Genomic DNA, 67,940 nt, shown 5'->3' on the forward strand with positions numbered 1-67,940 from the left:
TATAGTTGTTGCAAAAATATTGATTGTGTTTTCTTGATGTTCCTTACAGGCCACAAGAAACCAACAAAAAAAATAGCTTAATGGGATTAACGGCATTTGCTTTATAGATCCTGATTCCAGGTATGTTGAGCCAAGATGCTATCGGCTTTCTTCCCTGTTATTCTCTTTAGGACCTTGTCTTAGTTTTTTTTTCCTTTTCTTATGGTTGCATGTTTAAATTATCAAACAAACATGACCCTGTGTAACTAGTGTGAAAATTACCTAAACTTTTGCCTTTCAAAGATGTTTAAGTAAAAAAGCTGCCTGCGGTGTATCGTCATTAAAGCCTTATGGGCCTGTTTTTGTATGGTCATTTAAGTAAAAAGCTGCTTGCAGTGTATGGGCATTTGTCTTAGGGGCCTGTTTTTGTATGATTTAGTTAGTCTTAAAAATAAAGGTTTCGTCTATTTTTAGAATATAGTTAGATTAGATGGCATTAGTGTGTGATGACTCCCTATTGCAATGTGAAACCTCTTTTGTTTGAAGCACATAGGATGCTTAGGTTATTACAGTTGCTACTTTTCCTGTTTTATGAGATTATTGAGTTGCATGCACCAACCAGTTCAACCCAAAAGCTTAAGCTTATAGAAAGAGGTGGGCAATTCACTTATACTTCAACACTCCCCCTCACGTGCAAGCTCCTCCAAGCCTCAAACGTAGAAATTAGGAGTCGGCTGTAATTATTATATTTAATTGCGTCTGCCAGGATTCGAACTTGAGACCTCTGGCTTTGATACCATATTGAGTTGCATGCACTAACCAGTTCAACCCAAAAGCTTAAGCTAGGAAGAGGTGGGCGATTCATTTATACTTCAACAGAGATTATGATTACTGGGAATTAGATATGCAAACCTACAGAGTTATTCTTTGATTCTTTCATTACTTGATGCTTGTTGATAGTTTGTTGAACTATTCTTAAATGCCAGATCATCTAAGTGTAGTGTATAGCAATGTTTAATTCGTTAAATTTGGAGGTGAGCTATAGCACTGTTTAAGATGCTGATTATCCTAAATCTAGATGCAATTTATATCAGCAATGTAATATAATGTCATGTAAAAAAAGATGGAAATTGGGAATAAGTAGATAGGGTGTTCATGAGCTACTCCATTGTCCATTCAGTTTAAAAGTTATTTTCTTATTGGGAGTGAGTGGCAACATCTTATGAATGTTAGTTTTATGGTAACATATGCTATGCAAACCACCTTCGTATGCAAACTATAGAAACTCTAATATGGACCACCGGATTAAAATCCAAGGGGCATGAGGAGGGGGGATAATTTTACAATTAACCGCCCGCCCTTGGATTAGGTAATCACACTTTTGCAAATCCCCCCTCCCACTCCCCCTGCGCCCCCCTTGGATCTTGATCCGATGGTCAAGATTGGAGTTTCCATAGTTTGCATACGAATGTGGTTTGCATAGCATACGTTGCCTAGTTTTATAATGTTAGTAACTTCTTAGGTTTACCGTACACAGTAGATACTGGTGGAGAATTTTTTGGAGATAGTTGATGTGTTAAAGTATTGATGCGATATAATAAAGTTTGTGTCTGGGATTGTCATAGGCATTTAATCAGGTTTAAGCTGAGAGCTGGGGAAATGAATATTAGTCCTCAGCATATGCAGTGTACTCGCAAGATAAATGCTACTTGTGGTACCAGTTCATATAAGGATAATCCAAAGGTCTTTGTGTTTTGCCAGTCCTGTCTTCCCCCAGTAGTTAACTCTAGCTGATTGTGCCGTTATCAGAGAGTGGACTGATAGCTCGAATGTTGACTATTAGAAGTGGGTGTCCATCACTTAATCAACACAATGCCTATGAAACAGTTTTTTTGTTAATTCTGAACTATTTACAGTTAATTCCTTGATCTGTAACTTCAATTTATTTTAGTTTGCATTGATTATTGATGTTTTAGTTCCACACTACGAATTACTATGGATGGATATGGATTCTTTGTTACTTTGCCTCTGATGTGTTCAAAGGTACGCAATATGTTTTTTTATGTCCAGAACAGGTTACAACATTCTTTGGTACTTTGTCTCTAATGTGTTCAAAGGTATGCATATATGTTTTTATGTCCAGAACAGGTTACAGCATTCTTGCTGCGTACAGTATGCCTGCTTTCACCCCTTTTTTCTTCTTCTATCAGTTGTATTGCACTCAAGCAGTTTCCCAGACTGTCCTCTATTTTTTGGGGCTTGACAGGTGGTTCCCTGGTGGTTTGGTTCTTTGTTCTGGTTAAAATGCATCGGTTGTGTTGCAATCTGAGCAGGGGGCCTCCAGCAGAGAGCCAATAAGGCGGCTGTCGTGTGGTGCTGTCGCTGACTCGCTGGTCTTTCTGTCCTTTTTTTTTTTACCTGGAGTTGCTGTATTGGATGCGCGTAGCTAAATTTAGTAATAGTTAGCTTAGCGCGGTAGCAATATAGCATCGTTGAAAGCTGAAATAAAGTCGTCTTCCTTAGTGCCAGGTTGTATACTACTAAAGTCGATGTTAAATTTGGTTAAAATTGACATAACGTGAGGGCCAAAGGTCCTATTAGGCTGTTACGATGCGTTGCGTATTGTGGTCCATGATGTCAACTTCATCTTGTGAAGACCCTTTTTGCATCACATATGTGGCCTATATAGTCTAATAGATAAGCCCACTACGATCCAACAATATTTTGGCATGAAATGGAATCTTTCATGCGCTGAATGTGGCCCACTAGGGTCTATAAATATTTTCTCGAAATTATGTCTAACATGGGCTCAAAGCGGCCCACAAAACGGCATAACGGTCTATTAACACTTCTGCGAACTGACATCTTACATGGGTCGAATATGGCCCACTAGCACTTCTGCGAACTGACATCTTACATGGGCCGAATACAGCCCACTAACACTTCTGCGAACTGACAAATACGGCCCACCAGAACTTCTGCGAAACTAACATCCTACATGGGCCGAGTTCAACACACTAAGACTTACGGCCCACCAAGACTTCTCCAAGAAATGATTTATTCTTACGTGGACCGTATTCGGCCCACCAATTTTGTGAAATATCTTACATGGGCCAAACGAGGCCCACTACGTCCCAGAAAACTTTTGCACGAAATGATGTCTCGTTTGGCCCAAATACGGCCCATAAAGACACCAGCAAATGACAACTTACATTTTAGTCTCGATGCAGCATTGGACGAAAGGCGCGTAATTAGTAGTTTACTGTACACTGAGATCCAGACAGACTAGAGAAGAGCCAGGCACCGAGACTAAAATGCCTGGGGCTAACAAGAAAGAGAACCGGGCATTGAGATTAAAAAGAAAGGCAATAACAAGGCATTGGAGACTAAATAAAATGAAAAACAAGACATCAAGAAGAGGAAAGACCGTACCGTAGAAAGAAAATGCACGAAAAGGCTGTATTCGAACTTTAAATAATGTCCGGTGCAGTGTCCCATTAATACAATACCATTAATACAAAAAAATGCACTACATATTGTAACAATCCGGTTCTTGAAATTCAAATGAAAATACGAATTCACCAAGATTTAAATGAAGTTTAACCAAATTTGAATCTTACACCTAGGCCCCACTTGTCATACACCATCCTACCTCTCCCATGCCTCTCCCTGTGCAGCACAGGGTACGGTATGGAGAGAGGAGCCCTCCCGAAGCTCCTCCACCGCTATGCGCTGTCCATCGGAGGAGCCTTCCCCGTTTTCCCGGCCGGCGACGTCGCCAAGTCGTCCACGCCGCCTTCCCAAGCTCGCCACCTACCTCACTTCCGTCTACGCTTCGCCTTCCTCTTCTTCTCCTTCCTCAGTTCGCCATGAACGGCGCTTGAGCAGCTCGCGCTCGTCGGTCGATTTCGCGAGTTTCTTTCCATGGATTTCAAATCCATCGCACCCGTAGCTCCCTCACCTCCCTAGCTTCCTTTCCAGCCCCTCCAAACCTAGCCCCAAGCCCCATCTCGCCGGGAATCGGAGATTCCCCAGCCGCCAGCCATTAGAGCCGCCCGAGCTCCACCTCAACGTCGAACTCCCACCTCCGATCCCCGTTTTCTTCGCCCAGCAGCTCGAATTGACTCTAGGTGAGGCACTAATGCTCGTGCTCTCCGCGTTCCCTCGCGTTCACGAGGTTTCCGCGCTCTTTCCACGCCATGCCACCGCCGGCCGAGCTGCTTGCCGCCGCCGTACGCCGCGGGCCACGCTCACGCCGCCCCACGCCACGCTTGCGCGCGCACCAGAGCCGCCCGGCCGCGCTGACGCTCACCCCGCGCCGCTCCGCCGCCGCCTGGCCCAACCGCCGCCTCCCCTGCTTCGTGCCGCCGCTAGGGCGCCACCGTCGCCGGCCACCCCGCCGCCTGGGGGCACGCGCGCGGGCCCCACCGGGACGCTGTTGCCGCGCCGCCGCGCGGACCGCCGCCGGCCACCGCCGCCGCGGGCCCTCGGCCCTGCGCCTGGTGCGCCGCCGCACGCCACGGCGTGCGTGGCCGGGCTGGGCAGGCCGCCCCTCCCACTAACCAGTGGGGCCCGCTGGTCTGGGGGTCTTTTATTTCGTTGTTTAATTTCGGCTGTTGTTTGTAAATTCATATTAAATCAAGGAAAAATGTGAAAAATATGAAATAAATTTTGTTAGATTTGTTAGCATAAGATCTATGGAGGAAAAATATCCATGCTGGCAAAATAACCTTTTTACCCCTACAAAAATTTAAATGGTGTTAGTCTTGCTTAATTAGTTTCTATAAATCTATTCATCCAGAAATTATGAAAATTTTACGGTAGTTTATTTTAGACATGAGTGTTTCCCTGAAAAATTTTCATGTTCATAATACATAGCTTAGTACATGATTATAAAGTGTACCTAACTAGTATATTTGCATATGGATAAATGATATCTTTATATATAAGGTTCTATAAAAATCATGAGAAGTAAGTTAATAAATGTCTTTGCAAGTCATGTTCTGTTGATATTAAATGGTGCTGTTTGATACTTAGGTAGATTAGTTGTTCTTAGCACTTAGGGTTTAAGTTAATTATCGCCATACCTGTCATTTTATGTAAATTGTTAATTTGTTTAATGTTTATCTTCTAATTACAAAGTCATGTTGGCATTTACTCATTGTCTCATATGCATACATATAGAATCCGCGACTGAGGAAGTCGTGTACGAGGTGATCGTGGAGCCGCAGGAGCAGACGGAGCAAGCCCAGCAGGAGAATCAGGAGAACGCGGCCCAAGGCCCAGCTGATCCTAGTGTAGAGCAGCAGCTCGAAGGCAAGCCCCGGAACATAACCTATTATTTTAACTTATGAAATATTATATATATTTACTTGATTATGTATTAAGTTTCTAGGCGTTGAATGAAACACTAGTTGCATGATCCCTAGGTTCCATTGGTCGAAATACTAGTATGTGTAGGTCGGTAGCCTTGCCATGCTAAAAATAGGAATCGGTAGAAGTCGAGTAATTTCCTGTTACTCGCGAGATATAGGATGTCTCTATGATTTGATTATATGGAATATTGGAGTATGGAGGAAAGGAAAGGAATTGGAGACCGGGCGGGAACTGTCTAGCCCTGTCTGCATCGGTTAAGGACCGTCCGGTGTCTGCCCCTGTTGATCGAGTTATGCAAATGCCTAGAGGATATTAATTTATATAGAATGTGAGCTAAAATATTGAAAGTAAGGATCCACCCTTAGACGCTTTTCTGCAAATAATCCACAGCCAGAAAGCCTTGCATGTCTAGATAATGGGCTATGTATACCCATAGTCAAGTAAGTCTTGCTGAGTATTAGTATACTCAGGGTTTGTTGTTTACCCTGTTTCAAGTATAAAAGCTAACCAGGATTAACATCGGTGAGCTCGATGTGACCTCCTCACGTCTCCGTAGTTATCGTTTTATTTCATTTCATTTTAGTTGGTTTCTAATGAAAATCTTCCTCAGGTTAGACTCTCTCTACCGCTGCTATTATCTATTATGTGAACTTTAATTTGTAAACGTCATTTTGTAAATATCTTAATATTTTTTTATTATTTTGTAAAATTTTATCATGCTGGTACCGTCTGCGCTCGCCGTCGTGCGAGACTACTGGTGTGTTTAGATCGGCCGTGGGTTGAAAACAGTCTGTCAAGTTACACTTAAGTAAACTAATGCGCCTGATGTGTTGAAATGATGGTCATTATGATTAATTAAGACTTTTAACTTGACGGTTCTGTCACACGTATAAGATTGCTTGGGTCTGGGGACAATGAATGCGCTACGTTTTATTCCTTGCCCAACCACAAACCATCCTTTCCGCATGGCTTTGATACCCCCCCCCCCCCCCCCCCCCCCCCCCCCCCGGCCGGTCCTGCAATAGGGAGATAAAACAGATTAGTTAGAACGATAAAGCAGTGAACACACCTCAGAATCGCAGTATCATTCCATGGTAACTTCGCAATCTTTTTCGACATTCTGGAACGTAAATATTGCAGGTTTTGGAAATAAAGATCATAAATACATAGTGGAAAAGCCATTGCTAGGTTCAGGAATGGAGATAGTGATTCTTGTTATTTAGAGAAAAAGAGACTGTTAATAACTGCTTAACTAACGCAAGTAAGCACAAATCCACAAGGCCAGAACACCTGAACCTAATCAATCAACATTCAATTCATCAATTGTAATACAATTGATGCTTCCAGTAGATAGTTCATATCCCATGTTAAATACTTCATCTGATCGCAAATATACGCTCATCTAGGTTTGTCCTAACTCCTAAATCAAATATTTTTAGCTTATCCTTAATAAACAAACTTTTGCATATATTGTCAACACAAGATTGGCATTAGTATAATCATTATGAAAAATACTTTCATAATATATAACTCATTGTATTTAAGGTACATATATTTATCGATATTGCTAGTCAAAGTGTCATTCGGTAACATCCTAAATTTCATGTTTTATCGATACTATTAGGCAAAGTGTCCTAATGGATTTATATGTGTGATAAGAGGAAGTAGATTGTCTCACCATCCATAATATCGTTGCTAAGAGTAGATACAACTTAAAAATGAGGTATTCAAGCAATACTGGATGCTAGGCGAGAGCCATCTCGGACAGTCAACCTATCAAAGGCGCCATGTCATCTCGCTAAGCAAATCAACCGAGCAAGATATAACAAAGTATTTTCCAAGAAGAATGAATATGCTGATAGCAGTTACAATTAAAGAAAATGACAATAATTTCAGACTTGAATTGTTGGGCTAGTTACCAAGACAAATCGCATATTTGATTTTTTTTGATATTAAAAAAACTTGGTGTTCGGACATAAAACAGCAGTAAAACAACTTAAGGCCATGTTTGTTTCTGATTATAATCGGCTTATCGGTGGAAATAAGCGATAATCCCACCAAAACCTCGCTTATTTTTGCTTATTTTGCTTTGTGGTAATCCGCTCCAGAGATTTGAACTACGAGAAGCGAAAAGCCAGCAACGAGAAAATCTTCGCTTAGCTTATAATCTAAGCGTGTCTGAGAAAAGCAGAAAACAACATGCTGTGCTTCATCTTCTATAACTAGTGCTGTGATTCCCCTATTGCAGAAAGTACCAATATAAATATATTACTCAGCCATCATAAATCATAGCATACCAATAGCATTGATCATGAACAAAAAGAATTCAGGCGTAATAAATTTTACAACCTACAAACTATTTTGGGCTTCTGTTGGCTAGCACAAACTTCGGAGTGAATTCTGGGGCATGCTATGCATGAAACTAACTATACCCGTGACGGTAGATTGCTTAAACATTTAAAGTACCTATGGTATCACAGAAATGTCCTGTATTGTGCGTTAATATTTATGTTCACAGCTGCAATTAACATTGAGTTTACTGAGACTTCAGTAAAACAAATATAATAGGCCCGCAAAATAAAATTTACCACAACATCCTGGTCTGACTAAAAATCTAGACCATGAAATTTGGGATGTTATCGCATTATCAGCATCAAGCATAGTATAAATATATTTGAGCAAGTACCCAGCTCATTTGCCTTGAAATTTTGTCCATAATCCCACAGTACAAGAATTTGCATGTTCCTACACAACGAGGTGCAATGATTACTTGTATGGCTCATCAATTGTAAAGTACAACTTTCTAAGAAACATTGGAATAGTACTCATCATGACAATCCATAATGCTGTAACTAAGAATAAGAAGCATTTAAAATGATAATTTTTTCCTAAAAGGTTGGAAAAAAAATTCTGCGCCTATCAAAATCTCCTACTACATAAAAAGAACGAAATGACTCTACCCTCTTCCGTGGGTCTGCCTCCCCCGTGTGTCTGCCATCGCATCTCAACCATCTGATCGTGATGCCTTGATCTCAACCGTCCAAACCCTCCCCGACCCGGCTCGCGCTCCCTGCTCCTCCCCACGCCCCCGTCCCCGACGGTTCCGCCGCCCTGCGCGTCCCTGCCTCCTCCGCCTCGCGCACTCCCCCGCAACCTCCTCCTCCGCAGTTCGCCGCGCGCCCACCCCCGTGCTTCGCCGTCGCCGCCACATCGCTAGCACCTGCTCCTCGCGCCGGCTCTCTCGCCGCGGCGGCGCAGCCATCCCCGTCGCGGCTCTCGCCTCCCTCCGCACCTGTAGTGCGCACATCGCCTGGACTCCGCGGGGCGGTCCTTCCGCGCAGCCGAACCGCACCTCGCCTCCCTCCGCGCAGCCGCGTGCTCCGCCTCCACTCCTTCCCTTTCGCCGCCGCCGCCGCCGCCTCCCTTCCGTTAGCGCTGCGCCGCCTGCGCGCTCGATGCCGGCGTCACCGCCTCCCTCTCGCCATGCTCGGACAGCGGCGCCGGCACGGTGGGGGCTTGAGCTCTATCCGATCGGTCGTCTCCACCCGGCTGCAACGGGGAGTCGAGAACGACGGGAATTGGGCCAAGATCCGGAGCTGCATCCTGGACGGCGAGGTCTCCCCGATCTCCAGGTCGTTCTCGACTTCCCCTGGCCGGCGGCTCTCTTGCGCCTGCGCCCCTGGCCGGCGGCCCCCTAGCGCATGCGCATCTATCGAGCCTGAGTGGGCCGCAGCCACTTGCGTCAAATCTATCTCCTGATTCAAATCTCCTCCCTGTCAAGCTTCTTGTCCCGTGGCTTGAATCCAAGTCTGCTTGTCCCTGCAGCACCATCTCGCCCTTTTCCCTGCAGCGAAGAGGAGGTGGCCGCACTAGAGAAGATGGCGTCATCTGCGACCAGAAGACTTCCCTGTTTACCAATAACTGCTGTAGTTCGGAGGTGCCGCACAACATCTCTCCCTCCTCTCTGTATTCTGCTCCTTCTTTCCCCCTTAACTGAAGCTGAAGTTTGTATCAGGTATTCTTCCTCCTATCTGTATTGTTCATCTTGATCTTCTGTTGTTTAATTGACCAATTATGCTCATTCATGTTACGGAGTACGATTTACCATTGCTCTGTAGTTTCTTACAATCCAAATAGTACATCATTCCAAGTAAAAAGTAAAAACTGATAAACATAAAAGGCCAAGCAAACCTACTGATTTTTATTTTAAGCAAAGCTACTGATGAAATGAATTATTTTTTGACTGGAGAATATACAATAGATTTTTTTTCCTAGCTGCTGAGCATACCGGTTTTAGATCGAGTTTGACTGCCAGATAAAGTTATGTGTACTTGGAGAATATAGAACATACCAGCTTCTTATTGAGTTTTAAGGCTTGTTAATATAATATTATCACTGATATATTTGTTAACATAGGTGACTTGTTTTAGTATGATCATGTACATATCTTTCATGTGAGAGTTCCATATCTTAAACATTGCAGAGGTGTGCATTCATATGTGAGTTTGTTAATCTCTAAATATGTGAGTTGGATATGTTCATGCCTGAATATACCATGTTGGTAACCTTTTTGCCTGAATGCTTGTCGTGATCTAGTTATATGCTTGCATGATGTCTAAATATTCGTGCTGCACATATAATACTTCAGGCAGTTGCACAATGGTATAGTTGCAAGAAAATTAATAAAGTTCAATTGTATCATGGTTTAATTAGTAAAAATAGAAAAACTTTCACTTTCCAGCTCAGCTGTAACTTCTTGCTGATTTAACTAATCGGACCAACTATTGTTGTATGTCAGGATGGGATTCTGCATATGTTTTCTTATTGGTTCATATCCCCTAGGTTATGCTATTTTGCCTGTAAAATGTTAGCTAAGTGCTTACATTAGCCTCGGGCAGACCTTTGGAAAATTGAAGAACCACTGAGCTCAGTAGGTGAGACAAATTCCCTCTCTTCATTTTTGTTTTGTCATATAAAACAATAGTCAGCTTCTCTGAGTTGTGACCTAATGCAGTGGAGGCTGCCATCGAGTTCTTGGAAAAGGCGGCCGATGCGTACTACTCCAATCACACTATCTATTAATGATGGAACAGCTCGCTCATGGTAGCGTGCAAGCAAGGTGCAATGCTGCTGAATGGTGGCGTGGACTCCTCTTGTGGACAAGCGGCTAGAGCTTGGAGCTATGGAGAGGATAGAGAGAGAGGGTGTGCATGGAGAAGAAAAGAAATGGTAAATTACTTGTTAAGTGAGTCCTACATAATTTTCTATACCTGCATATGAGCTTTGATCTCCATGTCAGTCGGCTGTTGGACATGGTCTAACTGAACCTAGGATACATTCTCCAGCTCCTCTTTGACTGGCAACTATTAACTGAACCCAGGATGGAGCAGGAATAAATGGCCGTCGGAGCAAAGCCGTCGGCTGCTTCTCCAGTTCGTCACAGAGCCTCCAGAGCCTCCAGATTGACTGGATTCCAGGCATGCCCTCCAGCCATTCGATGAAATACCTAATGATAATATTCAATTAACATTTTGCCCTGTAGGTGGTCTCCACACTGACATTTTATTCAATAATGAATAATATTCAATTAACATCTTTGCCACAATATCGAGTGATCATTCAAGGTGGAGCTGATTTGGAAATAACAATGTTGTCGATGTTGTCACAGAGGTGGACCACAATTTAAAATCAGTTCAAATGTTGGTTGCAACTTGCAAGTGAGGTCGAGCAACATACACGTAAGCACGCTGGCTTTCCCCATCTGAATTGAAAAAAATGTTTTACTAACATATACTTTTGCTTAATAGAGGGGGAACCAGGAAAGGCCGATGTTGGAGAGGCATTGCTCGATGCTGTCACAGCACCATCTCAATTTGGACATTCAAATGGAAGAAAATTTACTCTGTGGATGTGTTTGTGTAATCAATATAATAACTTTGTCCTTTGTATGAAACATCTACTCTCAGTTTGGACTATGGATCATGTGTGTTTGGTGTACGTCTGAAATTTACTCATGGCGTTAGCACGGGCATCTTACACATTTCTACTTGAAATATATGGCTGCAATGAACGTTCATATCCCCGGGTGGAATGAAGATATATACCAGTGGAAGTTCACGCATGAAAAGAATATTGTTCAAGATGACGAGCGAGGGTAACTTACTACAAAATACTAAATATTTTTTATTTACTCTATACAATATGATTGAAAGGAATGTTGTCGTAGGTATTCCACGAGCTATTTGGTTCTGCGTGGAAAAGTACGCTAAGCACGATAATTTATAAGGTGCACGATAATTTATAAGGTGCGTATACTACTTTGTACAAAAAAAAATATTTCGTGATCTTTAATAATTATCTCTGTCGATCACATATGAGGTGTATACTTATGTATTGGAATTGTCTGCAGGATGCTCGCACAATGCATCAGAACTTCATCATCCATCTGTTGACGTCGAACTTGAATTCTTATAAAAGTTTACTTCCTACGGACGTAAAAAATTATCTTAGCCGCATCGTAGGAAGACATATAAAATAGAATATAGTGTACACTTGTTTGAATATTTAGTTGACCAGTTGGATGTTTGATTTGTATTATAATTTGTTCTTGTATACTCTTTTTCTGGGTTAAGAAAATCAACTCTCGTAGCAACGCACGGGCATTCAACTAGTACAAAACAAACAAAGAAAAAGGATCAAAGTTTTAGAATGTCACTGAAACGAATTGCATCTTTGTTCTCATGATATGCAAAACGTAATATATCAATAGCTATTCATAAGGCCCACGTGGACATCTGATAATGAAGACTGTAATGTATTGCATCCATATCAGTCAACCCATACAACTCCACATGAGGAAAAAAAGCTTGGAAGGAAATAGATTATGAAAAAAATGTGATTATCTGTGAAACTGTGAAAGCTTCTATGTATAATTCCAAATGGTTCATAACATAGTAGCTGGTCCAGTACCATCATGCCTTTTAAGGAACACTATCACTACTTAATGTCATATGCCTTTTAATTCAATGGATGAGCACTAGCAAACTCTAAGTCCTATGGTAAAAAGTTTAAGCTGTAAAGGAACACTCAACTCATCTAGATAATTGGTCAAAAACTAAGTATTAAGCAATGTTCAAATGCAAGTGAATTAAATTCAATACCCAATTCCTTGCAGCTTTAAGCTGAGCACCATCACAACATATTGGCTATTCTAAGCATAGGCATCCAAAACTTTCTATCTTTGACCATGAAGGATCACAGGGTGAAGAAAAAAGCACCTACCAAACCTGCAAATACTGGACTGCAGCCATTCCATGAAATCCCACTGTCCAATCACATCCAGCACCACAGGAGTTTCATCTTAATTATCACACAATTCCCCAGTTACTCAAAGCAATCACATGAAACACTTTACTCAGCCCCCTCCATCATGACATGATTCTAGCATAAAAATAGCATGGATCGTAATTTTTCTTAAGGTGATAGCTCAGTTTAGACCCAGATAGTGCCGATTTTGGGCATGCTAGGCATGACATTAGCTAGTCATGTGATGCTATATAGCTTACGCTTTTGACTGGCACTTGAATAAACAAAATCGGAGCAGAAAATATGGACTTGCAACCGAATATCTTGGAGTTAAGCTTGAACATAGAGAATGCAGATGTTTTATTTCTGTGCTTCATCAATGCAGTTGATTATTTCTATTTATAATTTTATTCATCAGAAATATCATGTTTACATTAAGAGCATGTCCAGGAAGGCTAATATGTCATCTCTAGCAAAAGAGAGATAGCAATGACCAAACTGAAAATATTTGCACAACACAATAGCAAAAGTACCCTTCTTAAGGTTTATGTGCCCCCTGGGAGTTTCACTTCATCTAATCAATTATCTATCTAGAAAGATTTTTTTAAAAAAAGTAAATCAGACCATATGTTTGGACAAATCCATGCCGCGGAAGAACAGGGAATGCTCAATGCGCAAACTTATGAACTACTAGACAGGCAATAACACAAATGCAATCAACTCGTGCAATGTAAAACTATAAAATTAATGAACCCATGCTTAGGAAAGGAAAAACAGTATATGAACCCTAACAATTCACCAGTGTAACCTGCAAAAATCCCCAATCTACCCTGAAGAAATGCCACTATTTACAACATAAACCCCTTTGCCTAATTGCAGGTTTAACAGAAAGGGGTTTGGCTCCTTAAGGACTGAAGCTAATTCGTCCTAGAATCGCTTAAGGCATTCAGAATGAAAAAGAACCGGATTGCAATTTTACCTAGCCTCCAAATCCAGCACCGGATTGCCTCTAGCATCCATGGTGGGCACGTGCATCCGCAGCTGGCCGGTGCGCCAGGCCAGGACGCGCACCCACCCGTGCCTGGCCGGCACGCGCTGGCCTCGCGCGGACGCACCCGCCCTGGCCGGGCCGCCCGCGCCTGGCCCGCTCGTGGGGCCGTGCCGCCCGCGGAGCCTGGCCAGCACGCTCTGGCCATGCTCCCAGGCCGCTGCCCGCCGGAATCGCCGCCGCCCGCTAGGGTTAGCCCGCGCAGAGCAAATGGTTGGGGAGAGGAGGGTAGAGGGGGTCAGGAAGCCCACGGTGATGGTTGAAGGGATAAGGGGCAGGTCCGCGGCGTCCGTCCCCGCGAGAGTCGCCGCGCCGGACGGCGGGCGCGTCGGTCGCCATGAGAGGCGGGGTAGTGTTTCTGTGTTTGAGAAGGCGGCGCGGCGGCGGTTGCTCGGGGATTGAGGGGAGAAGCGAGGCGGATCGGGGAAGCGCGTTGCATTGCAGGTCGGTGTGCGCGCCCGGTGCTCCTTCGAACTAGCAGTGGGCCAAACCTACGTGGGCCCCAGCCTATGGGCCTTTTTAGATCTTTTTTGCCCGACGTACAAGGATTCGGGCCCAAAAGAGATTTGCCTATCTCTTTCTTTTTTTATTAGAAAAAAAGTTTTGTTTTACCTTCTGAATTATAGGTTGAGTTTACATTTCCATCTTAAACTCAAAAATCGGATATTTTGCCTCCTCGAACTCGCAAAATCGGATATATCACCTCACTGGGTGTTTTTTCTTAGTGGTTTTCCTATTTATTTTTATGTTTATCTTGGATAAATCTTTGAAAAATCATATTAAATAGCAAAATAATCATAAAATAGAAAATCATATTTTATTGGACTCCACATGAGTAGATCTATGTAGTAAATCACTAATAAAAATAAAAAAGGAAAACCACTAAGAAAACCACTTAGAGAAGTCTTATTTCCGGTTTTGCAAGTTTGAGAAGGCAAAATACCCGATTTTCGAGTTCAAGGTGAAAATGTAAACTCAGCTTATAGTTTATGGAGGTAAATAGGACTTTTTCTTTTTATTACTTTTGGGTTTTGGCGTCGAAAGTGTAGGGATCAAATACTGAAATTTTTTTCCCATCCTGAAAAGTCATGATACTTTTTCTCGTGCGATGAAACACGCACCCATCAATATCAGAGTGAAACACGCCAAAACTAACCTTCGCCGCTGCCTCTGGCGAAAATTATAGTGCAAGATCATCACTGCCCCGCCCTTGAAAATGCTCAATTCAGAGCCTAACTCTTCTAGACAGTTGGCTCCGATAGTAACGCGCACTACGTACGTGTATGGTCCGGTGGCCATGTAGTACATGATGTACAACTAGTATATTAGGTAAATTGCGCGCTACGCCGTGCCTATTTGAAAATATAGAGTAAAATTGTTGATGATTTGATTGTTCTGTATGTGTATAGAGCAAGGAGAGAACTACGCTTGAGGGCACAGGAATAGACTAATTGTTGCATATAGGCCCCACATTGGGCTTCCTCTCTTCGGAATACTAATGGGCTGATTGTTGCATAAGGATCGAATCTATAATCCGCGTCGGGCTTCCTCTCTGTCGGCGTCCTGACCCGGCGGTCCGGACCCAACTAGTGATGATGCCGCGTGTTTCCTCGTTCCATATGTTGATGCAAGAGGCAACACAGTAACACATGGGTTTATCCTGGTTCCGGCCGCGGGGCCGTACGTCCAGCAAGGGGGTGTGCGAGGGCACTGTATTATCTTGCACCGGAGGTGCCTGTAGTAGGGGGTACATGCGAGGCGAGAGAGGGAGGGAAACTCCCAGGTCTCTGCTAGAGGAGAAGCTGATTGAGGCGAGTGCCAATATCGGGTGCTCAATGGTGCTGAGTGTTGCGTTCTATCGAGTGGTCTGATTGCGCGATGTCAATGACGGAAGCCCGCCTCTTCCTTTTATAGTCATAAGGAGGGACGGTGTACATGCACTGGGGATCGTGGAAGTCGTCGTCTTTCCCCCGAATCGCGGGGGTGCAGTGGTCGAACACTGTGGGAAGTACACTGTGGGGCATGGCGTCGGACGTGGCAGTTGTCCTTGGTATCGTCCTTGGTCTTGCGGGGATCGCGCCGGCGTCCTGCCAGCCCCAGCAGGCGGCGTGGGTGTACAGTCTTCCAAACATGGCATGGTGGCGTTCTGTGGGCCCTGCAGACCAGGGTCTTGCATATATATGAGCGCCAGTGGTAACGAAGCACGTGGCGATCCCGGACCCCCCTGTACGGAGTGCTGGCGTGTGCACTAAGGAGGTCCGGGAGTCACATGGAGATCCCGGACCCCTCGAGGGGGAGGTCCGGGCCTCCGGCTGCTAGTGCTGAGCGCCCCTCCTTGAGGAGCACGTGGCGACACCGGACCCCTTCCCGAGTAGGGGGCGGGTCCGGGGCCATACGCGTGGTGAGGTGGAGTCCGGACAGCCGGAGTTGGCAGAATAGTAACGGGAGTTGTGACGAGTACGTCTCGTCCCGTGTCGCAGGTTCCCACAGCGCCCGGGATGGCGGAGCAGTGACCGGAGTTGGCAGACGGGACTCCGGTCACAGCCACTGTGGGGAATGGCGACCTGACGCCGTCTGTCCTGGGCTCTGTGGAGGAGTGGTTGGCATTTAATGCCTCCGTACGACGGGCGGGTGAGCGAAAGGGCCGTTTGTCCCTTACGTCGAAGGATGGCCTTAAATGAGGCGGAGATGATTCGCCCTGCTCGAGGGTAGGTTCGCTACCCTCGAGTGAGACGGAGATGTTTTGCCCACTCGAGGGTAGGTTCGCTACCCTCGAGCGAGGCGGAGACGTGGGGCGCAGTCGAGGGTCTCGATGGGAGCCCTCGAGCGAGACGGAGATCACCCCACGAGTCCAAAGAGGGTGCGGATGGGCCGCATGCTGGGCTTCTTTGAGTCCTTTTTTTTTCAGATTGGAATGAGGCCGTGGGCCTTCATGGGTTCAGTCGTCTAACATGTGTTTGCGTTTTTAAGGTGACTTTAGTACCCCGATTAGGATATCCCTAATCGTGGTCCCCGACACTCTCTCTGCAGGACACGTGTCGCGGCCACAATGTTCAGGCGTTCCAAGCCCTCCTTTTCCATGAGCCTTGTTCATTATCTGCACCCCGGAAAGCACTCTCAATCAAGGATAATAACCCCACAAAAAATTCTTGCGTCAAATATTCTATCCACGTAAAGCTGCTCGGTTGATTTGATTAGCTCTAATTGATGGGACCCACACGAGGGAGCGGCAAGGCGGTGCGGGACGCTGGTGCAGGCGCCGTCCCATGCCTTTTTTTTCGGGGGCCACCGGCGTGAGGCGGTGCAGCCGCGGCGTGTGGCCACAGCGAACGCATGGCCCGCGTCGGACGCTTCTCTCCCAGCAAGCCACACGGCGCTCCGTGGGCAGCCGGTAACTCTCAGCGCCCCTCCTTCTAGATGTACTAGAATATTCAGCGCACTTTGAACGCCCTGTCAAAATCAAAAACCGTGTACATTTACTCTGTAGAGTACGCAAAAGAATAAAGAAATAAATAGAAAAATCTTTGTAAAAAGAAACTCAGTAAAACCACATTGTTTCTTATTAAGATTTTTTATAGGATTATGTAGATCACTAAATCCCTACAAGATTGGGAAAAGATCCATTTAAGTATTGAAAATTCACAAATAATTCCATCATTAAATTCAAAGCTAGTTTTGGACAGCACACACAGACATGAAAAAAAACATATACCATAGCAAATTTTAAACTGAATCAAGGTATTCCAATTTGTACATACGAAAGGACATTCACAATTCATTCGAGGAAAGCACATTCACAGTTACAACTAAAAACTATAATATATTTTCTTGACACAAACCATCCTGATGGGATACAAAGCACAGATGTTACTTAAACTCGTTGCTGGTCGGTAAAGAGGACGAAGGTGTTGAAGTACTCCATATAATCTTGATCAGGTGGAGGTTCTGGTTATTCTTCACGCTTCTATCATCCTTCTTTGAGTTTTTTATTTTTGCATGCCATGTATTGAAGAGTCATAAAGTAAAATAGGTTAGTTCATACAAGAAGCAGGATTGTAATTAAGATCATGGAGGCCTAAGCTGAGCTGAACCAAAGAAGCCCCCACATCGTACGTTCATTCTAAACAAATGTGACCATGGCAACATCTATCTGAATCAGTGAAGTAAATAATTTTGGTCTTCAGAAAGTTTAATTGAAGTTAACCTGACACCTCTCCAATTTCATTCAACACACAAGCATGCACAACATAGATCTAAATGACTCAAACACAACTTCAAAAGACCAGACATAGAAATGCATGTGGTGCTGGCATGTACCACTAAATTGGATCGCACATTGCATAAGATTCTGAATTATATACCAGTATTCGTGTTTCCAAAAGAGCAGACATAGAATTCAAAGTTACTGCAATCTCATATGCTGGAACACATGTATCAGGATGACTACATTGAGAAGCACATTTCATGTTTACAAACTAAATTTACCTTTGTATTTGAAATTAGTGTGCATTATATTTGTTTACACATCTTTAATTCCTCCACAAGTACGACAAAATCAGGGTAGTATAGAACTCTAGAAATGTGAAAAGAAAATATTCATGTTTCTAACGACCAAATTATTCAGAACATTATATCTACTGATCAAAATGTAACTGGCTCCTGCCAGGTTTGTGACATTCAGTTTCAGATGTCTTGAGTTCACTTTACCAATGCAAAGTGATACAACCAAGCAGCTGAGTAGTTATTACCTCAAAATTTATATATGAACAGTCAAATGATTTGAGGGAAAAACAAAATTGTGAAATAGGATTAACAGGAAAACACACAAGCAAAATTTTTTAGTAAATTCAACATTTATCTGAAAGGACAATGTGAATTCATAGAACAGGTGATGCCATGCCCATTTCATCAACACGTGGCATGCATACTCATAGGGAGCTACATACAGAACTACAGTAGGACAAACATGAAGTTGTAGCCAACCGAATATATGATGATTATCTCAATGGCAACCTGCAAAGGCCAGTCTGCAAATGTTATTTCACCTGCAAACCCCAACTATAAAATATGATGATTAACTCATCACATGTTTCTGTACTCCATGCATATAAAAAAAGCCACAGAAATTTAGATGTTTGGACACACAAGTGGATAAACAGCATCCTCTTTCAAAAAAAACAAATGTAAGAAACAACTTACCTCATCCTTAGTAGTGCCTACCACACTATTATCACTCTGTGGTGCCACTGGTTCAGGGAAGTTCATAGCTTATTTTAGTTGGTATGGTGCTTGAAGCGTGGTTATCCTCTAAAGCTGCAAATTGCATCAGATTACCACTTAAGATGTCAAATGCAGCAAACACGGGATTACACTAAATTGCATCTGTATGTTAACAAAGACTTACAATGAGAGACCAGATCAAATGCAATAATCTTTAACCATGGCCAATCTTTTTTCTATGATAGGAGTTTACAATGAGAGACCAGATCAAATGCAATAATCTTTAATCATGGCCAATATTTTTTTCTATGACATGAATTTACAATGAAAGACAAGATCAAATGCAATGATCTTTAACCATGGACAATATTTTTTTCCCTATTGACAGGAATCCCAAATAGTAATTTCTGCTTAAAAATTATATAGGCTGAATTTTTCTTATAAATAGATAGACCTTGTCATATATATGAATCAAAATGACATGGTTATTGATTTACACAAATTGGACAGCTATTTATGAGTTCAGTTCTGTAATACCCTGTCATTATCAGATACAAATACTGCACAAAGATAAATAGATCAACATTAGTAAGTCAATTGCAGGAACCTGCCCAACATTCTGAGATCTAAATCGTAAACCAGGAAAATCCATACTAATTTAATGGCTACATGATTCTTATCTTTTCACATCAGATATAAAGCTAAAGATTATTATGTTAGTCCATTCCTAATATCAGTGGGAGTTATCTTAACATCACAGTTGCTTTCTCATGCTCAAAAAGTGGTTGATTGTTATCCTTGCTCCTGTCACCTAGCTGCAAAAATTATGGCTAGGCACTTTCACAACCCTGAAACTTAAATAAGAAACATTTTTGGACTGGCTTCTGAAGCATGTTCTGTAATAAAGCTAATTTGTCTACATGTACTATTCAACATTATTAGACACAAGACATCACCATCTGAACTATGAAATCCAGAAGCATTCCACGAAGCAAATGTGGGCACACACATATTAGATAAACAGCTAGAATCAAACATCAAATATAAAGGGGGAAATAGAATTCAATAATCCATTAATCTACATCCCTATTATTGCATTCATCTCTGTTCATTATGAACAACCGCCTAAATTGAAACCAGAGGAAGAGAATGAGCACGAAGGTTATGACCTCACCAAGGCATCCGTGATGAGGTGGAGGACGCGGGGTCGCTAAAGTCTGAAGAGGAAGATGAAGCGGCAGACGTGCGGATGCTGCAGTCGCTGGATCGAAGGCACATGATCCAAGTGAGGGTTGGGAGGGGCGACCTCCAATATTGCTGCCTGCTATCTCTTGACCGCTCTGTGAACCTTAGCAAAGACAAGAGTACTTCACACCCACAAAAAGTAGCAAGTGTTTCACCTTTCTTCCTTGATGGCCACTCCCAGATCTCAGATCACCAAAGCCATGACTGGTTCGCACCTCTACAAGCAAGAATAAGGAAATAAAAGTACAACAAAGGGCCGGAGCTCACGGATCTGAATGGTGTGGTTTGGGAAGGGGAAATAGCCAGAGGAAGAAAGAGAGCACAAATGCTGCTACGATTTGGACTGGAGCGAGAGGGGGGAGGAGCCAAAGCAAGCGGCGCGGCCGCCACTGCCGCCGTTGCCCGCAGCCGCGGGAGCTGCAACTGCTGCACCAAGGGTCGCCGTGGCCGGGCCGTGCTAGACGAGGAGGAGGCCACCAGCTTCAAAAGTGGCGCCACGCAGCGCGGGGAGCAGGAGGTGGCAGCCGCAGCCATTAGAGTCATTGGCATGGGTGCGAGGCAGGGAGATTTGGGGGTGGAAGTGGAGCGGCACGTCGCCGCACAGCAGAGAGAGGAGGGAGCGCACGCGCGTACTGCAGTCTGCATGGGAGCGATGACGTGCGCTCTGATTGGATGGGTGGTTGGACGGGATGGAGCACTCCACCACTCCGCTCCGGTGAGGGGCTGCAGGCGAATCTGAGAATGATGACCGATTGCCTACGGCTAGGAGGTCCATGACCCTATCCAGCATCATCTTCATTTCTTTTTTTTATTTGCTCATGCACATGCTCCAGCATCATTCTGGTCACTGGCTGTAGGGCCACACTCATTGGAGGCCCACATTCAGCGAGGATAGAAAGCTGGAAGCTGGCACGGAGGAAATTGCGGACGAGCCACGCTCGCACGGCGGCCGCCTTTCTAAAGGCCCAGCACATGTCAACTCTTCTTTGAGCCATAATAGCTTACAGTGGGTCCAACAGCATCTCAAGGTCTACCGGCCAGTAGCTCTTTCCAGCCTCTGTCGAGTACACGGCATCTTTTCCCCTCTTTTACACTCTTGTGCTTGACCAGACGAGCTGCTGCTCCGCTCAGAGCACCCACGGACGAGCAGCAGCGCATTCCGGTCGACGTGGTGCGCTGGGATCACTGTCGTACGCGTGAATCGCTCTCGTGCAAGAAGAATGAACCTATCTTTAAGAAACCTGATAGTATATACAAGCTCCGTTTAGTTTTCAAAAAAATTTCTACAGTACCCGTCACATCGAATTTTTAGACACATATATATAAAGTATTAAATATAGTTAAAAAATAACTAATTACACAGTCTGACTGATTCCCACGAGATGAATCTAACAACATTAATTAATCCATGATTGAACATTAATTATCAAATAACAACGAAACGTGCTACAGTATCCAAATCTAAACTTTTTCACCAACTAAACACACCTACAGTATTCTGCGGCACACGAATCTTGACCAGTTTTGATACCTGCTGGCTGATGATTTTTTTAGGCACCCATCAATTGGTGTCTGTTCAGAGCTGGTCGCGGATCGGAGGAGAACGGGATTTCTGACTGGTTGTCAGTTGTATCAGTCTTCAAAGCTTTGAGCGCTAGCTATAGTACTTTCTAGAGACCATAAAGTTTAATCAAGACTTGGAAAATACCAACCACAATTTCAAAATATTTGTCCCTTCTCGTTTTTTGTGTCAACTTTGATCAATCGTTTTTCTGTAGAATGTTTATCAATATTTAATGTTTATATATCACTAGATTTGTTATGAAATATATTTTATTATTATTATATATTTTTAAGTATTTACAAAACTTTTTTAGAAAAAATATTTATTCAAAGTTGGCACGATAAACGAGAAGTGACAAGTATTTTGAAATAGAGGTTAGTACTTTACTTTTAACATCTAGAAAGATGTCTCCGGCTCCCTTCATTCCACATTTGACTTTTGCACCTCAAATTTGAACACTCGTTTTATTCAAAAATTTATGCAAAACATAATTTTTTTTATTGTAGTTTTTTATTAGTACAAGTTCTTCAAGAATAACTCAAATTTGATTATACTTGTATAAATTTTTTAAATAAGACAAATAATCAAACTTGATATTAAAAAAGTCAAATGACCTATAATTTAAAACGGAGAGAGTACAAATATGCACAGTAAAATCCATGACAAACATAGTCGAACCAACCAGATTTTGGATATCCAATCCCCATGTCAACGTGGCCTTGTCTATTCGCTTATGGAGATGTGGTAATGGATTCAATTCAGACACAAGACTCGACTAAGGGCCTGTTTGGGAGCACTCTACTCTACTCCACTCCACTCCACCAACTCCATTTCACTACATTAGTTCTACTTCAATATGTTTGGATATTTTATAGCTCCACTCCCCAACTTTAAAAGACCAGCCTAGCATGCCAGCCCAACAGATCATCTTGTCCCATCTAAACTCCCCTCACTTCCACGCGGACCCCGCTTGCCAGGTACTTCTTATACCTCCACTCCACCTTTCCTCTTCCTCTCCCTGGTTGATCCCTTGCAGGCAGTGGGAGCCCCAACGGGGTGGCCGCGAGCCCGCGTGGAGGCCTCGAGCCCCGGCGGCGCCGGTGGGAACCCGGCGAGCGGTCGCGAGCGCGCGGAGGCCTTGGGTCCCGGCGGCTTGGCGGCGGCGGCAATCCCGCAACAGCAACAGCGAGCTCGCGGGGGGCAGAGGCCGCGAGCCCCGGCGGTGAGCTGTGGGCCCGCGTGCGCCTCTTCGTGGCCTGCACCGCGCGCGCCTCTCCGCGACCGGCGGCGCGCCGCCGGTGCCCGGCCGCCACACCCCCTGCTGCTGCTGTGGCCTCGGCTACCGTGGCCTCGGCTGCCTGCGGAGAGCCCCGGGCACGGCAGCGTGGTCCTGCAGGCGGCACCACCGGCGGGAGCCCCGAGCACGGCGGCGTGGTCCTACAGCGAGGGTTGAGGGAGAGTGGGAGACCCGGGCGTCGGGGGAGACCAGGGCGGCGAGGGAGGGTTGATCGACGAAACAAACAGACCGAAAGGTTTTTTATGTGTAATCCGTGGCAGTAGTGGGTAATTTTACCCAACTCCAGCTCCAAGAATTGGTGGAGCACCTCTTGAGAAGCTCCAAAAAAAATGGAGTGAAGTTAGTTTTTATGGAGTGGAGTGAAGCTGGTTTAGATGTTTGTGTATTTTTTCATGGAGTTGAGTTAAAATTAATGGAGTGGAGTGCTCCCAAACACTCCCTAAATACTACCCTAGCTCCGGAAAAATTGAGGAGCGGTTGGCAGCGTATCTCCTACTAATGAATTTCTGAGGATAATCTTCCTGCCATGAGTTTGACGCCACCAAACTTTGACGAGTTGGACGAGACCGCGCGCGCCTAGCACTGGATGTTTTTTTTTTTTTGAGTCGACCACTAGCTTTTGCTTGATCACGCACGCGACTACGTTGAACGGGACTGGGCTCAAGTTCCATGCGCTATAAATAAACTATAGCATACTATAGTTTATATAAGTCTATAAACAATGTCAGCTTGTAAACACTGCAAAATGGTCAATCCTTCCAGAAAAGAGGAAATAAAACTCGCGATGCGTCATCCACGAATAAAAACAGACGTGAGCCGCAGGTTAGTAATTCACCTTTATCACACATAAAGCTACGCTAGCCGACCAAATTTTAGCCACCTGAACTGATAAATTAGTAGCAGTACTATGCCGGTGCTTGCAGTTGGCCAAGCCTATTCATTGGATCTGATCTCAAGAACTTTAGAGCAAAGTGATACTACAACAGAGAGGAAGCAAAGGGCAACGGAGACAGCAGCGGTGTCTGAGAAGCAATGCGAAGCGAAATGGAGTTGGTTGGTCAGAGGCTGGTTAGCGGCCCGACGTGCGGGAACACGTGTGCTAATGTCACTGACCACGCGGCAACGAGAAACGATCCCCCCCCCCCCCCCCCGGGGGGTCCTCGCCAGCTCTCTTTCAGACACGGCTCGCTCTCGTCGCCGCCTTCCTCCGTTCTTCGGTCCTTCCCGTCCACGGCGTCCAGACTACTCTTGCGGTTCGTGCCTGCTTTTGCGGCTGCTTCTGGATTCCCCTGCAGTCTCGGACCCCGGGCCTGCGACCTCCTCCCCGCCGCCGATCAAGTCCAGGCCTTTTTCTTCCGCCAGGTAAGGTTTGATCCTACTGCGGTGTGGGCAATGGGTGTTCTTCTCCCGATTCGTTTTCTGTTAAGAAGCAGCCTGCTGCGAGATTCGATTTTCATCCTTTCTCAACAGGCCGTTCCGCTTTCCTAGAAATAAAATCCGGTTCCCTTTGATGCATCAAGGCATTTGTTCCCACTGGCCAACTTGCGCTTCGCCGTTGAAGCTTGGGGTTGGAGAATGGTTGATTCATGATGTATATGGCCGCTCAATTGACCCCGTTTATCTGAAAACTCAGTGCCTTGATGCATTCACCGTTCGTTTCTATCTTTGGTGAAATTTTGGTCTTTAAAAAAAACGTATTTGGTGAAAACCGCCTGCCTTCGTGAAAATCCATACAAATCATGGCAAAAAATTCATCTAAATTCACAAAAAAAAATCACATAGATAAATGAAATGATGATACACAACTTTGTAAAATATTTATTTCAAACTCGACTTTGTTTGTGAGATATAAAAATAACAAATTTCTAACCAATCATTTGGACAGCTTCTTGGCTTGAAATTTATTATTTTTATATCTCATAAATGAAATCGAGTTTGGACAAAATATTTTACAAAATTGTGTATCATCGTATCATTTATATGTATGATTTTTTCGTGAATTTAGATGACTTTTTTATCGTGGTTTGCACGAATTTTCACGAAAATTTAGTTTTCACCATATATATTCCCTTCAAATAACCAGGTAATATTCCTGATAACTGATGAAGCAAGAATCTATAGAGTCCGTGCCAACTCCAACGATCGTCGCAGCTTTTTGGGGGGCGTTTGTTTCGTCGGTTGGTAATCTGCCGCCGCACCTCAGTTTGATTGTTTTTTTATCGCTGCCTGCTGTTTTTTAGGATATTGTTGGAGGTGCGTTTCTCTGTTAGTTGTTACGTTGTTGCTTGGGTCCGCGAATTTTGGGGTGGGGATTTGCTTCCTCCTATTTAGCGCTTTCCCCTCGGGAGTTTACTGGTTTTCCGGATTTCAAAATTCGAAAGCTGCCTCGTCGTGATCTTCTAGGTGTGGCATGGGATGCACCTATGCTCGTTTGCCTAGATTGTCTTTGAAAGCTCTTGTTTTGGTGAGCCTGCTTCGGTTTTATCAGCCCAAATTGGTGCTATCCTTCAGTTGTCCATCTATTTCTATTACAAGCAATCAGTGTTAGATTGATCGGAATTATTCTTCTGCAGTAACACAGTTTTAGGATAGACAAGGATTTAGGATCCGCATTTCCATTCTGATTAAACAGCATAGCCTTTCCAGACTTCAATTACGGTTTTTTTTTCAATTTTGCATTGTTATCGTCGCCATTTTCCTGTTCACGATTAAGTATTAACCCATACATCACCCTTGGCTCTTCTTTGTAGTTCAATCAGCCCAACTAGGAGACACTGATTTGTGTCAGGGACTCGGGAAAAATGGCTGGGGGTGGCACAGGCATCAGAAAGTACGTCGGGGCTCTCAAGGACACCACAACAGTTAGCATAGCAAAAGTAAACAGTAATTATAAGGTATAACGACGATCGAAAATTTCAAGGTCCATATTCGGGTTCTCTCATCGTTGCAGCAGTTGTGTTAAACTGCCTTGTCTTGTTGTTCTCTCCCTTGTAACAGGAGCTGGATATTGCTCTTGTGAAGGCCACAAACCATGTTGAGCGTCCAGCAAAGGAGAAGTATATAAGAGGTGATCATTCATATGCTTCTGACCTGTGAATTTTCCCCGTATTTCTTGCTCACACGTTCTGGTTGCAGACCTTTTTTACCATCTTTCTCCTGGAAGGCCTCGTGCAGATGTAGCCTACTGCATCCGTGCCCTTGGTAGACGTCTTTCAAAGACACGCAACTGGGCGGTATGTCTACTGTGGATCTCCTGATGTCCATGTATTACTTACTAGTCTTGGAACGCTCCTCTTCAAATTTAGCGAATAGAATTTAGCCTATATAATCTTCTCCATCTGTCAACAAGCTAGGAAGTGAATTCTCCATTGTTATTCACATTTGGAGTGCAATGGGTAATTTCCTATTTTTTGAGAGAATATCTGGATCTATGCATATTGATGTAACATGCATTGACATTGTAAACTAGTTCTCCATAACGACCTTCTTTTTTTCCTGTCAAGGTATGTCCCAGATAATGAAAGTGTTCCTTGTAACTATGGATCTGTCCTGTTCCCAATAGTCGTTCTTGGAAAGGACTGGGTGTTTTTTTCCTCATCCAACACTGCTTAACCTTCATTTCAGGAAAAGAATGCTTAGCTTTTAATGATCCTGGGGAGTGATATTTATATATTTTGCTTGCCTATGATTATAATTTTTTTTAGGGTAATTCAGAAAGTAGAAGCATCATGGTACTTAACTTTTTTGTTTGCATTTTGTCTGACAGGTTGCTCTGAAGACATTAGTTGTCGTACACCGTGCTCTTCGGGAAGTTGATCCTACTTTCCGTGACGAGTTTATAAGTTATGGAAGAACTAGCTCCCATATGCTCCATCTGTCCTACTTTAAGGACGATTCTAGTGCAGAAGGTACCTAGACCCTAGTTAGTTGCTAACTTCAGCTAGATCTGGAATTAGTATTCAAAGTTTCAAACTAGTAGAGCTTACTGTGACTATTCGTTATTATGCAGCCTGGGATTACTCTGCATGGGTGCGCAATTATGCTTTATATTTGGAGGAGAGAATCGAATCATTCCGTGTACTGAACTACGACGTTGAAAAGGATCCACTGGTAGGCAATCCAATCTATTTAGTTTAGTTTGTAGCCTTTGCTCCCCAATCTTATTTGCGGTTCAAGTTCTAATATACATGCTCCATTTATCATTTTAGAACTCTGCAACTAATCTTTCAATGGATCCAAGTCTTCAGATTGTCTAAAATCTAAACATCTTTTAGGTTGCGTTGTTGAGTTGTGAACTAGTACATTACTGAGTAAAAAGATTTGGTCTGTACTAAAGGATCATGAGGGGCTTTTTGAACTTTTTATTTATGGAAACTCTTGTATCCACAGAGAACTCGGGATCTTGATACAATTGGATTGCTTGAACAATTACCAGCATTACAGCAGCTTCTTTTTCGTCTACTTGATTGCCAGGTAAATTAATTGTTGTTATCCTCTGTAGAAATGCACCAGTTTCTGTGTTTTAGATTTGCCATTGACATTTAAAAGGTGCCTTGCTGACTTTTTCTTTTCTTTTCTTTTTAGCCACAAGGGTCATCATCTTATAACACCATAATTCAGCATGCACTATCAATGGTGAGGGTTTCAGGCCATTTGTACTAGTTGTCCTAGCATTCCTTGACCTTGTTTTATCTGTTACTGGTAGGTTGCTCTAGAGAGTGTTAGGATCCAAACAGCCATCAATGATGCAATACTCAATCTTGTTGACAAGGTGAGGACTGCTAGCTTGCTGTTCATCAGAATTTTTTTTTTGCGTGTGTTTCTGTTTATTTTACCGAGCTAATTTACATGTTGCGCACAATTCAGTTTTTTGAGATGCAAAGAGATGATGCTATAAGGGCACTTGACATGTATAAAAGAGCAATTAGCCAGGTAAATCTGATTTCTTTTCTGCTTTTGGTTGATCCATTAAACTTTTTCCATTAGTTGGTCATTAATATTAACTCTTGCTGTCTTACAATATCAGAAATTGTATGTTTAGTGGCTGAGAAATTTTATTTACTTCTGTACAGGCAAAACAACTTTCAGAATTTTATGAAGTGTGTAAAAGTATACATATTGGGCGTGGTGAGAGATTCCTTAAAATTGAACAGGTTTGGCTGCCATTCTAATGATCATTAGTATATACTTTATTGTCATATTCTGTGGGAGCAAATTATTGATAATCTATTGGTACCACGAAAACGTACAGCCCCCTGCATCGTTCTTGGCAACTATGGAGGAGTATGTGAGCAATGCTCCCCTTGCTTCAACGGTTCAGAGAAATCAGGTTTGCAACTACTAGAAGTTTGTACTATTTGTTTCAATACAATAGCTGTTTCTTTCCTGGGATCTTTGTTATCTGCTACTATGTACAAGCAAGCTGTTTCTGACATTCTATCGAAGTTACTTTAAGGCAGCATTTTGATGGTCTCTTTATGTCTATTTCTTTGTTTTTCTAGGCTGTACTAGCTATAGAATACAACAGAAAATCGGAAGCTGAAGAACCATCAACGCCTCCACCTCCACCTCCACCTCCAGTACCTGAACCTGAACCGGTTAAAGAGGTCCCTCCCGCAGCTGAACCAACAGATCTGCTGGTAATTTCCCATGATACTACTGTACTGGTCACGCACCAGCCATTAGCCGATCATGCGTCCTAAAACTTCTCACTGTCTTGGCAGGGAATGAATGAATCAACCCCTGACACATCTGAAATAGATCAAAAGAATGCTTCGGCATTGGCAATTGTTCAACAAGGTACATAATTATGTATCCTGCAGATGAAATCTCTTTATTCACCAACCTAAGTAAAAAAAAGCCCTAAAATGCAATTTCACTGACTCGCTTTTTTTTGCAACAGATAATGCGCTTAAATCACCTGCTCCTACCAGTACTGAAAGCGTGGCCACCAGCTGGGAGCTGGCGCTAGTCGCCGCACCCAGTTCAAATGAAAATGCTGTTACTTCAAGCAAATTGGTACATAACTTCAGATAATCCATATTGAATTATCTTACTATGTCTCTCTGCAACCATACTGACTGTACTTGCTACAGGCCGGTGGACTGGACCTGCTTACACTTGACAGTCTATACAATGAAGCGCACCGACAAGCACAGCAGGCACAGCAGAATGCGAGCCAGAACCCTTGGGAGACTGTTCCTGCATCAGGTCCAATGATGCAGCAGCCGATGTACGACCCGTTCTACGCCTCCAATTCCATTGCCGCAGCCCGCAACGTGCAGATGGTGGCGATGGCGCAGCAACAGCATGCCTTCATGCTCCAGCAGGAGCAGCAGCGGCAGATGATGATGGTGATGGCACAGCAGCAGCAAGCCTCTTCCAATCCGTTCGCCGACCCGTACATGCACATGCACATGCACGGTGGCGCAGGAATGCAGCTCCATGCCAGAAACACATACACTGGAGCTGGCATGATGTAGGGCGCTACAACCTGCTGCTCTGTTTTTTGGCCCATTTTTCCATTGTAAGAATGACATTATGAGCACAGCCATAGAAGTTTTCTTTTTCTCCTTTCTGGTTGTTCATGAGCATTGAGCAAGAAGGGCTGATGTGCACCTGGGAACTGAAGGACTGGCATCCTTGCAAAATTTAGTACGAGAAACACTCTGCCATTTTCTGATGTGAATATGTAAGGCTTTGTTATCGAACAACCAGGTTGGAATTTTCTCTCCGAAAAGACCATGGCACAGCCAGAGTGAAAATTGTTGCCTCAGCTTGTTGGAACCGCCTGTTCGTACAGGCAAGCTGCTATGCAATCCACATAAAAAACTGAACCCGAGCTGGGCGAACGCGACTGAGCGCCTCCGGCCGCGTGCCGGCTGCCTGCCGATGGCTCTGCCCTCTGCTAGTCGGCTGTGGCCTGTGGGTGCACACTGGTCGGTACAGGGCAGAGTGAACGGAAACGAATCGTGCACCACACGCACCCCTAGACCCTGGTGCCGTGCCGTACGGCGAGCGGACTCGGGTAATGTGCGTGCGAGCACCGGTGGCCACCCATCTGCGTGCCGGAGGCGGAGGTAACGCAAAGAAAGACGGCAACATACGCCTATTTGGACTGGCATGGAACGAACTGGGGCAGGCAATCGGGAAATCAGGTACCATGCGAACATTTTTTTTTCTGAATGCGAGGCACAGCATCACGGGACGAACAAAATGCAGACCAAACACGTACTGTTCTATGACTTGTATCCAATCTTTCCCTAAGTAATGCTCCCACTGCAGCTGTACAAACAAGTTCACGGCCATTTTGCAAAGGATCACTCGGGAAAGAGGATGTGAGAACTGAAAATAGACGTCTAGAACACACTGCTGTACTCGTCTTTACTGTTCATCGGGAGAAACCACATGATTGCCACGCCAAAGACTACGAACGATGACAGCTCCATTGTCAGCGCTCCCCATCCAATGATACCGGCGTGCTTCAGGATCGACGGAATGGCGATGCTCCCCACTATTGATGCGCCCGTCAAGAATTTCGTGAAGTTCACCCAGCTGCAGTGGCAGTACAAGTACACCAATTAAGCTCACACCATATATGACAAGAACTTACCATATATCACAGAGAATTCAGGGGATGCAATAAGCTATTCAGCAATTAGCAGGCAGGCACTACATGTCTACAACTTGCAAGGCTTCACTTAACAACTTGATTCAAGGCAGCGAATCTCAAATCATTTGCGCACCAGAAGCTTCATTTCAGAATCACTAAATAAAATGCAATGTGTTCTGTGAGTGACAGCAAGTCAATGCACACCTCTGGGAACAAAATTAGTGCTATAAAATCATGGTGGCAAGTGTAAGAATAAATCAGCAACCAGGGACCGTTACTCTGTAAGCGAAGATGACTTACCCATCTCCCCCATTAGACATCATCGAGGAAGTATCAGAGCCCAGGAAAAGTATTAGGGGCATTGGTAGGATAAGGTACATCAGAACTGCAAAAATGGCCAAAGATAACTTTCCAGAAAGAATTATCAGGAAATGAGCGAAGTTTGCCAGTGCTACACAAAATTTCCTAACCTGTTAGCATTGGCCACCAGTTGTTATAGAGAGCACAAGCCTGAATGAGCAAAAAGTAGAGAGTTTTGTGTGAAGTGGAAAAGAAAATAAACCGATGCTGAGATAATAGAGTTGGATGCTTACCAAGATCTGCAACACAATTCCACCAGAGACCAATATGGCAAGGAGGGCAAGTCTTCCACTGTGCAAACATGTTCTCATACTACGTGATAGCACCATTTTCCCTTTGCTGTTGTTCGCTTCAGTTCTCCTTTAATGTGAAGACAGGCAAAGCTCTTGCTTGTTCTCGAAGAAAGTCTCAGCTACAAATTCTGGGATGATAAAAAAGGATAGATGAGCAATACTGCAATACTTGACCAGGAAGCAACTGGCAAAAAAAAAACGTTATAACCAGCAAATTGCTAGAATATCTCATATTTTATTTTTTAAGTGGCCAAGTGAGAAGGTGAGATGCTCACAGGGAGAATAACCTTGGATTAAATTTTTTTAAGTAGAGATGCAGAAATTCTAAAACTAAGGAGTTAAGATCGAAAGTGAAAAGAAGAAGGGGAAACCAACAAAGTACAACCTACAGTGACCCAAACACAAGCATGTGACTTGTCATACATAGCATTCAATCCTGGACAATTATAGACTAATCCATTCAACATCCCAGGATTCCTCTCTCAGCTGATCTTCCAAAGTAAATCAGTGTACTTAAAGTAACTAATGAACTAGCTGTGTCAGATTTTATAGTTGCAGCACAACAATGTCCAGCAAAAATGCCAAATGAATGTAGAAAGCAACTGTGCCAAGTTAAATAAAAACACGACCATGTTTTCATAGTTATACTTACATCAACATATGCCATTTCTTATGGCTTGACAAAATGAATTAAAACCGCACGCTTACAGTCAATCTGATAAGCATGAGGGAACCCTCGAATCTTTTTTGGACATGAAATTAATCGCGCTGAAGAATACATGCCTAGCAGGACCCAGCCAGAAACATGAATTGTTAGACAGAACTAGTTCCCCACTACGCAGCCATCGAAATCTGCTACCAAATGATGACCGAGAGATGCGGATCAGCAGAGGTGCCAGACAGCCTAGCCTGCGTACCAGGTCACCCGATCGGAATTCCTGTGCAATCCAATCCGGAGTGAAGTGGTTTCTTCCCTCAGGTTCGGTTCTACTACCAGAGATCCAAACACAGGCCACGAAATGGTTGGGGAATCTTATGATACATACTGGCGAATCGAACGTACTAAACACTACCCAGCAGCTCGAACCGATCGAGCCGCCAAATCATACGAAAGGGAGGGAAGGAGAAGGGTGCGTACTCTGGATGCAGGCGGCAGGGGCACGGCAGGAGAGGCGCGCCGCCACCGCGTGGGAGAGCCGGGATGACGCCGCCACCGGGAGCCGCGGCGAAGGGTCACCACGCCCAGGCTGCTGGCCTGCTGCTGTGGCCGAGGCACCAGAGATTTCGTTTCAATCAGGGGAGGAGAACGGAGGGTGGGGGTGATGTGGACGGCCGGCCCACCAAGTGCTAGATTGGTTTAGCTGCGTGTTGTGAGCAGGGTTTTTTATCCCGACCGGTTAACCCAAACCGCCGGCCACCGGTTCCGGTTTACCGGACCGGTTGGACCGGTAACCGGTGGAAACCGGTTGAATTCAAATCCAAATTCAAATAAATTCAAAAACTCCCGTGCAATCGGTTCCGACCGGTTTACCGGCCGATTTTACCGGTTTACCGGCCGGTTTTACCGGTTTGAATTCGAATCAAATTCAAAAGCTCCCGTGCAACCGGTTTACCGGCCGGTTTGACCGGTTTACCGACCGGTTTTACCGGTTTACCGGCCGGTTTGACCGGTTTGCCTGGTGGGCCTTAATGGGCCGGCCCATTTTTTTCTTTTTCTTTTTTGATTTAACTTCAACTCCCCGCAAACTATACTAAATGAACGAAATTTTTGAGAAAATTTGACACCATTAGATTCGTTGCACCTTGAAGTATTTTTAGGAATTTTTTGAGATTTTTTCCATTTTTTGGAATTCAAATTTAAAATTTGAATTTGGGCCGGTTTCTAACCGGCCGGAACCGGAACCGGTCCGGGCCGGTAAGACCGGTAACCGCGGTAACCGGACCGGTTCCTACCGGTTTTTTTAACCCTGGTTGTGAGAGGCAAAACCATTATGATGGCTGTGTAATCACTAGTTTAATTGCTCAGTTCCTAATTCCTAATCCTAATCCAAAGGTGCAAAGATTCTGGCGTCCCCCTGTTGCTTTCGTGAATTCTCCACCCATTGTAGTGTTTCGAACATGATTTCCACGAACAAGTTTCATCGAATTAAATTTCCTTATGTGTTGAGAAAGAATTGTGCGTCTATAAACATCAAATACAATATACTTTCCACCTAAAAACGATAGATTACTTTTCACCCTATCATCCTCAATGTCGGCTGTCATGATTTCCTCGTAAATTTTATTTTTAAAAAGTCGTCCATAAACAAAAAGCCACGGCGCGGCCGTGGCACGCAACACGTCTGACATCTCAAAATAGATCGTCGATTGCTCGGAGACTCGTCGTACACCTCCGAGACAGACTCGGCCTCGGCCGGCACGTCGCGGCACACCGAGACGCCCACGAACCTGACACGGAGACCCGTCAGGCTCCTATAGAGTCCTAGTCAGCCGGGCCCCGAAAATAAGCGGGAGGCAGCAATCACGCTGCGATCCGCATCGTCGCCGTCGACGTCGTATAGGCAGACACCGGCGCGCGGGGCTTGGGTCAAACGAACTCACTCCCATCCTTTTTCCTCCGTTTCAATTCCTTCCCTCCCCTCCCCCCTCTTGCGCCGCGCGAGAGGGCCGGGAGGACGAGCGGGTAGGGGATCGGGATCGGATCGGCAATGGGCAGGATCGAGTACGCCGTGGTGGCGCGCGGCGCGGTGGTGCTCGCGGAGCACGGCGCGGCGGGGAGCAACGCGGGCGCCGTGGCGCGGCAGGTCCTGGAGCGCCTCCCCGACGGCGGCAACGACTGCAACGTCTCCTACACGCAGGACCTCCACGTGTTCCACGTCAAGCGCACCGACGGCATCACCGCGCTCTGCATGGCCGACGACGCCGCCGGCCGTAAGTGCCTTTCCCTTCACTCACCATCTATCAATATCATGCCACGCATTTCGCATCGCGTCGTCGTGCCTGCGGCGACGGTGCATTGCCATGTGGCCTTTACCTTTCATTTCACAGGGAATAATTTTCTTGTTCTGGATCGACACGACACGCTAATGCATTCATCCATTCGTTCATGTATCCTTTGTTCTGATATACTATCTAGAAAAATGCTGCGCCGTTGGCGCTCCTGAGAGGCCCCTCACAGATATATGTGTGGTTATAAAGTTTTGATGCTAGCTCGGTCAAATTTGATTTGGATTGTCAAATGTATGTGTGTGAGGTGTAGACTGTTGAAATATGTCTACGGATCATCTATGCGTTCGTAGCAAGAAAGCTTGTATGTGGCAGTCATTATAGGTGTCAATGCTGTGGTATATGTAGTATGTAAATGTGCGAGGCGATTAAACCCGTCACGGATACACATTAAGGAGGTTTTCTGTGAATTTGATGTTCGTCGAGTGCAGATTGGTTTCGCCAAGGACCAGGGTTTTTTTTTCATAAAGTTGTCATCAATAGAGTGTGTGTCGATTTCGTTGAAGTTCAAGTGGTCTTTTGTAGACATTCACAAAGTCCGGGATTTTTTTGTAAAATTGCCATCCATGGACTGCGGGTTGATTTCACCAAAGGTCGAGGGTTTTTTTGCCAAATTTATGTCCCCAGAGCGTCCGTAGCGAGAAAGCTTGTATGTGGCAGTCATCATACATGTTAATGTTGCGGTATATGCAGTGTGTAAATATACGAGGCGATTTAACCCGTCACCAATATACATTAAGTGGGTTGGTTTTGCAGAAGTTTTGGGGTGTTTTCTGTGAATTTGTTGTTCGTGGAGTGCACATTGATTTCACCAAAGCTCATAGAGTTTTATGTGGAGCGATGTAGATAGAGTGCGGGTTGATTTTATTATAGTTCAGAGATTTTTTTTGTTTGAAAAACTATAGTAAACCCCACATATAATTATAATTGGTTTTGTGGGCCCCACATATGGTGGGTGGGTCCACAGTGGGGCCCACTTGTGGGACCCACATTGTCGGGTCCTACAGGGCCCACGTGGGGCCCATGTGTGGGACTCATGTCGACAGATCCCACATATGGGGTCAAATGCCCTAGAATTGTTTCTGGTCGTTGGATCGGCCGATCCGACGGCCCATATATTTTTGCTGATGTGGCCACCTCCTGGAGCAAGGAAATACACCAAAATTAGTTATATAGATAGATAGATTAATCCTAAAAGATTCCATGCATGTTCTTCAGGACGGATCCCTTTCGCGTTCCTTGCTGATATCCACGGCCGATTTGTCAAGACGTATGGGCGGGCCGCCCTCACGGCGCTCGCCTATGCGATGAACGACGAGTTCTCCAGGGTTTTGAGCCAGCAGATGGACTACTATTCCAACGACCCCAACGCTGACAGCATAACTCGCACGAGAGGTGAAATCGATCAGGTACTTGATCAATTTCCTGGTTCGTCAGGATCGTGGCGTCTCCAGTTAAAACATCACCGGAAATTAAATAAAGAGAAAAGCTTAATTGTATGGACTGTCTGGTATTCTCTTCTCTTGCAGGTCCGGGGCATCATGCTCGACAACATTGACAAGGTACTGGAGAGAGGTGACCGTCTGGAACTGCTGGTAGACAAGACTGCAACTATGGAAGGAAACACGATGCGCTTTAAACGGCAAGCTCGCCGGTTCAGGAACACCATGTGGTGGAGAAATGTGAAGCTCACGTACGTACCGCATCTTCTTGCATTGGCTTATTATACACAGCTTCGTGTATGTATTGTAGTAATCCATCTTCTGACGTCCATATGATTTCTTTCTTCCTTGCAGAGCTGCAATAATATTCATCCTTACGGTGATAGTGTACCTGGTGATCGCCTACCTGTGCCACGGCTTCACCCTACCGTCCTGCGTCCCGTAAATCTTGTGCAACCCTCTGCTGCCGTAGGCTGCTTGACGACATTCTTAGTCCCGCCCTAAAATTTGTCCCAGATTCTGTGAGTGCAGCTTCATCGCTGCTATATTTTTTTTTTCTCGTGCAAGTGGAAGAACTGTTGCACCGATCGATTCTGAACTTACGTGCTTCTGCTTTCAAAAGTCCCATGGATATTTCGCAGCCTGTAAAAATATCTTCGAATGTTACGGCATCCCGCCTGGCAATTGTTTTTTTTTCCTGGATAACATTGCAAAAAAATGCAGCGTAGGACAGCAATAGCACAATCCAAATATCTAATGATAAAGTAACGTACGTTGGTGATTGAGCAATACTGGGAGGTGCATAGAGCGAGATCGGCATCAAAATAAGGGGATTCGACATTGCGCTAAGATACCAATCCGGAATTGTTACGGGAATTCTGAGAAGAAAAGTTTAAGGTACAAACAGGCAAGGCCACAAGGCACAGTAGACTGGTTGTTAGATCTGATAATATGAAGTAAAACAACACGTGCTCGCTTAATACAATCATAAGTTATGCTACCCAACAACGAAGGTGCCACAAGCCCACAAACATGTGAACGATCACAAACTTAACCAAGTGTTTCCTTATGCATAGTAATTCAAGCTGGACTTCTTCTTTGCCTGCACTTGGATGATTCCCTCGTTGAAATCCTCATGGGTAACCTCTGTTGCGTCTCGGCGTAGAGCAAGCATGCCAGCTTCCACGCAAACAGCCTTTAGCTGAGCACCGTTGAAATCATCAGTTGAACGCGCCAACTCTTCAAAGTTAACATCCGGATTTACATTCATCTTCCTCGAGTGAATCTACAAAACATAACACAGAACAGAGTTATTTTGGTAGTGGCAGAACAGATTGACAATTTAAAATCAGAAACTGAGACACAGTTTTGCTACAAGTAGATATAACTTCAGTGGCCAGCTGGGCATACCTGCAAGATTCTAGCTCGTGCTTCTTCTGATGGATGAGGGAACTCAATCTTCCGGTCCAGACGGCCAGATCGCATAAGAGCAGGATCAAGAATATCAGCACGATTTGTTGCAGCTATCACCTGTAAGTCACACAACCCAGTTTAGTTAAGATGTTGAATAAGATATTTTTAGTACTATTCATTTATCATACTCGGTCAACAGAAGTACCTATGTGCCTTCTAAATTTGAGATTAAACATAATGAGGCAAAACATCAAGAATAAGTTGAAGGTTGAATGCTGACCTTTATCCTCTCATCGCTGCTAAATCCATCAAGCTGATTCAGCAACTCCAACATTGTCCTTTGTACTTCTCTATCACCGCTCACTTCACTGTAGTAGAATAAAACCACAAATTAAATTATCATATCACAACCAAAAAAAAAAGCGCATCTAGTTGCATGAGCTTCCAGAAGAACAGTGCATTTATTAGTTAGTACTGATGATTAAACAATGGCATGCATGGTATAAAAGTTAAGATGTACTTATTAGTTAAGTGCAAATGTATGAATTATTTTGCAGATCACATATATTACATAAAATTCCAATTATTATTGCAATGATAACCACACTACAAGTGGAAAATCCAAGAGGTGAAAAATAGCTGCAAGCAGTCCATATCCCCATTCATATTTGTTTAGTGTACAGGAAAATTAGACTATACATGAGATAAAAATCACATACTCCTATCTAATTGTAGTCCTTTTAACAAACATAAATTCTGCACAACACTTATTAAATATTTTAGATATTGAAGCGTGGTGATCATGCGTAAATCAAGTCACGAAAGGATTATGAAAATGATTAAGAATGTCAGAATGATGAGCAGACTTGGTCTATCTAATTCAAACAGAATATGCAAATAAACACTGTTCTAGTTCAAAATCAATGTGGATCTAAGTGAAAAGCCATGACAAGGGACATCAGACTGCACCATAAGAATGCTACATCATGTACCTGTCAAAACGCTTTGTTCCAATGGCATCAATTTCATCAATAAAGATGATGCACGGGGCTTTCTCCTTCGCCAGCTGAAAAGCATCTCTAACGAGCTTAGCTCCATCACCGATGAACATCTGGAACAGTTCACAAAAAATGTTGTTATATTTGCTAAATTATACTAAGGAAAAATATCAACTAAACAGAAGACAAACTGGTTCTGGATCTCTGCACCCAGCAATATTTCACAACACATCAACAATTATGAGGCAAATAATGCAATCAAAATCATATCATGATTTAATGCAATACCAAATAATCTCATATTAGGCGAAAAACATTGCAGAATTATAATACAAATCGAAGTTCCACAGCAGAATTGAGTAAAGTTGTTTATCACTTTATCAGGGCCAACTGTAATCCTTGCATCATTTAAAAATGAAGATTAAAATGATTTGAGTGGAGAATCCATAAAGTATTAAAATAATTTGAGTGGAGAATACATGAATGCAAGGTTAGTACTGACATTGCTTTCAACATCTTTTACACCGAAGGTTTTTAGTTACCTGGACAAGTTGTGGACCAGCCAATTTCAGAAATGTCGCATTAGTCTGTGCAGCGCATGCACGGGCCATGAGCGTCTTCCCAGTCCCAGGTGGTCCGTACAAAAGAACCCCCTTAGGGGGACGAATACCCAACTTCTGGAAGCGATCCTCGTGTGTCATTGGCAACACTATAGCTTCCACAAGCTCTTGAATCTGCATTAGACCAGAACATTGTATCATTACTTGCAGTGCTTGCAGAGAAACAAATTCACAACCATTCTGTTGCCCGAACCATCAGTCCTGCAGAGTAAATACCTGTTTCTCGAGTCCTCCGATGTCATTATAATCCTCAGTAGGCTTTTCATCTACTTCCATAGCCTTCACCCGTGAGTCGTACTCAGAAGGCAATGTATCTAGTATCAAGTAGCTGTCTTTGTTAACTCCTACTAAATCACCAGGCTTCAGCTTATCAGGGTCAACTAACCCAATTACAGGAAGGAATATAGTCTGGAAATAACCCCAAAAAAATGAAAAGTGAGTTTGAATTCTTCACAGTACAAAAAGTCACCCAACTGCAAATAGGTAACTAGCATGTTCACATAAACAAAATGAGGTTTAATAAAAATAGGTTGTACAGAACTAAAATGTAATTGAAATCTAAAAATGCTTCGCAGGAAGTGATGCCTATACCAATCTGATTGGGATTTGGCTTTGCCGTTTATCGGCGGACAAAGAGATCACAGGATCCAAACTAACTCAAAATTCCAGAGTGTGTTTTGTCACTGATGAGAAAGTTCATGCATATGATAAGAAGGCAGGATGCTTCAAAAAGGTCAGGCAAGTTTATTTACTTGTCTCGTGGATGTCTTAAGAACAACACATTTCCCCTTCCTTTGTGAGTCCAGGTCAATATTAGCACCATCCTCTTCAGCCTCATCCTCAGGGTTCATTTCCAAAATCTGAAACAGTTGAGAAAATATATAAGAAGAATTCTAAGCATTAATCCAACTTGCACATTTGGCTTGAAACCTTACAAAACAACAAATTCGAAAGCCTCAGTAGTAACATTGTTAAGCACTCAAAAGACATACTCTACAAGAGTTCATTTTACTTTCAACTAGGAGTTACTGAATATGAAGTAGACTATCAAGATAAACAAACTCATGATGTACACCAAAATAAACCAACTCAAGTAGCCATAGGATGTTGACATTTCAAGTCTGTTACCAGTTACAACATAGCAAGATGAACTTATTCTAGGTAATTGCAAGGATTGCTCACACAAATAAACAAAGGAACATTAATGTATCTAGTGGCAGAGGGGCTACGGAGTCCTACCAAGCCAATACACCCCCCAACTAAACCTACGGCGTCTAACTAGTGTGAACAATACAAATTGACGCCAAGTAATGAAAATCCAGCCAATATAGTTTAACAGACAATAATTTTCTCATGTACTTTGCAGATCGATAACCAAAACGTGCTTCAACAATGAACTAATAATTCCTACCGGCGACTAATTCAGGTGATGAACGAACCTCGACTATGTTGCCGACGAGGTAGGGCAGCTGCTTGTTAAGCTTGATTTTCTCCTGGTTCTCCTTGATTTTCTCCTTGACGGACTCGAGCTCCAGGTTCGTGCGCTGCAGCTCGTCCTACAGACACCCCAAGTCAGAACAGTCGTAAACTCCCCAGGAGGGAGCGATGCGAAGTGGGCTAGGGTTTCCCCAACCTTGTGGACGCGGATCTCGTTGTCGAGGAGGCGGGAGGCCCTGATGATGTCCTCCGTGGACATGGAGGCGAGCTGGTCGTCCTCCGCGTCGTCCACGGCCATGGCAGCCGGCGCGGGCGCCGACGACGACATCGCTCGGCTGATCGCGTCGGGCTCGGAAAGGAAGGGCGCGTGTGGGGTGGGTTTAGTAGCCGCCGCCGCCCTCGAGTTGTGCTGGAAGAAGATCCGATTCGACGGCCTGCCCTCAACTTGTGCGAGAAGAAGAAGATGATGCGATGGGCGAAGCAGACGGGGCGCTGTGTATTTACGGCCGGGCCGGGCGCGGACCGTCCAGCGTTTGAGTTGGAGCCCGATTTTTTTTTTTTTGAAAGGTAAGCTGGAGCCCAAGAGCCGAGATTGATGCAAAAGCGCTTAGCGATGGAAAAATGGCCCAGATGTAGCCCACCTTCTATGACAGTGTTCCAAATTAACCGATTTTTTTTCCTGAAAAAGATTGACAAAATTAATGTACACTGCAATCATGAGTTCATAGAATACTGCTGGTATCTCGCACACAGGCGTGTACTGCCATTGTTACTGACAGGTTGGCCATGGCCTCAATCAAATAATTCGACTCAAAGCTAGGCAAAAAGGGAAGGGGAAAAAAAGAGGAACTCAAACGATCATTCTTTCAAATTCAAATCGGTACTGCCTTTTTAAAATAAAAAAAATTTGAAATCAAAATCCTTGATTTTTCCACCTCCAAAGTTTGCTTTCAACTCCTCGATTCTGAAGCTTCCACCCGAGGTCAGGGGCTTCCTCTGCTACACTTTTCGGCGGTTACGCCGCCGGTGGCGAAATAATTCAGCGACACATGCATCTCCTCTGCGATGGATCCAATCTACCAGGCCTGCGGATGATTAGCAGTCGCGCCTGGCAGGGGGAGAGCGTACTCGTACGTGGTGGTACGCGCCTGCAGCCCCTGGCCCCCTGCCACGCCAGGCAAGGGGTACAAGTTGTTGGTTGGTTTGGATCCTAGTAGCTGGCTTCATGGGTTATTGCCTGGATGGATGGGCCAGTAGGCCATGCCGCCAGCGCCATGGGCAGGCCACTCTCAAAATCATTGGAGCTCGGCAGGCATCGGCATCTATCGCCGATCGCGTAGCAGCAACCTCGATCGCTCGATGATTGTCATGCTCATGCATGGGAGGGTCGTCGTCTCAGCTCGACCAATAATGGCTATGGGCGATCAGCATTCAGCACTGCACTCGCTGATTCATTAATAAGCTGGCCGGCCTGCAGGCCTAGTTACCCAAACGCTGTCACGCATAAAGCAGCTGCCGCCAGGGTGGCTGCACATGTGCATTGCATGCATGATTAGCCGCAGGATCTGTTAGGTCAATATCGGTGGTTTGATATATATATATATATATAAAAACGTGTGCATTTATTATTTCGTCATCGTCGTGGCATAATCTTCTCCATCGATTCATAACCGTACGTGTTGCATTCATGCATTGGTACGTTAGGTACACGCGCTGGCCGGGCGCTGTTCGTCCTGCGTCGACCCGTGCAACCAGCAGGCAGGCTCCACCGGCACATGCACGCGGACGCGCCGGGTGGGCTCACCTGACCTCACGCGCGCCTAGCTAGCTAGCTAGCTAGCTAGCGTGGGCACGGGCGCACGGCGCCTTCCTGGGATCGGTCTTGCATTGCAGCGGCGGCGACTGTTACGCAGGCCTATTATAATCGCCCATGCCAATGGATGGGCATGCATGCACCAAGTCCACCACACGCCCTGCAACAGCAATCCTGCACGCACGAGCACGACGAGCACGAGCACGTACGACGCGTCGCCGTCGCCCACGGCCGGGAAAAAGGCCGGGGCCTCGGCTCCGCTCCGATCCGTCCGCTCCACCGGTCAGGTCCGGGTCCGGCGGGGGGGACGCGACGAGCGAAACACGGCTTTTCTCCGTCTGACGCCGCCCTCGATTCGGACGAACACGGGCGACCATCGCGCAGTGCACTGCACGCGTACACATCGGTCGTTTACGTTGATGGATCGCCCACAGACCACAGCTGCTGCTGCTGCTGCTGCTTCCTCGACCGCGTCCGAGAGGTCAAAGCAGCAGCTTGTTGGCGGCGACATGTGGCTAGTGTTCACGCGCCTAACACTTGCCGGCCGGCCATGTCTAGCAGTCTAGGCTAGCTAGCTAGCTACTGCTACGAGGTCGATGCTTTCGCCGACCGTCGGACGAAGTCCGGCGGCCGGGGCGGCGGAGGCGCGATTGACCCAGGGCAGGCTGCAACGCGTGCCCAAACACTCCGATCGTCTGGGCTCAATTAGCTACTCATACTGACGTTTCACGCCCGCCGCAAGCCTTCGTCGCCGTTGCTGCAGCTACTAATCTTTTAATTTCTGCATAATATATATATAACCTTGCATTATTATTATATTGGCCGGATGCATGCATGTACGTATATGTAGGCTATAGAATATAATATTAAGTGGAGCTTAGAAATACTAATAGTAATTCATTCAGCCGGGTGGGTGGGTGCGTGCGTTCCTCTGCGCCGTGCATGTGAGGTACAAGCAGACGGTGGCTGCAGCTAGCAGTGCCAAGCAAATCGATCGATCGCACCGGTAGTGGTGGCGCCTCGCTCTGCCGCCTGCTGCTAGCTGCTTTCTGCAGGGTCGGGTCATGCATGGCATGTGCACGCGACGAGCGACGCCCATTCAGATAGTTGGCTTGGCTCTGGCGGGATGCACCCAGCACCCTGCCTGCGTGCCGTGTCTGTCCGGAGATCTCACAGTAGATCTTGGATCGGAGCACCATGTACTTGTACGTACACACAGCCTGTACGTACGTGGCGGCATGTACTGTAGCTATAGGTAGGCAGCCAAGCTGGAATATGTGTGCTAGGGCTAGCCAATCAGCTCTCCTCTCTCCACTGCGGACACAGGATACATTAATAATTTAATATATATACAGCCATTACTGTGTACTACAGACTACCAGGGCCGTCGATCACCTCATCATGCTCCAGAATTATATTTTTCAACTACCTAACTACAAATGCTGTTGAGTAATAATAAAAAAAAGATGAAGCTAATTTTCAGGTCTTTGGATTTTTTATGTACTATACCTTTATTTATGTTCTCTGTATAGCTGGATTTAATTTGCAGCAGCATCGGTTAACGCATTTTGTTTCTTTCTAGGCTTAAGTTGATTATTTTCTTAATTGAATTTGTTAGTCCTTAAGCTCACTGAACCTTTGCCATGCATCTACCCCCATGCTGAATAGCCGACAATGCTCTTCGTCTACTTCCTCATGCTCATACATAGGCTACTTTCAGGCCCACTTCATTTTTTGAAACGCCTGGCCCACTCTATACCCTACATATGCAGAGAGGCAGGGCAGGCTTCTCTCAATTTTCCACCACCCTGTGCATCAGTGTAAATGGAGCACAAGCATTGTTCAACAAAAGAAAAAGAAAATCATGAGAGGGTATGGTACTTCTATAATAGAACAGACAAAAGGTGGTCCAAGGAAGCTCCAGCAAGCTGTGCTTGCATGAAGAGTTGTAACCTCTGCACTGCAAGCCATGTCGTCCTTTTTAACCCGTCCCCTCTCCATGGCCGGCCGGCCTTCTCTTGTTAGACCCATGCCTGCTGCTTCCTGTGTGGTAAATTACTAACTAGCTTCCTCTCTGCTGCTTTCTACTACTACATGATGCCACAAAGGCACAAAGTTTCTTCTCGGGCATGAGCAGGGAAGCCGCAAGGCTGCCGCCGCCGCGCGCCTAGGTAGCATTTGGTTATATAAGGAGGGATCATGAGAGCAAATGGCAGCAGGAGAGATTGGAGAGTGAGTGTGTATAGCCTAGCTGATAGCCTCACTCTTCAAGTCCATGCCATGCCTTTCCACAGCTTTCTTGAACTTCTCTCTCTCTCCCCTCTCCTCCCTCCTCTCTCTCTCAGAATCAATTGCGCGTTCAAGTTGTGTAGAAGGTCAAGAAAGCTGTGGGAAGAAATGACATAACAAGGACTTTGAATTCTGTTACAAAATACCAACGAGATGTCATGCTATTTCCCATCTGCCACGTAAGTTACTTCCGGGAATCCGTCATGTTTTTCAGCTTCATGGGAATCGCTACCTACCGCGCAACTTGAAACTTTGATGCAGTTGAGTAATGCAGTGCAGTTTTTTCTTTCTTCTTCTGTTCATAATTTTTTTTTGCTTTATTTCTTCTTTGTGCTTCTGTGATCTATGCGCCCTTTTTGATCTTACATCCTCTTTTTACCCATGAATCCAGTAAAATTGAATTGTGACTCCAGCCTTTTTTCTTCCTTTCTCCGCCAAGCTAATAAGATTGCTAATAAGCTTAGCTTCTCAGTTGTGAAAATATGGAGCTACTGGATTTGGCACATATGGACGGATAGGTCTGATAGATTGCTTCTATAACTTTCAGCTTTCAGAAATTTTCATTGTGCCACTTGAAAAGGTTAGCCGTGCATACTTTATAGCTTTCTCGCTCAATATTTCTTGCAAACCTGATGCGTCACTGATACCGCCCAGCAGCCCAGGCTCATGAAGTATATATAAGCCTATTTTTACTAAAATATTTTTGCTTGTGTCCCTTACCCTTCTCTACAGAAAGAAGTCAATCATCTTTTCCTCACTGCTTTCATATTTTTTCTGGCTACATAAAAACGCAACTTTGATACAAAGAGCGTGTCTTGACTTGATGGTAAGGATATTAATCCAAAACCAGCTGCTCCTTGAAGTTCTCATAAACTCCAATACGTCCTAGGAATTGAACGTTTCTTAATTATCATCTCAGTGCTGACATAGTGATAGCGCGCTCACTGTATTTTCAGCTATTAACTTGCCATATCCTTTTGTCAATCTTGATTTAATTTGTACCTGTTAAAAAATAGCTAGATTTTTTGTGCTGCGTTAATAAATAATTTCTCCTTTATGCATCAATCATAGCCGGGCCATTTGGAGAGAGACATAATTAACGTGGCATGCGGCTGTTGAAGGTCACACAACAAAATACTGAGAGCTGGCTTTATCTGGAATACGAATTGTAGTACCTTCAGACTTTAGTAAGATAAGCTTTTCAAAAAAAAAAGACTTTAGTAAGATACCATTCCTACTAGTAGCCACTAGCCAATCATCATGTAGTCAATCACCATGTAGCTGATGTCAATGAACTAGTTCGTGGAGCTTGAAGGTTTATTTGGTGGCCTTCTAGATCTGAAACCATTGCGGTGAGAAACTGAGACATGCCCACAGCCCGCTGGAGAAGCGATGTTCCATGTGCTGTGAGTTAACTTTTGCTTTACGGCTTTACCCCACAGGCAGTGACAGAAGGGGAAGGCAGCTTTCCCTTCACCCGGTTCTCTACATCTCTCTTTCCACACTCAACTAGCCACCCACTCAAAATTCAGAGCCCGTTTAGTTACTAAAAATTTTCACCTTCCCTTTGAACACATGTATGAAGCACTAAATATAATTAAATAACAAAACTAATTACATAGTTTGGATGTACACGACGTGACGAATTTTTTGAGCCTAATTAGTGCATGATTAGCTATAAGTGCTACAGTAACCCACATGTGCTAATGATGCGGTCAAAGGCCTCAAAAGATTCGTCTCGCGGTTTCCAAGTGAGTTCTGAAATTAGTTTTTTAATTAGTATTCGAAAAGCCCTCCCGACATCTGGTCAAATATTGACGTGACACCTAAAAATTTTCTTGTTTGGGAACTAAACGGGCTCTCAGAAAGCTCCATGCCACAAGGTCGGCACAAAGCAACAAGGGCCACTGACACGCCGGAGCCCTCACCTACACGCGGCCCACATGTAATGCCAGCAACTCATGCAGTGACAGGTAGGTTGTTAGTCAGAGGCCAAGCCGATTTACCCCGCTCTTGGCTCTTTGCAGTCGCTCTGGGCCTCAGATCTCACTCACCTTCTCGCTCATGTCATGAACGTAACGGGAGAGGAAAGCCCAGCTGCCCAGGAATGGATTTCACTGCAAGCAAAGGTAGTGGAAGGGATGGGTGGCTGCACTACTGCAACATTAAGGAATCCAGTAAAATTCTCTCTGGACTGGACTATATGGATCCTGGAATCTGAAGCCTGCAGGCATGGGGACAGAAGGAACATCATGCCTACCTCGACCAAATTACATCCCACTACTTTCGGTTTCTTTTGCGCCACGGAAGAGGCATGGTGTAAAGAATGCAGGTTATTGAGAATTTGCCGTGGTATATATATCATAAAAACACACGCACACGACTTATGTCCGATGATATTATTTCTAGATTTGCTATTTGTTTCAGGCATTGTCAAAAGCTATTTGCATATAAATTATAATCAGAAATATATAGTGGTCAAAGTGATTGTATTTGAGAAATTTTAATTTGGATGTTTAAAATGACAAATAAATTATAAAGTGCTTAGGCCTCATAGGGCTGGGTAGAGTGAACTAACAGATCCGTGTGCCAGGCTATGCCAAGCTCGGCCTAACTATTCTAAGCCCAAGGTCATTCGGGCCTAGAAAAAGTTCAGGTATCTTGTAACTTACTATAGCACTTATTCTATTAAGTTTCTATACACAACTTTATTTTCTTTATATTGAATATAAAGTCTATTGTATTGAGATACTTTTAAATTTTGAGGGCAGCACAAAGTTGAATCAAATGCATATGCACGGTACGCATGGCAAGAAATTTAAGATAAAAATGTATTCCCATTGGACCATTTTTTATGGACACATATTAAATGAGAAAAACACATAAAAAGGAGAAAAATGAAGTAAAGGAATGATGTATTTCATGTAAGAGCACATGTGGTCTCTCATCTCAATATATTTAACTCCATAGTCATATTTGTCCTAGAATTTAGCATTTCACCTATGCAAATAGGCGTATATATGGTGTAGAACCATAATTACCCATACAACCATAAAAATCTGGATTGAACCAATACGTACACAACAATATCGCCTAGCCAATATTAAGTCAATCTATTTTTCTTAGTTACTGAAAGAATATCGCCTAATCCAAGCAATTTATTTTTCTTCACAATGTGTGTTAACATATAATTCCATATAAGAACAACTATCTATATCATGATTTGCAAGCCACTCAATCTGTTAGATCATATCTGTTAAAATAATGGGCAAATAATATATATACTGCCTCCGTTCTTAAATTATGACAACAATTGATGTTTTGTCCAGACTTTGACCAACAATATTTATTTAATGAATTAGTCAAATAAATAAAATGAGAACCACTATATCAATCATTAAAAGTATTTTAGATTTAACTAGTAAATTTATCCATTTGTATAAATATTTATAAAAAATGAACAATCAAATAAAAAAATCAATGATGTTCTATATTTAAATATTTAGGCTGTGTTTAGTTCGCGAAAAATTTGAGTTTTGGTACTGCAGCACATTTCGTTGTTATTTGACAATTAATATCCAATCATAGACTAATTAGGTTTAAAAGATTCCTCTCGTATGAAACCGTTATACTATATAATTAGTTATTTTTAATTATATTTAATATTCTATGCATATGTCTAAAGATTCGATGTGACGGGTATTGTATGAATTTTTTTGGAAATTAAACACGGTCTTAAGAACTAAGTTAGCATTTTGACTTGCCTTACCTGTCGAAACTTTCGGGTGACGTGATGTAGGCAGCACTATGGATGCAAATAGGTACCCATTGGTGTTTTTTGATTCGTCATTTTAATTTATTTTCTCTTCCAAACTAATTATATTGCATGCTATTCTAATTTATTTTATTAAATTTTGGATCGATCCAACGACCCGAAAAGGTGGGACTTGCATCACTAGTCAGCACCCATCCATACTACCGAGTACGGACTCTCACAGATCACAGATCGACGACACATATTCTCCATCAGATTGTATGCAAAGAGACACGTAGATAGTCCAAGAACTCGAACTGTTCAGTGGTAAGAAGCCAATCTCAGTGTGTTGCCCAGCGCAACACGGCACACAGGCAATGGCAAACGTAAGCATGCAGGCCGCACTAGTGTTCCAGAGAGAGGCAGACATGAGACATCGATCGACCGACCACCTTGACCTAGGAGCTAGCTAGGTCACCTGCCGGCAGTACACGCTGGTCTAGTGATCTAGAGGCTGTCACGAGCTGAGTGAGGTGAGACTTGAGAAGAGCACGTACGCAAACAGTCCTTCACACAGGGCACGTTTAGTTCCCAAAAATTTCCGTGTCAGTAACTTCGAATATTTGACCACTAATTAAAAATATTAAATATAAATAATTGACAAAACTCATTCCACAACCCCCGGCAAAATCGCGAGACGAATCTAATGAAACTAATTATATAATGATTAGATAATGTCGTGCTACAGTAATCAATCTCTAATGATGAATTAATTAGGCTTAATAGATTCGTCTCGCGATTTTCCGTCCATCCATGTAATTATATTTATAATTAAATTATATTTAGTCCTCCTAATTTTTGGTTGAAATTGTTACAGTAATTTTTCTCAAAAAATTTTGGGGGCTAAACGCGCCCACAGTGGGCCGTGGCATCTCCAGGAATGAGAGTCCCATCATGCAGTATTGCAGTAGTCTCTGGAATCTGGATTGGTCACTTGGTACGAAGAAAGGCGAGGGAAGCACACAATTGGGGTAGCTGTAACGTGTAGGCTGTAGCTCCTTCCTCTGCGAGACCAAGAGACAGGCCAGGTACTCGGTGTGATTTGAGGTCTCATGCATATTCTGCGAGGTACCATCTTTTTCTCCCTTTCCACAACCAAAAGATCTACTGATTGCACCCCTCAGGCACACATCACAACAGTCTACAGAACATGTCAATCATATTCTTCTTTTTCATTCCTGAGCAATGCCATTTATTTTTTTTAAAAAAGCAATAACAAGATGCATACACTAATTGCGTGATATATATATATATGTACTTTATGGAGAACAAAACAAAGTTGAAACTATTGCCAACGAACTAACCTATAAAAGTGAGCTTATACATCGAAGAAAGTACTGACCGCACTTATAATCTAAAAAGTACTGACAAAAATAATATGTATATATATTGTTTCATGAATATTGAATACTAATTAATCAACGAGAACCGGCCTTGTTTGAGGAAAAAGAATCTAATTAAGAGAAAATAACAAACAGACTATATCTACTACTGACAACTTTAGAAACTTAAATTTCAGCTACTGGGACCAAATTAAATTGGAAATAATCTTTTCTATTGGGAAAACTAATTACACACAAAGACGAACAGATGATGAAATCGACCAGTTCCTCCCCTACTAATAGCCTCCAAATATGCACATATATATACATAATGCTCAAACCTACCGGAAAGAATTTTGTACCTTGTTCAATGATGCAGAGTAATCCTCTCTTGTGGCGCTATATATCCGTGCAGCGATGTAGATCCAACATTAAGCTGCCCGGACACCCATGCTTGCGCCGCAAACAATTAATCTCCTTTTGTAGAACTGATCAGTTGGTCTCTCTCTGCAATTTCCCACAGCTTTATTGAACTGCTCGATAGATCTCCGACCGAAGCCAAGCAATCTGTTCTCAAAGAACCGCCACTTCGAATTCACGCAGCAGTTCAAGAAAGCTGTGGAAGATCGCAAAGAGGGCCATGTCATGCAGATCCAATCCAATACGCATGCAATTACCCCCGGTGTGATCGGAAAAGGGGAAGACAGAAGAAAGAGACGATGAGATCCAATCCAAGAAGAGGGGAGGGGGGGGGGGTGGAGAATGCCTGCCCAACCTAGGGATTCAAGATAAGAGAGATGGAGTGTCGGGGGAGGAGGGAAGAGGAGAAGAAATGATGTGCGACCATTTAGAGCAAGGCTTATAACCCAGTCCGTTGCGGGCTGGGAACAGGCCACGGCATACATCGGTGGCAGTGGACTCGTTACCAATTAATACTATCTGTGGGTGCAGCAGTCCGCATGCAGAGAGAGCAGCTGCGACACAGTTCTCTTCGCCGGTTTGAAGCCGGCTGGGAACGGAGCGCCGGCCGTCTTCTTTTTTCTTCTCTCTCTCCGCCAGCGAGGACTTTTTTGCTGACATAGATTCCTCCCAGCCGGTGAATAGTCCTCATAATACTTGCTGTTAGGGAAATTTGTATGTAGCACATTCTGAATGAGTGGTTTGTGTGGAGCACACCGTGAAAGCTGAAATTATCTCCAACACATCGTAAAATTGCAAGTTTGTCTCCAACACACCACGCCAAGTATATTAATCATTTTTAGCAGAGTGAAGGTGTAAAAAGACCATTTTGCCCGCGGGCCCACCTGTCATCTTCTTCTTCCCCCTCCGGCAGGCCACCGCCGGCGCTCCCCCGCACCCGCTCCAGCACGTCGACCGCCGCCGCTCCCCCGCGCCTGCTCCCTCGCGCCGGTCTGCGCCGCCACTAGCCCGCACCGCCGCCGCCCCTCAACGCCAGTCCGTGCCGCCGCCGCCCCTCGACGCCCGTCCGCCGCCCCTCGATGCTAGCCTGGGTTGCGGCGTGGAGGGAGGAGGTGCAGTGCCGCGCGCGACTTGCGGCCGAGGAGTCACCGCTAGCCCGCGCCGTGGCCGCCCCTCGACGCTAGTCCGCGCACCGCCGATGGTCCCTCACACCTTCTCCCTCGCGCCGACTGCCGCCGCTCCCCCGCGCTGACTCCCTCACGGCGGCTGCCATCGCTTCGCCGCGCCTGCTCCCTCGCAGCGGCTGCCACCGCTCCGACGCGCTGGCTCCATCGCGGCGGCTGCCACCGTACCCTTGCGCCGGCGGCGGCTCGCGCGAGCCGACCACGCCGCTCCCCCGTGCTGGCTTTCCTGCACGCCAGCCGCCGTAGGATTGGAGGGGAGGAGCGCACGAGGTGGCGGTGGGGAGGGTCGGAGGGAAGAGGGAAGTGCGGCACGGGAAGAAGGAGGGGAGGTGGCGGCGAAAGGGAGGGAATAGCGGGAGAAGGAAGAAAGAGAAGAGAGAGTGGCCAGCGGAGCCCGCGATCGTGCTACCCATCGCGCGTCCGCGTGGAGGTCGGGACCGCGCTGCCCGTCTCGCCGAGGCCCGCGACCGCGCCGCTCGTCGAGCGAGCGCCCGTGCGGAGCCCGCGACCGCGCCGGCCGTCGTCGCACGCTAGTCCGCGAGTCTGCAACCCCTCCGGCCTCCGCCCGCATTGATCGAAAGGGGGAGCGGGCGAGCGGCTCAATTAGCAATGCAGTGTTAACAGGAGCTGAGGCAGGCTAATTTCCTCCGCGCCGCCGACGAGGGTGAGTCTCCGCTGTGCAGATAGAAAATCCTACATCGACTGCTTGTTGATTTTTATCTAGGATGTGTTGTGTGGTTCTCATTCTTCTCCTCAATAACTGGGAGAGAGGAAATGCCATTTGGAGAAAGGAAATGGAAGGGGAGAGCTGGAGAGGCGTCACAAAGAGAGTGGTCGGCCGAGGGGGAAGATGGAAGAGAAGAGAGGGAGAAATGAGAGGTACGGTGGGTCCTGGCAAAAGGGTAAATTAGTCTTTCTATCCAACCTCTTAGCTGTTAATGATTAGTTTATTCCGTGGGGTGTGTTATAGATCAAATTGTGTTTTAGCGGTGTGTTGAAGACAATACCAACTTTGAGAATGTGTTATGCACAAAATCATACTTTCACGGTGTCTCATAGACAAGTTTCCCTTGCTGTTATAGGGCCGGGAGGAGGATAGGAGCCAAGGGAATCGAAGCGGCCGAGTGCCGGCGAGGGGTTGGTGGAAGAGGTTAAGGGCCTCGATCCCAATGGAGAAAGGATATGTATAGGCCACCGTACCCCTCCTGACGAATCGACTGCAAATCCCTGATGAACCCTTCCCTTTACCTTTTCTGTCTCACCAACCTCTTTGGCACATCAAAAGCCAACTGGGAGTGTCACTCAGGCTGTGTTTAGTTCCGTTACAAAATTTTTTTTAAAGAAATGTTACTAATTTGAAGTAAGAAGTCTATTTATAAATTTTTTTGCACAGATGGATTGTAAATCGCGAGACGAATCTAATGATGCTAATTAATTCATGATTAATCAATAATTTACGAATGGTTACTGTAGTATCAGTATTGCAAATCATGGATTAAGTAGACTCATTAGATTCGTCTCGCGATTTATAGCCCATTCATGAAAAAAATTGTAAATAGACTTCATTTAATACTCTATGTATGTGTCGAAACATTTGATTTGACGTTTTTTTAAAGTCACGGGGTTTACGGGGTCAGATCTGCCTCACTCACGGATCAAAGTCTCTGGACACCTGCCTCATCTGCAAAAAGTGACACTTTTTTTGAGAGAGAGAGTGATACTAGCTGCCTGGTAGTAGCTGCTTGTGCTTGTTCAGGGAATTTATGCACATGATTTCGATCGTGCTGCATGTACTAATCCCTTTGCCATGTGTTTAATTCATTTGTTTTTTAGTCTGTGGTTAGGAGTTGGGCAGGACGAACATGCAACGTGTGGTTGCGGCGATGGCGGTTTGGCACGGTGCACCTTTTCTGGCTTAGCCTTAGCCAGCCACAAGCTGATGAGTGAATTTGTGGCTACCCAGTGGAGTGTTGATGTGTCCAAACATTTGAATATATACAGTATAAGCAGTGGCGGATCCAAAGAGGGGCTGAGGGGGCTCCAGCCCCCTAACTCCATGAAGTCCATGGGAGCCCCCCCCACAATTTCCGGCCATAGTTGAAAGGGAGGATGAAGAAAGGAGGAGGAAGAAGAAGAGAAAGTGAAGAAAGAGGAGGAAGAAAGGGAAGACGAGCCCCTCCAATCTTTAGCTTCTAGATCCGCCACTGAGTATAAGATCGGAGTACAGTGAGCACCAAGAACTTTTGCCGATCCTCTCCGATTGGATTGGCTAAACAATTGGAGAAAACAACGTGGGATGGCATGTTGCCTAACTGAACCTGTAGTCTGTAGATCTTGCAGTCCGTGGCATGGTACTGTTCACCGGACTTGAGCCTCACCCATGAGTAAAAGGGTCGCAAACCACACATGACCGTAATAATAATGTTGTTCCGACTAATAATCTTATTAGTTAACTGCTGAAGAGTCAAACAAGCATGTTCTCACGCATGTAAGATAGAATAATTGGTATGGTATTTCATTTAAAGTAGAAGTTTAAAGTTTGCCAAGGTGTACTCCATTGCGTACGCTATAAGATCCCGTTTAGCATAGCTTCAACTTATTCTAAAATGGCTTCTGAAGTATATTTCTCTAGTAGAACAGTTTCTCTGATGAAGCTGAAGTTATTTTAAAAAACGTTTGAGAAACGTGAACCTGCACGAGAAGCAGGGCAAAGTTATGATTTCCGATTTCTCCTAGATGAAAATAACTTGGTGGATGAAGCTACTAGTAAAAATACCCGTTTATGAATGCTCACGAAGCTGCCCATGACCATGAAGCTGTGCCAAACGGGGCTTTGCAAAGTTGCAAACTATTTCGAGGTTTTGCAAAGTACAAGTCTAGAATTGCGCTACGGCCTACGGGCATGGGAATATGATTGTACCCAATCCGAGGTTTCTTGGCGCACACTCCTCTGGGCGTCCTCGGAGGCGTGCGGCAGCGGAGTTTCCCAGCGGTCTCGCACGAATCTCTTCGTGCTGCCTGGTGCTGGCGCCGGGGAAAGCGTGCCCGTGCGGATGCGGTGGCAGAACGCTGTCAGGCCTCGGGAAGACGCGAGGCCACTGCCCACTGGGGCGGGCGGAGGGTCCGATGGGCGGGGATGCCCGGATCAGACGGTGCCCCGCGCGCTGTCGGGGGAGCACCCGTCTGACCGCCGCCTCTTTTTTTTTCCTGCGCACTTTTGATTTCACTTGGGTTTCGAAGCAATTCTGATAGGCGGGTCCCTACTACATCTGTCCCAAAATACTAGTCATCCTAGCATTTAAATTTTGTCCCAAAAACATGTCATTCTATCCTATTTAGAAAGTGCATGTGCATGCAAAAATCAATTCACTACTACAGATTGGGTCATTTGTCCCGGTTCCAAAGGGTTATTTGTCCCGGTTTTGGAACCGAGATTCGGCCGCCGGGACAAAAGGTCACTCGTGCTAAAAAAATCTTTGCGCCCTGCGGGATTTAGACCTATTGCCTAGTGCATGACTTCCTTACCAACTCACATAAGTAGTACATGTGACTCTGTAAAGAATAACTCTCTTTTGAACTATCACGTGGAGGGACCTTTTATCCGGGTTGGTAACACTAACCGGGACAAAAAAGTCTTTTTGTCCGGGTTGGTACCACCAACCGGGATAAAAGGGTCACCCTTTTGTCCGGATTGGTGTTACCAACCGGAACAAAAAAGGGGACCTTTTGTCCGGGTTGGTACCTCCAACCGGGACAAAAATGGGACCTTTTGTCCGGGTTGGTACCTCCAACCGGAACAAAAGGCCCATGTCTCCCCCGCTGGCCCGGCTAGCCTTTGGACCCGGGACAAAAGCCACCTATTGTTCCGAGCCCAAAGACAACCGGGACAATAGGCCTGGAACAAAGGCCTATTCTGTAGTAGTGATTAGTTCCAAATATGGATAATAAATAAGGGTAAACATGGTCATTTTACCTACTTATTAATTTGTCCTAGAATTCCTAGGATGGCTTGTATTTTGGGACGGAGGGAGTATGCAATACTGTGACATACTGCTACTGTGGAAAAATCTACATGTGTCAGAGAAATAGCTTGGGATACCATTTTTTAGGGAATTAGGGTAGCTTGGGATCCTTGATGCAACGGGCAATGCTATCCTATGAATGGAATCAAGCCGGAATTCCCGATTCAGAATCCGGCGTACTGGGCTAGAAACGAGTCTCAGCTGCGCCATACATGGTGTGGCTGTCGGGGCATGGGACTAGGGTTGAAAATGGGACGGGAAAATCCCGTCCCGACCGGCTCCGTTTACCGTTTAAACCGACCGTAAACCGTTTCCGCGAAAAAAATGGGAAAATGGGAAAACAAAACGGGAAAACGGGCGGGAACAGGAACGGGAACGGTTGGAGTGTTTTCCCGACCGTTTTCAGCCGGGAAAATTCCCGCGGGAATTCCCGTATTTGTCGTAGTCGGCTGTGTTACCTGTGTTGGAAACGTGAATTATTGTTTGCATGTGTTCCAACGTGAATTGTGAATTCGTGATTCACTTTACCTGTGTTTTTTAGTTATACGAGTCTTGTTTCCATGTTATTTATGCATAGTTGTAATTATTTTATCGAGTTAAATGTTTGAAGTGGTTGTATGTATTTTCCCGTTTTGAGTTATCGATTCCCGATCGTAATCGGCATGCTCCCGACCGATTGATTCCGTTCCCGATATCCCGTAATACCGATTTCGTTTTCCCGTCCGATTTTCCCGTTCCCGTTTCCGTTCCCGACCAAAAAATACAGTTGCGGGAACGGTTGAGGGGTTTTCCCGACCGTTCCCGACCGTTTTCATCCCTACATGGGACGCTCCCATGCTTGCTGGGCTCTTTGCTGGGCCGTCATGGCACGGGCCGATGGAAGCTGGTGTCTTCAGCGGCGGAAATCCTATATATCTTTCGAATTTTTTTTCTTCCCCACCTTCCAGTATTTGAGATTAGTACAAATTATCTTATCCGTTGTATCTTCTCAACCCTATCTTCTTCCTCTTCCTGCCCCTTTCTCACCATGCGCCGCCGCCCCGTCGTAGCAAGCGCGGTGCGCTACTGCGGCTGCTGCTGCCGCCGCAGCGGCGCATGCTGCTGCGCTGCTACTTCTTCGCTGCGGCTGCTGCGCCGCACGCCGCCACTCCCGCTCCCTGTCGGCGCCGGAGAAGATGGATTGAAAAAAAATGTTGATCTAGATTTTGATTTGTTGAATCTATTTTTTTGAGATGTTGAAATGATCTGTAAAAAATGTTGAATGCGCTATTCTCAAATGTTGAACTATTTTTTTAAAATGTTAAAACTAATTTAAGTTTAATGGGCTTTATAGATAGATAGCTTATATATTTTTCAGAAGTTATATAGGAGCCCCTTCAGAGGACGATCTCTCCACAATCCACGCGCAGCACCCGGAAATCCACGTTTTCCTCTGTGGATTTGCTGGACATATCTCCACACCCGAAAGATAACACCCCCTCAATTTACAAGCAAACATCTCACCTCACCAGATTCAAAGGGAACATGATACTTGCAAGACTACAGGCCCGCAACTGCATACAGATTTCATTTCTAGTTTTAGTGCGATACAGACTGAACTGAAAGAAGTGTGGACTGACGATGCAGACTGTAGAGTTCTACTAAACATGCAAATTAACAGACAAAATAGAAGGGGTCTGTTCTTCTGGAGCTGACAATTTGACATCAGATGCTCCGAAAGAAAAATCATATTAATGTGAAGATAAACACAAATGCTGGGCACGTTTCCACATTCTAGGTAAGCAAAATGATCACCATCACAGATCACAACAAGTAACTTCAGCCTATCGATCACTATCGCACAGACCAATTTCAGCGCCCAGAAGAATTAACTTACACAGACAAGTCTGGCAACAAGCAAATTCGCTGTGTCAATTTAGACGGACACGAACTACTCAGCATGTTTCTAACATTCCATATAGCCAAAAAGATCCCCAGCAGACAACTTGATCAGAGAGACTCATTGCCATGCAGTAAACGATGCATATCATCCTTAATTGGATTGCAGCAACATAGCTTAGGTCTTCAACTGGTCATCAGTACATCACCAAAACCTTGATTACTCGAACGAAACTACTTGGAACAAAAAAGAAGACGAAGGTGCCAAGAACACAAGCGTATGAATCAGGCGGCTGGGCCTAGCTAGATCTACTTCTCGGAGGAGTTGGGGCCGCGCTTCTTGCCGAACCCGACGACGGCGGTGACGAAGCGGCGGTTGTACTGCATGCGCTTGTAGGCGCGGCCGCGGGGCTTCTTCTTCTTGTCCTGCTTCGCCACCTTGGGCGTCTGCCCACGCACCTTCCCAGCGCGGGCCAGCGATCCGTGAACCTTACCTGCCCCAAGAGCACAGAAACCCGTCAGAACTCACCCAGTAAGGCAATTAACTACGGGGATGTGCAAAAGTGGTGATAGTAGGGGAGAATACGAGAAGGTCGTACCCATGGCGGCGGCGGCGGAGGAGCTCTGATGCTAGGGCGATTTGGGAGGAGACGAGGAACTCGGCGGCGGCGGCGTCTGCTCGAAACGCTGCCCTAGAAGGCTGGGAGGCTTTATAACGCGACGCTTTATTGGGCTGGTTGTTTTGGGCCCTTCTTCATCAGAAACGTGCACGGCCCACTAGGCCCACTAAGAGCCCAGTACCCTTCGCCGCCGCGAGGGGAGAGCCCTCGAGAGCAGCGGCATCGCGGCGCGCGAGCTGCATACCACACCATCCCCCACCTCGGCGGCGGCGGCGGCGTTTGTGCGTGCCTGCGAAGAGAGGAACCGAGGTGCGGGGAACTCGGAGAGGAGTGAGGATGCCACGGCCGGAGTTTCAGGCGCCGCCGGATGTGTTCTACAACGAATCGGAGGCCCGCAAGTACACCACCTCCTCGCGTATCATCGAAATCCAGGTGAGCAAGAGAACCACCTACCCCGTTTGATATGAGCTTTTGCCGATTTCGCGGTGCTGAGACGGAGAATCGTGCCTTGTTTCAGTCGAGGATTTCGGAGAGGGCGCTGGAGCTGCTCGCTCTCCCCAACGATGGCGTCCCCAAGCTGCTTCTCGACATAGGTCAGCTTCTTCTCTTCAGTCTCATGGTATCTGGCTTACGATAGAACACTGGACGGTCTGCTGCTTTGACGGGGGAGATGATTTTTTAATGAGAGAGAATCCATAATTCGCGATCGCGTTTGATGGAACACTCAACACTATGCTGCTTTTGCAAATGAAAGGCATTTATTTTTTGAAAAAGTGTTTGCCTGCGATGACTTTTTATGTTCTGATTGCCAGGATGCGGTTCTGGACTTAGTGGCGAGACATTGACGGAGCATGGCCACCACTGGATTGGCTATGATATTTCGAAGTCTATGCTCGGTGAGCAACTCTCTTTGTTCCTTTCTCTTAGGCTTGTTTGGCATCAATCGGAAAAGGAAATTGGAATTTACAGGAGGAGGAGCTTTGTAGATATCTTGGTTTGTTACCTGCTTCCCTTTTTTATAACTTCAAATGTTTTGTACAGATGTTGCCTTGGAGCGTGAAACAGAAGGTGACCTACTACTTGCAGATATGGGTCAGGTATGAGGAGCTTTGTGCCAGGGACAGGTTTTGTGAGTTTTAGATCAAGATGTGTGTGTGTCAAAAACCTGCAGGGAAATGCATTGACTTTACCAGGGTATTGTATCGAGTTATATGTGATAAGTTAATTCATCCATGGTAGTGCTAACATTGCACTATTGACCATGATAGTTCTCATAGTTGATCCTCCACAGTAAACGTAGAAGAACCTTCAAAGTCCAAACATTTAAAATTATAAGAGAATTGAATCCATGAACCTAAAAAATTCTAGAGTTGGCTTGTCACAACTCAAACATGCTGGAATTCATGAATAATAAATTTCAACCTGCTTCATAGTATTTTCTTAATACAGTTATGCTAATGTCTTCAAAATTGCTTCAATAGAGTCAGTCTGCAATTGTCTTACTATGGTTTGTTATATTCATGTCAATTCATGTTCCAGGGACTGGGCTTGCGACCAGGAGTTATTGATGGTGCAATTAGTATTTCAGCAGTTCAGGTAATGTTTAACATTTATTCATTTAAGTTCTTCAACTCACTGATCATGACTATCTTGTTCCTAATTCCTCAGTTCACAACTAATCCTAATGTTTGCCTATGTATGCAGTGGTTATGCAATGCTGACAAATCCTCTCATGATCCAAGACTGCGGTTAAAGTATGCACTTAAAGTTTTTTTGTCCTGTTTTTCTTAGGTTTCCTGCGACCAATTTTTAATCTCAACATGGGGTATAATTTGCAGGGCTTTCTTTGGTTCGTTATATAGATGCCTAGCTAGGGGAGCAAGAGCTGTTCTACAATTTTATGCTGATAATGTGAAGCAGAGTGAAATGATTGTGACTTTTGCCATGCGTGCTGGTTTTGCTGGTGGAGTGGTTGTTGACTGGCCTCATAGGTAAGGATTAAATCACCTCACAACAATTGTGTGCCAACTGTCCTGTAAATTTTGGTTTTTGCTTATGGCATGTGTTTCTTATAACAGTTCAAAAGCAAAGAAGTCCTACCTTGTCCTCACTTGTGGCCCGCCTTCGATTAATACATCGCTTCCAAAGGGTAAAGGTGAAAATGGCGAGATGTGCAGCGACGATGATGACGAGAGCAGTGATGAAGATGGTGACAAAACAGTAAGCTAACACTCACACTTCACAGAACTCATTTCTTATGCATAAATCATGGATCTATTTACTGTTTTGATGTTATCTTTTTTTTCCTGTTTATTGCTTATCTTGTTTTGTTTCTTTTATTATAATTGAACGAGTCTTAGATTGAAACAATTCGGTTACTGGTTAGTGCTTCCTATGAACCAGCTACTGAAATTATCATTAAACAATCATATAGCCGCTCGTGAATAGGTAACTTAAAATATAGTCTTCGGACACCCTTTTTATTTGCTTCTTTGGTTTTACATAGTAATTCCTAGCTTCCAAATTGATATAGATACTCCAAATAGGAATAACTGCTATATCATAGTTTTCTTGTTTTCTCTCCATCTTTTAGGCTCTTATCTTATGATTTTTCTACCGTGTTATCATGTATATGGAGGTAATACACCAGCACTGGATGAAATTGTTCTCTTGATGCAGGTGGGCATATATGAAAGAAATAGGTCGAAGAAGAGGCAGAAGACGAAAAAGAATGGGAAAGGCAAGGATTGGCTCTTGAAGAAAAAAGAGCAGATGAGAAGAAGAGGCCATGATGTGCCGGCCGACACGAAGTACACAGGGCGGAAGCGGAAGACCTACTTCTAACTATGTCGTGCCCATACCCAGCCGTGCTCGTTATGCTGGCTGTTTATTCGTAGTTTTGTACTGGTAGTTCATTAGCATCAGCAAAAATTTCTGTAAGAGTGAGATGGATGCCGGGTCGCTGTAGTGCTATTCACAGCTGTACCGACGTCTTGCAGTTTTGACAATGTTGTGATAAAACGATGCCATTTTTGTTGAACATCTGTTACTGTGAGTATAGCTGGTTATTTGCGTGAATTAGTACGTACTCCAGGTCGCCCGGTCTGAATTCCTTTGTCTAAGGCCATGTTTAGTTTTCAAAAAATTTCCTATAGTACCCGATAATAAATACGGAAGTTGCGGTCAATAAGGTAGGGATCATCAAAACTTATATCGAATCTTCGGACACATATTTGGAGCATTATATGTAGTAAAAAAAACTAATTACATAGTATAATTGTTTTATAGTTGATGAATTTTTTAAACTTAATTAGTCTATGATTCAACATTAATTGCCAAATAGTAACGAAATGTGCTAGAGCATCAAAACCCAATTTTTCGCGAATTAAACACAGTCTAAAAGATGCGCATTTCATCAAATAACGCTCATGTTTGGGGAGTGAAATGTGAGGATGGTTTACATGGTGGCGGCGGGCGGCGGCGGCGGCCCAATCTGGATAACGTAACGCTCTGTCGAGCCCGTTCCCTTGGCTTTTGGTAGTTGAGGCAGCCACTCCCAAGCCAGTCCATGGCGGGTGCCCGCGTGGTCGCCGTGGCCACTCCGGCCGCGCCGCCCCGAGCCGCCGGTCCCATGTCCAACTCGGCGCAGCGACGCAGCAGCCTCTTCCGCGTGAGCTGCCGGTATCGCCCACGCGTGGCCACGAGGAGCGGCGCCGCCCGCGGTCGCGCGCGCCTCTCCAGCCGCGACCCCGCTGACGCCGAAACCGACGCGGGCGCGGGGCGAGTCCTCGAGGTCAGTGCCTCCTCCCCTGCCGGGTTCTCTTGCCTTGTCTTGACTGACTCGTGAGCTCTCACGTGTAGCTGGCTACCTCCATGCCCAAATCGATTCCGAATGCCTCCTAAACTTGACATCCCCTGGCTGCCGCCGGGGCTGAAGCCAGGGGATGTGAAGTCACGATAATGTAGCGACAATTCACACCCACATTCGACGCCGATCTGTCCGTGCGACCGTGCCCTGAGCTGACCAACTGTACTGTAGGATCGAGGAGCCCTTTTTCAAATGGTGTTCATCACTGTGTCTCGTGAGCAAGAGCATATGCTGCTATTCGATTGCGCAACAATGTCTTCTTTTTCTGTTTTGGCACTACGATATCTAATGAGGATAGATCACTGAATAAGTTTTGCTCGAGACCTCCAGTTCCAGTAACCAATTAACGAGACCCCGGCCCCGTTTAGTTCCCAAAATTTTTTCTATGGTCCCCGTCACATCGAATTTTTGGACATATGCATGGAGCACTAAATGTAGTTGAAAAAATAACTAATGACACAGTCTAATTGATTAGCACGAGATGAATCTTTTAAACCTAATTAGTCTATAATTGGATATTATTTGCCAAATAACAACAAAAGTTCTACGGTGTCAAAACCCAAAACCGGAGCCGCAAAAGTTCTTGTTTTCTTGATCAAGTCTATTTTCCTCTCATTTGTTAATCAGGATGACTCGAGCTACCTGTGGACATTGGGGCTTGGATCCGTTGGTGGCGCTGCGGTTATAAAGTACGGAAGCATCCTGCTCCCTGACATCACAAGGCCAAACATTGTGCTAGCTCTGCTGATGGTGTCCCTGCCCGTCGTAGCTGCAGTCTTGATTTTGCTCAAGGCGAGCTCGTCGGAGGACTGATTCGAGGACTCCTTGTGGAAACTTGAGACAATTTAATAAAACTTCTTTAAGATTTCCGGCATCTTGTAAGATGAATTGCCAGCCCGGGTTTTTTAGGTCGTTGCGGTGGCTAACCTGGCCAAAGCCTGAAATAACAAAAGCAGAGTCTTCAGTTCTTGACAACAGGCTAGACGACGTGACCCGACAGGGCTGCCACTGCCGCTCCCTGGAGCGACCCGGCATCAGAACGAGAATTTTTGAGGCAACTCCGCACTGCCATCGACTGAGCACTGACTTGCCTCATCGCAAGGTTCACATCTTGGGAAATCAGAATACGCGTATCCGTTGGTCCTGAATTTTATTAACTTAAAACCTCAAGTACAGAACCTGAGATTTCATGCAACCCTACTTCAGGGGGAATTAAACATATATTTACAACATTGCTGAATCTCTGGGTTTCAGATCAGCATCCCGCAATTTCAGGCTGCTACATCTACATGTGCTTGGAAAATTGAAATAACTGCAACTACATCGTAATAATCATTCCTTTCCAAGACAGAACATATCGATGTGTCAACTATATTAGTTGACACGTCTCACCCTCTCGGCTGCCAGCCTGAAAATCTTTAAGCCCTCCAACAAAATGAATGTAAGAGCTCGTGGGAACCCCGATGAATTGAAAAATTGCAGCTATGGTAAATATTTACAGCCTACAGGTTGTCTTTCAGCCACTTCGCAGCACCATTGACAACAGACCTGAAAGGATTCAGCAAAGGAACCATGTTCTGATGAGCTAACTCAATCAACATATTACAAGATTTAGTTAGGTTGGTTCATATTCAACAGAAGCATACATCTACATTCAGACTTCCCCATTACTACATTTGTACTTTTCCCTCGTAATGAGTATCTAATAAATAATATAGCTAGTGTCCCAAAAATCACAGCTCAATTTTTTTATACCACCAGAAACGGGGAAAAGAAGCATAGTACAAAACCTACATGCTCAGTATATTGAAAAAAATGTTCAGGATGACATTACCTCATTAGCATATATTTAAGAAAACATGCATGAATATAAGATCAATAAATATAAATTGATGAAAGAGGGACAATATGGCAGGATTTTAAGAATATCAACCAGCCATCTAGAATAACACATGACCTTTACACCATGTACTATGACATTGTAGTGAAATCAAGTTCAAAAGGTTACCCTGCAAAATCTGTAAGTTTCTTCAACCAATCATCCGCTCCTTGATTGGATTTATCTGTATCTTCTTGACTTGTGCCAACTTCTTTCCCTTCATGTACGTCTGCAACACAGATAACAGATATTAGTCTTCAATTTCTTTTTAAATAAATTATATTCCTTGTCAGATAGTAATGACAAGACACAAACAAACTTTGGATAGCATATCAAAAATAGAAATAAGCTCTTTGCTGCGGGTAGAGAAAAACAGAGGGACTGCAGGAAAGAAACAGAGTGAATAATTCTAATGTTTACGTTTTGGCTTGGCGGGTTTCGGCTTGGCGGCTGTTCGAGCAAAACCACCATCACTCAAAGATGCAAGTTCCTCAAGTAACTCCCTTTCGCGCCCACTGAAAGAACCAACATTCGTGATTAAGAAAACTAACTGAGAAATTAGGCTCACTAACTCTAGGATAGTGGTGAAGTATTTGAAAGGTAGGCTCAAGCCAGAAATCATATTTTCACCTTATACGTTTAGGTATTATGACCGTAACGGTGAATAGATGATCACCACGTATAGATGGCTTATTCAATGAAGGAACACCTTGCTTCGCCAAGACAATTACATCACCAGGTTGGGTACCTGGAGGTATTCGAAGTTCACTGGTTCCATCCACAGTTCTGACCTGCAACAGTTTGAAAGGATCGGTTACACAGACCTATATAATTTATGTCAAAAGAACCATTTCAAAGACAGTTCAATTCATACTTGAAACAAAATCTACCAATAATTATTCTTCTCTGAATCATCCATGATAGTTAAAAAGATAAAAAGAACTTGTGAGCAAACATCAATTTGAGTAGACTATATCACTTAAATATGCAACTAGTTTGTTTTAATGAACATTGCGTGTGTAAAGCAGGCAAAGAAAAGCTGAAAAAGTTGATCTATATGCTAAACACTAGCTACATGACCTGTGGGTTTAAATTTGAAACGTAAACTTGGGGCTCACATACACCCCAATTGGAGTTTGCTAATTGCATCAACATGAGATAAAGTATCTATGCCATTTTTCTTGATCTCTGATTATCAAGTGAAGTGACAAGTTCTTATTCTGTTAATTCTATGGAAAAAAATAGATTCTACTGAGCAAGATAATGAACTATGACTGAAACTAACTAAAATCACAATAGGTTATCATAAAGAGAAAATTTACCATCTTAGTGGTGCCCAAAATAGCTTCAAGGTAGCTTATCGACAGAGTTGAATACAAGTTTATACCATCCCTTTTGATATCTGATGGCTCCTCTATATCGAGGCAAACATAAAGATCTCCTGGTGGCCCACTGTTTTCCAAAACATGAAAAGGTTGGACACAGACGGTGTGAAATTTGAAGATAATTTGCATAAAGCTCAGACATGGCGAGATATCTGAACATGTTATTTTATGTTTTTCTACACTGCAGTTGTAGCACAACTTCACATACACGATGCAAAGTTACTCTGCATTCATGTATGCTCCTGATTCCACAAAATATCTTCTGCAGAAAGCACAAGCACAGATCTAAAAATCCAGAACACCAGAGACCATAAACTTCCATTCATCTACATGAAATGAAAAGGAACTAAGAAGTTTAAGCCTAGCATACATCTTGTGGTTATGCCATAGGAAAATTATTGTTTGCCCCTAACCAAACACCTATTACTTAATGCCATGTTATAAAAAAAATAGTCCAAATGTATGCAACGTATGGCACAAGACTACGAGCATGAGACAAACCAGTAAGCATAAGAAGAACGATCCAATAATAAGAACGATCCATTTTATTGCCTCTAGGACCACTATAGACTATTGCTAGCATTTTAAAATGTTCAAGTATGACAATCAGAAAGCTAAACATTCTCTTCTAAGTGTTTTGCTTACCCTTTTGGTCCTGCATCGCCTTCCCCACGTACACGAAGAGTGCTACCTTTACTCACTCCTGGAGGGATTTTCACTTTGATCTCCTTCCTGACACGAATACGCCCCTCTCCAGAACATTTTCTGCAATACTCTGAAATGACTTCGCCCTCTCCAGCACAAGTGGGGCAAATAGAAACCTACAAAAAAGAGGGAGTCTAATTTCATGTAACCATCACAAATAGCAACAAATGATCAAACTGAACTAAAAAATATTACATAGAAATTCAGGCTACCCAAGGGCTACAAGCATAGTTTATATTTTGATACTGTGCTGAAATGAAATGTTGAGCCCTTGAATCTAGGCAATCTTGTACAAAACATAATTTACATGCTAATGCTAAGTCAGTCACTAAAACAAGCATCAAATAACATTACAAAGTTAAGTGGTCAGAATAGAATACTCGTTACCTGGGAGAATAGACCAAATGGTGTTTGCTCAGTTCGCATTACTTGTCCTCGCCCACCACATGTGGAACATATTCTCAGCTTGGAGCCAGCCTTTGATCCAGAACCACCACATGTATCACATGTTTCCAAATGCGATAATATAATGTCTTTCTCTGTTCCGAATATTGCTTCTGTGAATCCCAGAATCACATCATATCTGGTCAAGCAAGTTTTTGTCACTTTAGAAATTAAACTGGTTTAAATATTCAAAGCATCAAATAAACAAAGTACCATCTCATTAAAAGAGGTATCATAAATAGCACTAACAGCAAGCTTTGATATATTTATAGCATGGCAATGAATGCAAAAAAGACAAAGGGGAGCAGAGACAAAACAAAGGAGCCAAAAGCAAGATTAGGAAAAAAAAAATGCAGTAACTAACTGCCTCCTGCAGGTATATCTATGAAAATGCTCAACCCGTTCATGCGATTCAATCCTCTGCTCTGATCCTATTAAAAAGTAGAGACTCCACTAAGTCGTACACACTCCCCAATAAGTCTGATAATTAATTTGTTCAAATCAATGCTCGGTGCAACAGGTAACGTAGCTTCATCAATCGCAAGCGGCAAGAGAACTCAAACTCAATCAAAAATCTGTCTCACTCATTTGGGAAAGAGCAGGCTGTTAGGCAAGGTTATCAGTTTTGGCCCCAATATTTGAAAGTACTGAATTTTTTAATTTTGCAGTGTTCTAGAAGTGTTTGAAGAGATATGTTGTTTGAAGTCAAAAGTTGTAGAATTCCAAGTGTATAGATAAACAGACTAGTAGTTGCCAGGTTATTGGAATTTGGAAAGCAACAGGGAAAAGATAAACATCTCAAGTTCTGTTTATTTATTAGGATGGAGCGAAGATTACAATTTCATCATATCGCATGTTTACCAAGAAATCTATTATTCCAGGGACCTAGGCATTGCACGAGTACAAATTATATTACATTCGGACAAATAAAGCTGGATTTAAAGTTTGCACTAACTACAACAGTTAGTAGATTGAAGACTAGATTATAAATATTTCAAATACAAATGCAGATATTCTTAAATATCATTTCGCATTTTGTCTTGCAAGTTACAACAAACACAAACCTGATGTCTTCACCCTGAACAGCAGTGCCTCGCCTGCGTGTCCTAAATGCGCTCTGGTCCATGCCAGAAAAGCCACCCATGCTTGCTCCAAAGAATGTCTCAAACAGATCAAATGGATTAGTCTGCGTAGAGAAAAGAACAGCTTGTTTAACAAAAAAAATGGGCAAGAGCCAATAGCACTTGTATCCTTGTGAGCTAAAGAACTTGAGTTAATAGACATATAGTGAAACATTGTGGCTGCTAATGCTTTTTTATTAAAAAGAAGAAGAAGTGAAAAGGCAGTACTGTGTATGCTCCACCCGAGCCTCCAACCGCACTCTTAACCCCAGCTTCACCATATTGGTCATATAATGCCCTCTTCTTTTCATCTGACAACACCTGATGACAATGAGATTCAGTCTATTAAAAATTGGTAGAGTCAGGACCCTGAATCAAAACTATAAAACTATCCATTTCACACAGGGATGCCATACAAACAGATTATTAAGTTGGCTGGATAACAAAATAGTAGCCCAATACTAACCATACAATGTAAAACACCAGAAAAGTTGTTAAATACTTGTTTATTTGAGTACATCTACAGAGTGGCACCAAATTAATAAGAAAACAATAAGAACTCTTTTTAATCCTAAAGTAAATCATGACTATTCAGTTACAGATTGCAAACTGTGGCAATTTTGCAGGAGGGGGGGGGATCGCATTTTGGAAATAGTTATCACATATTCACAGTATGTTACTTGGTAAACTGATAAATTGTGCATTGCTTTTTAAAAAAATTATCGAAGTCAGGAAAGCAGCTATCAGATGGAACCCTAAGGCCTCAAGGGCCTATTAAGCTGGGATTTTTTCCCCCTTTTTCATGATAGACCTTCAACAGATAAGTCAGTTATTATCTAAGCCGAAAGCATAACAGCAAATAATCAGAACAGTAGATGGACACATCAAGCAAAAAACAGATTCCTCATGCCTTGTTAAGAAACATTTTATACCTCGTATGCTGCACTTATCTCTTTAAACT

General features: G+C 44.3%; 9 protein-coding genes and 2 long non-coding RNA genes across 12 annotated transcripts in view; 6 read left to right on the forward strand and 5 right to left on the reverse strand.

Annotated features, from left to right (window-relative positions):
- The window catches only part of LOC120645310, a 3,997-nt gene extending 1,490 nt beyond the window's left edge, over window positions 1-2,507 (forward strand). The window contains exons 1-2 of the long non-coding RNA XR_005664227.1: window positions 1-120; window positions 1,956-2,507. The exon at window positions 1-120 is cut by the window's left edge and continues 1,490 nt beyond it. This is a non-coding gene — a long non-coding RNA (uncharacterized LOC120645310). The remainder of the gene's footprint in view (window positions 121-1,955) is intronic.
- Window positions 2,508-6,364: 3,857 nt separating this feature from the next.
- Window positions 6,365-18,973, reverse strand: LOC120656501. The gene is made up of 4 exons (XM_039934608.1): window positions 18,908-18,973; window positions 13,640-14,199; window positions 8,048-8,100; window positions 6,365-7,596 (listed from the first exon to the last, which is right to left on the reverse strand). The coding sequence occupies exons 1-4, from the start codon at window positions 18,971-18,973 to the stop codon at window positions 7,565-7,567; spliced, it is 711 nt and encodes a 236-aa protein (XP_039790542.1). The 3' UTR covers window positions 6,365-7,564.
- Window positions 18,974-24,196: 5,223 nt separating this feature from the next.
- On the forward strand, window positions 24,197-29,739 carry LOC120645316 (putative clathrin assembly protein At5g35200). Its single transcript, XM_039922122.1, has 16 exons — window positions 24,197-24,396; window positions 25,785-25,928; window positions 26,032-26,101; window positions 26,170-26,267; window positions 26,801-26,942; window positions 27,044-27,144; window positions 27,424-27,507; window positions 27,619-27,669; window positions 27,740-27,805; window positions 27,901-27,966; window positions 28,107-28,187; window positions 28,286-28,363; window positions 28,536-28,673; window positions 28,758-28,833; window positions 28,937-29,052; window positions 29,130-29,739. Exons 2-16 carry the CDS (start codon window positions 25,836-25,838, stop codon window positions 29,514-29,516), a joined length of 1,647 nt encoding a protein of 548 aa, XP_039778056.1. The 5' UTR covers window positions 24,197-24,396; window positions 25,785-25,835; the 3' UTR covers window positions 29,517-29,739.
- A 448-nt stretch (window positions 29,740-30,187) lies between these two features.
- Window positions 30,188-32,607, reverse strand: LOC120645326 (vacuolar protein sorting-associated protein 55 homolog). 2 transcript variants are annotated; one of them, XM_039922131.1, is made up of 5 exons: window positions 32,438-32,607; window positions 31,240-31,427; window positions 31,117-31,156; window positions 30,947-31,031; window positions 30,188-30,588 (listed from the first exon to the last, which is right to left on the reverse strand). In XM_039922131.1, exons 2-5 carry the CDS (start codon window positions 31,333-31,335, stop codon window positions 30,393-30,395), a joined length of 417 nt encoding a protein of 138 aa, XP_039778065.1. In that variant the 5' UTR covers window positions 31,336-31,427; window positions 32,438-32,607; the 3' UTR covers window positions 30,188-30,392. The 2 variants fall into 2 exon arrangements, with proteins under 2 accessions (XP_039778065.1, XP_039778069.1); XM_039922135.1 differs by having other exon boundaries at window positions 31,240-31,434; window positions 32,439-32,591.
- A 1,315-nt stretch (window positions 32,608-33,922) lies between these two features.
- LOC120645353 (vesicle-associated membrane protein 711-like) lies at window positions 33,923-36,772 on the forward strand. The gene is made up of 4 exons (XM_039922153.1): window positions 33,923-34,230; window positions 35,524-35,714; window positions 35,835-35,998; window positions 36,102-36,772. Exons 1-4 carry the CDS (start codon window positions 34,008-34,010, stop codon window positions 36,190-36,192), a joined length of 669 nt encoding a protein of 222 aa, XP_039778087.1. The 5' UTR covers window positions 33,923-34,007; the 3' UTR covers window positions 36,193-36,772.
- On the reverse strand, window positions 36,567-40,682 carry LOC120645341 (26S proteasome regulatory subunit 6A homolog). Its single transcript, XM_039922145.1, has 9 exons — window positions 40,412-40,682; window positions 40,218-40,334; window positions 39,531-39,638; window positions 38,995-39,186; window positions 38,701-38,892; window positions 38,153-38,271; window positions 37,441-37,528; window positions 37,158-37,277; window positions 36,567-37,032 (listed from the first exon to the last, which is right to left on the reverse strand). The coding sequence occupies exons 1-9, from the start codon at window positions 40,541-40,543 to the stop codon at window positions 36,814-36,816; spliced, it is 1,287 nt and encodes a 428-aa protein (XP_039778079.1). The 5' UTR covers window positions 40,544-40,682; the 3' UTR covers window positions 36,567-36,813.
- Window positions 40,683-46,178: 5,496 nt separating this feature from the next.
- LOC120645362 lies at window positions 46,179-50,638 on the forward strand. Its single transcript, XR_005664241.1, has 2 exons — window positions 46,179-49,199; window positions 49,977-50,638. It is a non-coding gene; the product is annotated as an uncharacterized LOC120645362 (long non-coding RNA).
- A 6,443-nt stretch (window positions 50,639-57,081) lies between these two features.
- LOC120645377 (40S ribosomal protein S30-like) lies at window positions 57,082-57,693 on the reverse strand. Its single transcript, XM_039922170.1, has 2 exons — window positions 57,557-57,693; window positions 57,082-57,451 (listed from the first exon to the last, which is right to left on the reverse strand). Exons 1-2 carry the CDS (start codon window positions 57,558-57,560, stop codon window positions 57,267-57,269), a joined length of 189 nt encoding a protein of 62 aa, XP_039778104.1. The 5' UTR covers window positions 57,561-57,693; the 3' UTR covers window positions 57,082-57,266.
- Window positions 57,694-57,781: 88 nt separating this feature from the next.
- LOC120645370 (18S rRNA (guanine-N(7))-methyltransferase RID2-like) lies at window positions 57,782-60,658 on the forward strand. Its single transcript, XM_039922162.1, has 9 exons — window positions 57,782-58,009; window positions 58,095-58,170; window positions 58,390-58,473; window positions 58,619-58,674; window positions 59,117-59,173; window positions 59,282-59,331; window positions 59,416-59,568; window positions 59,656-59,797; window positions 60,257-60,658. The coding sequence occupies exons 1-9, from the start codon at window positions 57,914-57,916 to the stop codon at window positions 60,419-60,421; spliced, it is 879 nt and encodes a 292-aa protein (XP_039778096.1). The 5' UTR covers window positions 57,782-57,913; the 3' UTR covers window positions 60,422-60,658.
- Window positions 60,659-61,055: 397 nt separating this feature from the next.
- Window positions 61,056-62,319, forward strand: LOC120645395. Its single transcript, XM_039922184.1, has 2 exons — window positions 61,056-61,370; window positions 62,073-62,319. The coding sequence occupies exons 1-2, from the start codon at window positions 61,146-61,148 to the stop codon at window positions 62,256-62,258; spliced, it is 411 nt and encodes a 136-aa protein (XP_039778118.1). The 5' UTR covers window positions 61,056-61,145; the 3' UTR covers window positions 62,259-62,319.
- Window positions 62,320-62,562: 243 nt separating this feature from the next.
- LOC120645387 (chaperone protein DnaJ-like) overlaps window positions 62,563-67,940 on the reverse strand; it is a 7,428-nt gene continuing 2,050 nt past the window's right edge. Inside the window, exons 2-11 of the mRNA XM_039922179.1 lie at window positions 67,912-67,940; window positions 67,208-67,300; window positions 66,923-67,044; window positions 65,802-65,997; window positions 65,355-65,530; window positions 64,647-64,776; window positions 63,955-64,115; window positions 63,745-63,839; window positions 63,454-63,553; window positions 62,563-62,993 (exon numbers count right to left, since the gene is read on the reverse strand). The exon at window positions 67,912-67,940 is cut by the window's right edge and continues 40 nt beyond it. Coding sequence (XP_039778113.1) covers window positions 62,948-62,993; window positions 63,454-63,553; window positions 63,745-63,839; window positions 63,955-64,115; window positions 64,647-64,776; window positions 65,355-65,530; window positions 65,802-65,997; window positions 66,923-67,044; window positions 67,208-67,300; window positions 67,912-67,940 — 1,148 coding nt within the window. The 3' untranslated portion in view covers window positions 62,563-62,947. The remainder of the gene's footprint in view (window positions 62,994-63,453; window positions 63,554-63,744; window positions 63,840-63,954; window positions 64,116-64,646; window positions 64,777-65,354; window positions 65,531-65,801; window positions 65,998-66,922; window positions 67,045-67,207; window positions 67,301-67,911) is intronic.

This window comes from Panicum virgatum, chromosome 1K (genome assembly GCF_016808335.1).
Source record: "Panicum virgatum strain AP13 chromosome 1K, P.virgatum_v5, whole genome shotgun sequence".
NCBI lineage: Eukaryota > Viridiplantae > Streptophyta > Magnoliopsida > Poales > Poaceae > Panicum > Panicum virgatum.

Excerpts from the sequence above, each read along its gene's own strand:
- LOC120656501 (XM_039934608.1), bottom strand. The coding sequence starts at position 18,973 with ATGAACTTCCCTGAACCAGTGGCACCACAGAGTGATAATAGTGTGGTA. Across the intron at positions 14,200-18,907 it reads TAGGCACTACTAAGGATGAG|GTTTGGCCCACTGCTAGTTC; the intron begins GTAAGTTGTTTC and ends GGGCCCACGTAG. Across the intron at positions 8,101-13,639 it reads GTGCTGGATTTGGAGGCTAG|GAACATGCAAATTCTTGTAC; the intron begins GTAAAATTGCAA and ends CTCGTTGTGTAG.
- LOC120645316 (XM_039922122.1), top strand. The coding sequence starts at position 25,836 with ATGGCTGGGGGTGGCACAGGCATCAGAAAGTACGTCGGGGCTCTCAAG. Across the intron at positions 27,508-27,618 it reads TTCGTCTACTTGATTGCCAG|CCACAAGGGTCATCATCTTA; the intron begins GTAAATTAATTG and ends TTTTCTTTTTAG. Across the intron at positions 29,053-29,129 it reads CTGTTACTTCAAGCAAATTG|GCCGGTGGACTGGACCTGCT; the intron begins GTACATAACTTC and ends TACTTGCTACAG.
- LOC120645326 (XM_039922131.1), bottom strand. The coding sequence starts at position 31,335 with ATGGTGCTATCACGTAGTATGAGAACATGTTTGCACAGTGGAAGACTT. Across the intron at positions 31,157-31,239 it reads GAATTGTGTTGCAGATCTTG|GCTTGTGCTCTCTATAACAA; the intron begins GTAAGCATCCAA and ends TTGCTCATTCAG. Across the intron at positions 30,589-30,946 it reads ATGTCTAATGGGGGAGATGG|CTGGGTGAACTTCACGAAAT; the intron begins GTAAGTCATCTT and ends CTGCCACTGCAG.
- LOC120645353 (XM_039922153.1), top strand. The coding sequence starts at position 34,008 with ATGGGCAGGATCGAGTACGCCGTGGTGGCGCGCGGCGCGGTGGTGCTC. Across the intron at positions 34,231-35,523 it reads GGCCGACGACGCCGCCGGCC|GACGGATCCCTTTCGCGTTC; the intron begins GTAAGTGCCTTT and ends CATGTTCTTCAG. Across the intron at positions 35,715-35,834 it reads CGAGAGGTGAAATCGATCAG|GTCCGGGGCATCATGCTCGA; the intron begins GTACTTGATCAA and ends CTTCTCTTGCAG.
- LOC120645341 (XM_039922145.1), bottom strand. The coding sequence starts at position 40,543 with ATGTCGTCGTCGGCGCCCGCGCCGGCTGCCATGGCCGTGGACGACGCG. Across the intron at positions 38,893-38,994 it reads TCGGAGGACTCGAGAAACAG|ATTCAAGAGCTTGTGGAAGC; the intron begins GTATTTACTCTG and ends GGTCTAATGCAG. Across the intron at positions 38,272-38,700 it reads CTGGTCCACAACTTGTCCAG|ATGTTCATCGGTGATGGAGC; the intron begins GTAACTAAAAAC and ends GAACTGTTCCAG.
- LOC120645370 (XM_039922162.1), top strand. The coding sequence starts at position 57,914 with ATGCCACGGCCGGAGTTTCAGGCGCCGCCGGATGTGTTCTACAACGAA. Across the intron at positions 58,474-58,618 it reads TATTTCGAAGTCTATGCTCG|ATGTTGCCTTGGAGCGTGAA; the intron begins GTGAGCAACTCT and ends TGTTTTGTACAG. Across the intron at positions 59,174-59,281 it reads TTAGTATTTCAGCAGTTCAG|TGGTTATGCAATGCTGACAA; the intron begins GTAATGTTTAAC and ends CTATGTATGCAG.
- LOC120645395 (XM_039922184.1), top strand. The coding sequence starts at position 61,146 with ATGGCGGGTGCCCGCGTGGTCGCCGTGGCCACTCCGGCCGCGCCGCCC. Across the intron at positions 61,371-62,072 it reads GCGCGGGGCGAGTCCTCGAG|GATGACTCGAGCTACCTGTG; the intron begins GTCAGTGCCTCC and ends TTTGTTAATCAG.